Below are 72,089 nucleotides of genomic sequence, written 5' to 3' on the forward strand. Positions count from 1 at the left end.
CTGCCCTATTCCAAATCACCATGTTCTTAATGCCCAAACCCCCTTCCTCCTTAGGCAACCAAATATTGTCCCATGCTACCTTCGCACCTCTAGTGCTAAGCTCACAACCCTTCCAAAGGAAAGAGCGTAAAGTGGATTCCACCTTCTTAATAATTGATTTGGGCAAGATGAATATGGAGGACCAATAAACTTGGATGGAAAATAAAATAGATTTGATGAGTTGTAATCTACCTGCAAAGGAGAGAGCACAGCAAGTCCAACTCTTGGTTTTGGCAATAATCTGGTCCACCAACACCTTACAATCAATAGCCTTTAACTTAGTCATTATAAGTGGCCACACCAAGATACCTAATCAGAAGCGCTACTTCATTATACCCGAGGATATCCAAAAGCTGCACTCGAAGCTTGGAAGGCACTCCACAAATGAACATGCTGCTCTTATCTGGATTTGGTATAAGTCTAGAGAAGTCTCGAAATTGCTGAAGACAACCACCGATCAAAGACAGAAGCCAAATCCGCTTTACAAAAGATCATAAGATCATCTGCAAAGCAACAAGTGAGAGATCTTTTCCTTTTTACAATGCCAATGGTACTTGAAACCACTGTCCCTTACCATATTAGCCATTAGACCCCGAAAAGACCTCCATGGCTAGGACAAAAAGTAAGGTGACATAGGATTCCCTTGCCGCAAGCCCCGACCCCCAGGGAAGAATTCATGAAGTTCGCCATTAATAGAGATGGAGAAGCAAGTAGTGGAATTACACTCCGCAATCCATCTAACAACTCTATCCGAAAACCCCATAACACGTAATACAGCCAATAAAAATCCCACCGAACGGAGTCATATGCCTTCATTAGATCCACCTTAAAAGCACATCTCGGAGAGCCACCAGAGCGATGATAGTTTCCGCATTAACTCTTGGCAGATGATAATATTATCACTAATATGTCGACTCGCAACAAAGGCCGTTTGGAAAGGTCCCACCAATCCCGGAAGTACCACCTTCACCCTATTTGCTATGAGCTTTGCAATACACTTGTAAACAGTGTTACAACAAGAAATTGGTCTAAAGTCCTTTACCTGGTAGGGTTTTGAACCTTAGGAATCAAAGAAAGTGTTGTAGCATTTACTTGTTTCAGAAGATGCCCGGAGGAGAAAAAAGATTGGATAGCCGCTATGACATCTACCCCAACTATATTCCAAGCCTTCTTAAAGAAGCCAGCACTAAAACCATCCAGACCGGAAGCCTTGTTGTCCTTCAAAGAGAACATCACCATCTTTATTTCGTCATCTGAAACAGATCGATCTAAATCCTTCCTCTGAATCTCAGTGAGCCGCTTTGGAAGGACTCGCTGAAGCATATCCTCATCAACACCCGCAACCTCATGAGAACCTAGAAGATTCTGAAAGAACTGCACAATGGCAACAGAGGGAGGATTACAGTAGCAACTCTTGCTCTATTGCTAACCCGTAGGGTTACCGCTCCTTCTGTAAGCCTTCTACTTTCCTTTAGACCCTGCATGGTAGTGCACAAGTGAACACTAGAACCAGAGTCTATAACCCAACTGAAAATAGAAGAAACTGTTAGATTAGTTTTAATAATGAGCATATTAGACATACCTTCAGAAGGCGTGTCACTCTTCTTGCTCTTTATGCTTCCCATATAGATGGACAGTTTTTTTTCCAATGACCGTCTTCATTACAATGGAAATATTTTTTTTTCGGTTCGGCATTCTTCTTAGGAACTTTCCTCTTCAGCTTTTTCTCGGTCTTCTACTTCTTCGCAGGTTTCTTCTTCTTCCCAGTAGACTATCTCTTGGAAGTAGAAGCTAGCTCAACAGCAAGAACTGTGCCTCTTGAACCTTTCAAGGCTGCCTCAGTTGTCACCAGCATATTCAACAATTCAAGCTTAGTGCATTCAATTTTATTTATCTGGTAGTTTACAATAAACTGCCTATATGAAGATGACAACGATTGTAGGATCAAATCCGTTTGCAAATCCTTGTGCATGGTCATACCAAGATTCTCAAGCTTCTCAAGCTCCTCAAGATCCTTGATCCTTGATCACGCATCTTGGCTTTGAAGAGCCGTTTGGACACTTCAAACCTCGCTGCGCGACTCTGTTCACCATACAACTCTTTTAGGTGATCAAGTTGTCCTTAGCAGTCTTCATGCTCTCATGCTGGCAATGCAATTCGTTGGACATGGATGCCAAAATGTAGCACCTAACCTATTGTCGTCATCCAACCATTTTGCATGCATCTCACGCTGCTCATTAGTTGCGGAGCCAATCTTTGTAGTTTGGTCCGGTCAACCTATTGTTATATAGGATTCGAACTATCGGGTTGGAAGCCATTGACATCTGCAGAGAGTAAAGATTCTAATTAGAAATTTGTATTTGATATTAATTTGTTTTAGAGACTTTTAAAACAAAATTTGATCAAATTCTCCCATTATTTCTTGGATCTCTCACACTTTCTGGTAAAGATACGGAAACCTGCGACTTAAAATTTCTAGTGGGGTGCTGTGGTCCCACCAATCTACATGTCACCTCATCTAACAGCTATTGGAGACACATAGACGATGAGTGTACAACTTTTGTACAATGCTTCACAAACAAATTGAGCTAACCTGGTCTCCAAGTCATGAGGACCTCACCCAACAGTTATTGGATCCATTCCTTAGTTAAGTCAGACCCACTATATATCCTGCGAAAAAAAAAGCTGTGATTGGGTCCTCACCTAACAGTTATTGGAGCCCAAGCCCATTTTTACCCCACAACATCTCATGTCAATAGAGAGGTCCAATCCCCTGATGCAACTAGCCCACTGTATCCAGCCGAGAGTAATCAACTCTCAGCGCATCTGGTCCGTTCTTTGTGCCAAGTGTAATATTCCGTGGGCCTCACGTAGATGGATGGATACGATCTCTTGGCTTTCTCAAATGGATGGTCGTTCACTCTTGGGTCGAACTACAAAGCTTATGGTGGCAGCAGCAGTCTACTACATTTGGAGGGAACGTAATGCTCGTTTGCATGGCGATGGCCCTACACATGAGTGTGTTCTTCTAAGAGAGATTATTTTTTGTATTGTGACTCGGATTAATCTCACACGGGGTGTGATTCCATCTCCTGCTAATAGATGGCTTCACAGTTCATGGGGATTCTCTGATGATATCTTTTGATACTCTCATCATTTTGTTCTTACAAGCTTTGTAGTTAGTTGTTGTGGCTAGAGGGGTATGCCCTCCTAGCCTTTGATTTCTGGGGTATGCTCCTGTGCATTTGTACGTCATTTCTTCAATTTGGATATATACACACTTACCTTTATCCAAAAAAAAATTCTACTACGGTGGAAGACCAATTGACTTAATATTGGGTAATCAAATCTTAGTGATTCCAACTTTGAGCTTTTTAATAGAAGGTTATCGATCAATTGACCAGATAAGTAGGTGGGCGGCTCGCCTTACTCAGAGAGTAAGATCCTAATTAAGTAACCATCTTTGAGCTTTCCTAGACACCAATTAGATCAATTAATCAAATATGGCTAGCTCAATGTATCGTTCACTCTTGATTGATCTAGGGAGGTTTTAGGTCTCTTGGGATTTATATCTAATGTAACAATCTACCCCATACCATTGTCATTCGATTTACATCTTATGTAATTGTCACATTGGTTCAAGTTTACATCCTATGTAATTATGAAACCCTTTCATATATTATGTGATTACATCTTATGTAAATGATATAATTGTTTCAGTTTACATCTTATGTAAATGTCCTATTATTTAAGGGTTTTATTTACATCTCATGCAAATAAATTTGTTTAACTAATACATACATCTCATGCATACATTGTTTTAAACATAACCACCTTAAACAAGTATGAACATTATGATTACCACATGCATCTCATGCATAGTTTTTTTGATCTGTAACTTTTAATCTATTATGCTTTCTCTGAATTTCAGATCATGTTGTTAATTAATTTTAAACATTGTAATCTAATTGCAAATCAAAAATAATTTGCAAGATCAAAGCAAATAAAAATCTGCATGCTGAAAATTTCGGCAACCCGAATTTCAGCACGCAGAAAATCCAGCAAGCATAATTCTTTTAAAAATCAGATTAAAAATATGGTAATCAATCCTTATGTCCTAATCATGCTCCCTAGAACTATGCCTCTGATACCACTGTTGAGATACTGATAAGTGCTAAATAATGCATAAATTAAATCTTATTTATAGCACTTATCATTATTTTAATTCACATATTTTGTAAATTTAACTAAAAATTGCATTACCTTCATGATTGCATTTTAATAAATTATCCAAGGTAATTCAAGTTTGATTTGATTATTTATTGATTAAGCTTAATGCATGCAGGTCGAGTCGAGCTCAATTAGGTAAAGCCTAAACGGACACTATATCATTTTACAATTTCACATTCTTCGGAGTCGACTTCAAGAACTCTTCTCCAAAATCCAGTGCTTTCTAAGTTCACCTAAATTTCCCCCCACTCGTTCCAACTCTTTTTCCACATGATCTAATTTTAATCTCAAAAACAATAAAATCCCTTCAATTATTTGTTTCTCAAATCTCAAAGCATACCATCTTAGTTGCACGGATCTCAAAGCCTCATCCCATCTCAGCCATTCAACATGCATCACCCAACTCCACGCCTCTCAAACCCATTGTTTTTCCCATGCATTAAAACAAAGAACAGAGCATCCATGGATGATTCCCCTTCACGTGATTCTCCCACTTCCCAGCCATCCACTAGTCAATTTTTTCCATATCAATTCCATTTAAATATTCAATATCATCATCTCCCACGGATAAGAATCCTAACTCACCTCCCCTGTGTGCATGCTATTCGGACCAGGATTAGAGCCGTTCATCCCATTTCATCCAAACCCCCAGCCACGTTCTCCTCTTCCGAACCAAGCTAACCTTCTTTTGGATTAACCCCAACGTCCCATGCTCCTCTCCGAATCCCCTATTTCACGTTCAATCTGTTCCGACTTCATCCTTATCTCATGCCCATCTCCCGGATTTCCAGCCAATGGCAGCACAACCAAATGATCCCAACGTCATCGTCAACTTCTCATCCGAACTTTACTTCCCCTGTTTCGGAACCAATCCAAATCTTATCCCGTTGTGATCCATCTTCATCCAAACGCCCCAACTCCCCTTCTTCGGAACAGAGGATCATCCTTATCCTCTTCCGAATCAGGCCGAACTTCATCTCAGCAGCATCATCACCAAACTCCCAGCCGGATGAGCATCCGTATCCCACGAACAACACCAAACCAACATTCCGGATTAACTTCATGCTACAAATCCAGGAAAATTCAGCTTCCCGAGCTTCACGGCAACCAAATGAATCTCCCCTGTTTCGGAAACAGAACAGGCCAATCTTCCCTTTGCGATTAACCTTCCAGCCGTTCCAAGTACCTGAATGCATTCTTATCCACAGAATAATCTCAGCATCCCTTGCATCTTGGTCCACATTCTCGCCATCCCCTGCTGTCGAAGATCAAGCAACCTCCCATGGATCACGGATCATCAACCTCTTCCCAACGGCGGAGCAGTTCAATCAACCTTATCCTTCCACCCAGGTGAAGGCTATAAAAATAGAAGGAATGCGTGAGAATGAAGGTATTCGGGAAGGAGGGAGCCGGCTGGTCCCAATCTCTTCTCGGGTGGAAGTCCCACAGGAAACAGAGGAGGGAGAGAGGTTTGGCTATTTGGGAATATTTCAAAGGAGAAAGAGAAGGAAGGAATGGGAGCCCGCTGCTGTGCCACTGCTGCTGTCGCCCACGACTCCATGGAAGGCTGATCTCCTCTCTAGGGCTGGATGCAGCCCTAACACAGGGACATGGGTTTTATATTTTATTTTATATTCTTGGGGTTGTATGAACTTATTGTTTTTAATGGATATCTTCTTTTAAATCATATTTAATTTCTGTGCTTTTAAGTATGATGTTATACAACTGTTCTTCATGATCACTAAGTAAATATAAGATAGTCCATGCTTAGGAAAGATGCGATGTGCTGCCACCTTAGATTAGGGTAGACATTTCATGCCAACTGAAGATGGATTATGCCTAAATTACTTTTGTAAATTTCTATTCGAATGCTTATTAGGCTTGTAGCCAATTTGCATGTTAATCCAAGAACGAAATAAATTATAAATAACCCTTGTTCTGATGTTCGTGGTGAATTCCTTGCCCTAGATTCCTCCAAACTGATATCCTTTTAATTGCATTTTCTTTTATTAAATTTTTTAGTTTTATTTTCTTCACAAACTCTTTCTTTTAAATATTTTTATTTTTAAAAGAAAAACAACTATACCCCAATCCCTGTGGATCGATACCCGTAATCACTATCCTACTAGATACGTGCTATTGCGTGGTCTTTAAAGTTGACTATCAATTTTTGGCGCCGTTGCCGGGAATTGGTAGCATAGTTGTTTTTCTTTTTATTAAAAACATTTTTCAAATTTTTTTTTGAAAAATAAAAAAATAAAATAAAAATAGTTTCTACTTTTACTTTCTTATCTCCTTCTCCTCTCTTACTAATTTTTGATTTTCTTGGTATCATTTGATCAGGAACCAAAGAGGAAGTTTGGGACAATCAGAAAGGGAACGACTGAAAAAGGAATACTGTAGAGGTTTGCTTTTAAAAAAAAATTGCTGAAAATTCTGGTAACATCTGAACCTTTCTTATTTCAAATTGATTCCCATCTAGCCTGCAAGTTGTGGTGATTGTTTGATTTCATTTTTTTTTTACAAAAGTGTGAATGCATGCTTGATACACATACACCAATTAATCTGCACATAGTAAGGGCAATCACCCCAACAAGATAAGAACTGAATTTCATCACCAGATTCTTGCCCAAATTAGGTGAATCAATTCTCACATAGCTTTCACCTTAATTAAAATCAATTAGACGTTGGCCCCTAGGGCCCCTAGGGACATTCGAGCTCAATAGGACGAAGATCACCGAAAGTTGCACCAATTTCGCTCTGTGGCTCAGTTGATGTCTAGGCAAGCTTTGTCCCTTTAAGGGAGACAGTTCATCTGTTCGAGGCAAGTGGTTTTTAAGTGGGACCTTTGCAATGCATCGTGACCCCCCCACTTACCTGGGAGCTTACTTGGTCAGCTCAGTCATTAGACCGGATTGGAGGCTTAGGTGCCCTCTTCAAACCAGTTAGGAGCTGTCTAGTGATTTTAGGGTGAACTTAAGGAATTGATGTGTTTTTCTTTTTAGTGCATGCTTGACTGTATTTGACTAATCGGAGGAGTCTTAGTGTATGCTAGGGTGTCGTTCCAGGTCTCCTGAATTAGTACCTTTTGACTCTGAAATAGAGCGTTCTATTAGGACCCTTCGAGCTAAAATCCGCACTTATAAAATCCTAGGATCTGCTTCACCTATCAAGATGGCTGAATAACAACCCAAGCTGTTAAAGGAGTACTTCACTCCTTCCATTTATACCTCTCCATCTTGTATCTGACTACCTGATACCACTACTGCTGTACAGTTTGAGATTAAGTCTAGTGTCATCCAAATGCTTCCCTCTTTTTATGGACTCAACAATGAAGACCCATACAAACATTTAGATGAGTTCCTTGAGATCTGCACTACTGTTAAAATTCAGAACTTCACTGATGATGCTCTGAAACTTAGGCTGTTTCCTTTTTCCCTTAAGGATAGAGCTAAGCAGTGGCTACATTCATTAGAAGCCAATTCCATTCTTTCATGGGCTCAAATGCAACATGAATTTCTAAAAAAATATTTTCCCATAGGAAGAACAAACCAATTTAGGCGTGCTATCACGAGCTTCTCCCAATCTGATGGGGAAGAATTTCATGAAACTTGAGAAAAATTTAGAGATTTACTCCGAAAATGCCCGCATCATCAAATACCCAAATAGCAATTAGTGCAATGTTTCTATGACGGGTTGTCCTGAACGAAACCGTCAGATGGTTGATGCTTCTTGTGGGGGTACTTTCATGCTTAAAAGTGGAACATGAGGCATGGCAATTGTTTGAGAACCTTAATGAAAATTTTCTCCACCATGCCTCCTCCGCTCGTCAAGCACCCCCAAGTTCTCAAAGAAAAGGAACCATATATGAAGTTAGCCAGTCCATAGGTCTATCTGAGAAAGTAGATACATTATCCCACAAATTGGACCAGCTAATGTCTAGAGAACAGCTTCCAAACTTTCATCAAGCACAAGTATGTACTCTCTGTTCTAGTCCATCTCACACTATCTTTGAGTGTCCTTCGGCAGCACAATTCTCCGAATTTGTGCAAGAACAAGTAAATGCTGCCCAAACGCAATCCCGACCGGGTAATGACCCATTTTCCAATACTTATAACCCGGGGGTGGCGCAACCATCCAAACTTCTCTTGGAAGCAGCAGACTTCCAATACTTCCCAACCTTATTCCCAAAACTTTCAACCATTCCAGAATGTTCACCCAAACCGCCCTCCTACTCACTATTCACAATTTCAACATGTCCCTCCTCCAGCACCCCAAAGAGATATGGCTTTTGAGCAAAAGGTTTTAACTGCTCTTCAAGGACTCGAAGCCAATTCACAATTGTTGCACTCCCATACCCAGTCTATTGCTAAATTAGAAACCCAGCTAGGGCAGTTAGCGAGTGCACTAAATAAAAGAGAGGAAGGCAAGCTTCCAAGCCAACCAGTGAGTAACCCGAGAGGGCAATACATGGCTCAAGAGACTCAACCGAATGATGTTCACCATAAACAAGCCAATGCCATGACCACCTTAAGAAGCGGACGCATAGTAGATAATAAGGTTGGAGAAAAAGAACATAAAGAAAATGAAGATAAGAATATGACTGTGCCTAAAGAGAACGCGAACTCGTCTGTGTCGCCATCTAGTCCAGTATCGACCACACCGTTTACACTGAAGGCTCCTTTCCCCCAGTGTCTGAATACACCTTCTGCCTTTGGCAAGAAAGGAACTTCGTTGGAAGAAATAATGGAGGTATTCAAACAAGTCAAAATCAACCTCCCTCTCCTTGCTGCTATAAAACAAGTTTCATTTTATGCCAAATTTCTTAAAGACCTTTGTACACAGAAACGAAAATCTAGGACACATGTGCCTAAAAAGGTCTTCCTGACTGAACAAGTGAGCTCCATCCTTCAGCACAAAACCCCTCCTAAGTTCAAAGATCCTGGTGCCCCTACCATCTCTTGTGTGGTGGGAGACAATCCTATTGATCGAGCATTATTAGATCTAGGGGCGAGTGTTAACCTCCTTCCTTATTCAGTCTACGAAAAGTTCGGATTAGGTGAATTGAAGCCTACCTCGGTGTCCCTACAGTTGGCTGATCGATCTGTTAAAATACCACGAGGAACAATTGAAGATGTCCTAGTCAAGGTAGATAAATTTTATTTTCCAGTTGATTTTATCGTCCTTGATATGGAACCTGTGCCGAACCTTAAGAAATAGATCCCTATGATTCTCGGTCGTCCCTTCCTAGCTACAACCAATGCATGTATTAACTGTAGAACTAGGGTGATGGATATATCTTTTGGAAACATGAAAGTTAAACTAAATGTATTCCATGCCTCTGATCAACCTGCAAGGGAAGATGAGGGCTTCCTAGTTGACAAAATGGACGATCTTGTAGAAGAAGCCCTTCCCTATATTCTGGCAGATGACCCTTTAGAAGCATGTTTAGCCCATTTTGACATTGATAATTTTGATTTAAACAAGACCATAGAAGAAGTCAATATCCTGCTCGACAATCCGTCTCCCACGAATTCTCATCCTTGGCGAACCCGATATGAACCTCTTCCTACCCTTTCTAGTATGCCACAGTGCCCCTCCATCGAGTCCCCTCCCAAACTTGAGCTAAAGCCACTTCCGGTAACCCTTAAGTATGCTTTTCTAGGACCCGAAGATACCCTACCTGTAATCATCGCGGCTGACCTGTCTGACAAACAGGAGAGTCAACTTTTGAGTGTACTCGGAGAACACAAACATGCAATTGGATGGTCCGTAACTGATCTGAAGGGGATTGACCCATCTATTTGCATGCATCGCATTCACCTAGAAGAAAATGCAAAACCAACCCGTGAAATGCAAAGGAGACTTAACCCTAACATGAAAGAGGTGGTCAAGAAAGAAGTAGTAAAGTTGCTAGATGCTGGAATCATTTATCCTATCTCTGATAGCAACTGGGTGAGTCCGACTCAAGTAGTACCAAAGAAGTCGGGCATTACTGTGGTTGAAAATGCAGAAGGAGAATTAATGCCTACACGCACGACCACTAGCTGGCGTGTTTGCATCGACTATAGAAAGCTTAACTCCATGACTAGGAAGGATCATTTTCCTTTGCCATTTATTGACCAAATATTGAAAAGATTAGCCGGTCAGGGTTTCTACTGTTTCTTAGATGGTTATTCTGGATATAACCAAGTGGTCGTGTATCCTGATGATCAAGAGAAAACCACTTTCACATGTCCATTCGGAACATTTGCATATAGAAGAATGCCATTTGGACTATGCAATGCACCTGCGACATTTCAACGATGCATGATGGCAATTTTTTCCGACATGGTAGAAAAATTTCTGGAAGTATTCATGGATGATTTTTCAGTTTTTGGCCCCTCATTTGATGATTGTCTCAGTAATTTAGCCCTGGTTCTGAAAAGATGTAAGGAAACCAATCTAGTGCTAAGTTGGGAAAAGAGCCATTTTATGGTTCAAGAGGGAATAGTTTTGGGACACATTGTGTCCAAAAGAGGGATTGAAGTAGATAAAGCTAAAGTTGATCTTATTTCTAATCTTCCTCCACCCAAATCTGTGAAACAAATTCGTTCTTTTCTTGGCCATGCTAGATTTTACCGTCGCTTCATTAAAGACTTTAGCAAAATCTCGAGACCCTTGTGCAATCTCCTTGCCAAGGATACACCCTTTGTTTTTGATGAAGCATGTAAAGAGGCCTTTGAAAAACTCCGATCTAAGTTGTCTACAGCACCCATCATACAACCTCCCAATTGGACCCTTCCATTTGAACTTATGTGTGATGCTTCTGACTATGCCATTGGGGCAGTTTTAGGACAACGAGTAGAAAAGCTACCTCACGTCATCTACTACGCTAGTAAAACACTCTCAGATGCACAATTGAATTATACCACTACTGATAAAGAATTACTAGCTGTAGTATTTGCCCTGGATAAGTTTCGGTCCTATCTCTTAGGGTCCAAGGTTATTGTGTTCACTGATCATTCTGCTCTCCGGTACCTCCTTTCAAAGAAAGACACCAAGCCTCGCTTAATTCGATGGATCCTATTATTACAGAAATTCAATCTAGAAATTCGTGATAAGAAAGGCACCACAAACGTTGTAGCAGACCATTTGTCTAGGATCGTTCTCAAACCTCCTCATAACATTTCACCACTTCATGACCCCTTTTCCGATGAACAATTGTTTGAGGTACAACAAATGAAAATACCTTGGTTCGCTAACATAGTGAACTATATTGCCATAGGACAAATCCTCGATCACTGGTCCAAGCAGGATAAGGATCGATTCTTTTCGCAAGTTAAGTTCTACTTTTGGGATGATCCTGATCTATTTAAGTACTGCCCAGATCAAGTAATCCGTCGATGTGTGCCGGAATGTGAATTTCAGAGTATTCTTAATTTTTGTCATACCCAAGCCTGCGGAGGATATTTTGGTGGTAGAAAAACTGCAGCTAAAGTCTTACAGAGTGGATTTTATTGGCCTTCCTTGTTTAAGGATGCTCACAAATTTTGCCAAACTTGTGAGCGATGCCAGCAAATGGGTACAATCACCCGTAGAGATATGATGCCACTTAACCCCATTTTAATTATAGAAATTTTTAATGTATGGGGTATTGACTTCATGGGCCCTTTCCCGCGTTCTTTTGGTTTTGAGTACATTCTTGTCGGGGTTGACTATGTTTCAAAGTGGGTAGAAGCAGTTGCCACTAGGAGTAACGATCACAAGGTTGTGGTTAAGTTCTTACAAACAAACATATTTAGTCGCTTTGGCGTACCCCGAGCTATCATTAGTGATGGGGGATCACATTTCTGCAACCGATCTTTTGAAGCTTTGATTCGCAAATATTCAATCACCCACAAAGTTGCCACCCCGTACCATCCCCAAACAAGCGGACAAGTTGAAGTTTCTAATAGGGAGATAAAATACATCTTAGAGAAAACAATACGCCCTGATAGGAAGGATTGGTCTCAAAGATTAAATGATTCTCTCTGGGCTTATCGTACTGCCTATAAGACTCCTATTAGCATGTCTCCTTATCGACTGATTTTTGGAAAAGCTTGCCACTTACCCGTAGAACTCGAGCATAGAGCTTTTTGGGCCATTAAAAAGTTTAACTTTGATATGGCTGCAGCTGGTTCTAACCGAAAACTTCAACTTAATGAGCTTGAAGAGTTACGCAATGAAGCATATGAAAATGCCAAAATATACAAGGCAAGGACTAAGGCTTTTCATGACAAATACATTAACCGCAAGTCTTTCGAGCCTAATCAAAAGGTTTGGTTATTCAATTCTAAATTGCGTCTCTTTCCTGGTAAACTTCGCTCTAGGTGGGATGGTCCCTTCTTAGTTAAGAAAGTTTTTTCTAATGGGGCAGTAGAAATTCAAAACCTCAGTGATGGTCGTATCCTAAACGTCAATGGTCAAAGATTGAAACCTTATATAGAATGTGTTGCAGACGGACAGATGATTGAATCCCTTGATTTAATGGATCCTATTTATCGGGATGAATAAGGATGTACTGTGTCTGGCTGAAGACATTAAACTTAGTGCTTGTTGGGAGGCAACCCAATTTCCATAGATTATTTTTGCACATTTTTTTGTCATATTTTTTTCAAGAATCCTCATATTACTGATGCAACTAAGGTACAATGCTTCTATCCTCCATATGCATCATATTTTCGTAAAACAAAATAATAATAATAATAATAATAATAAAATATTTAAAAAAACACATTGAGGACAATGTCTGATCTAGGTTGGGGGGTATAAGATTCGAATTTTTGAAGAAATTTTTCGAAATTTTTGATTTTGTGAATAAGTATTTAATTCCAAAAAAAAAAAACCTAATTTCTATGCTTTAGTGCTGAAATGATAAACACACAAAGTATATAAAATCTAAAAAGCCCAATAACTAGTCAGGAGTAAGTCAATTTGAGTTCTTTTTATTAAAAAATTCTTTTAGCGAGTTGTAAGATAATTTTTACTTTGGAATTTCACAACACACATGGCCTGCACTTCTAAAGATTAGGTTCAACATTACGTTGCTAAGTCTAGTAGCAACATTGAGTCCTGATGAATCATTCCTATCTAATTCACTATTATCCCGTATTTATTGTTAAAAAAAAAGTGAATTTAGTCAGGTACATCGAAAAGGGCTACCTATCGTCAAAGGTCAGCGGGCTTGTAATAAGGAACCCGAGCATAGGTCCGTAGGGGAGTCTTGATGCCCAACATCTTACGCCATCTGGTGTGGGAGTGTTGACTGAATGTTCACTACACGGAGGAATCATTACAAGAGTAAAAGTGTGTAATTTATAAATCTAAAAAAAAAGAAAAGAAGAAAAAGAAGAAAAAAAAATTATAATATGGATCTTGAAAAAGACGATAGTGTGAAAGCCATCATTGTAAAAATTCGAGTAAACTGGAACATTACAGATAAAGCCCATGAGGTATTAAAGTAAACATCCACAACTCTCGAAATTCTGCAAGATAGGATGATTTTGAATCAGTGATTAGGTCTTATCTGACCAATTCTTGGAAACTACTAGCTTTAGCAGTATTTCGGAGGATCTAAAGCCTTAGCTTGTGTATGGTCCAGATATCACCAAGCACCCAAGTATAAAGAAGTCTTACAACTCTCTAACGGAAGTTTAATAATTTCAACTTAAGTTGCATACTGACTTAGGATTCGGGTTGACTTAGTAATTAAAACTTTGTGTGCTTTTGAAATTCTTGGCATTTATGCATTTAAAATTAGATTTTATAAAATAATAACTCTTTGAGTAGAAACAAACAGTTTGTGGGTATCTGAGCCGGAAACCCTCACGAGACAAAACTCGTCCACTAGGGCCACCTAGGGGTTTAAAGCCTTATTGCATATGGTAAATGCAATCGCGATTCCTGCGAAAGTGAGTTAGTTTTTATTTTACTCGAGGACTAGCAAAATGTAGGTTGGGGGGTGTGATAAGTGCTAAATAATGCATAAATTAATATCTTATTTATAGCACTTATCATTATTTTAATTCACATATTTGTAAATTTAACTAAAAATTGGATTACCTTCATGATTGTATTTTAATAAATTATCCAAGGTAATTCAAGTTTGATTTGATTATTTATTGATTAAGCTTAATGCATGCAGGTCGAGTCGAGCTCAATTAGGTAAAGCCTAAACGGACACTACATCATTTTACAATTTCACATTCTCCGGAGTCGACTTCAAGAACTCTTCTCCAAAATCCAGTGCTTTCTAAGTTCACCTAAATTTCTCTCCACTCGTTCCAACTCTTTTTCCACATGATCTAATTTTTATCTCAAAAATAATAAAATCCCTGCAATTATTTGTTTCTCAAATCTCAAAGCATACCATCTTAGTTGCACGGATCTCAAAGCCTCATCCCATCTCAGCCATTCATCATGCATCACCCAACTCCACGCCTCTCAAACCCATTGTTTTTCCCATGCTTTGAAACAAAGAACAGAGCATCCATGGATCATTCCCCTTCACGTGATTCTCCCACTTCCCAGCCATCCACTAGTCATTTTTTTCCATATCAATTCCATTTAAATATTCAATATCATCATCTCCCACGGATAAGAATCCTAACTCACCTCCCCTGTGTGCATGCTATTCGGACCAGGATTAGAGCCGTTCATCCCATTTCATCCAAACCCCCAGCCACGTTCTCCTCTTCCGAACCAAGCTAACCTTCTTTTGGATTAACCCCAACGTCCCATGCTCCTCTCCGAATCCCCTATTTCACGTTCAATCTGTTCCGACTTCATCCTTATCTCATGCCCATCTCCCGGATTTCCAGCCAATGGCAGCACAACCAAATGATCCCAACGTCATCGTCAACTTCTCATCCGAACTTTACTTCCCCTGTTTCGGAACCAATCCAAATCTTATCCCGTTGTGATCCATCTTCATCCAAACGCCCCAACTCCCCTTCTTCGGAACAGAGGATCATCCTTATCCTCTTCCGAATCAGGCCGAACTTCATCTCAGCAGCATCATCACCAAAATCCCAGCCGGATGAGCATCCGTATCCCACGAACAACACCAAACCAACATTCCGGATTAACTTCATGCTACAAATCCAGGAAAATTTCAGCTTCCCGAGCTTCACGGCAACCAAATGAATCTCCCCTGTTTCGGAAACAGAACAGGCCAATCTTTCCTTTGCGATTAACCTTCCAGCCGTTCCAAGTACCTGAATGCATTCTTATCCACAGAATAATCTCAGCATCCCTTGCATCTTGGTCCACATTCTCGCCATCCCCTGCAGTCGAAGATCAAGCAACCTCCCATGGATCACGGATCATCAACCTCTTCCCAACGGCGGAACAGTTCAATCAACCTTATCCTTCCACCCAGGTGAAGGCTATAAAAAGAGAAGGAATGCGTGAGAATGAAGGTATTCGGGAAGGAGGGAGCCGGCTGGTCCCAATCTCTTCTCGGGTGGAAGTCCCACAGGAAACAGAGGAGGGAGAGAGGTTTGGCTATTTTGGGAATATTTCAAAGGAGAAAGAGAAGGAAGGAATGGGAGCCCGCTGCTGTGCCACTGCTGCTGTCGCCCACGACTCCATGGAAGGCTGATCTCCTCTCTAGGGCTGGATGCAGCCCTAACACAGGGACATGGGTTTTATATTTTATTTTATATTCTTGGGGTTGTATGAACTTATTGTTTTTAATGGATATCTTCTTTTAAATCATATTTAATTTCTGTGATTTTAAGTATGATGTTTATACAACTGTTCTTCATGATCACTAAATAAATATAAGATAGTCCATGCTTAGGAAAGATGCGATGTGCTGCCACCTTAGATTAGGGTAGACATTTCATGCCAACTGAAGATGGATTATGCCTAAATTACTTTTGTGAATTTCTATTCGAATGCTTATTAGGCTTGTAGCCAATTTGTATGTTAATCCAAGAACGAAATAAATTATAAATAACCCTTGTTCTGATGTTCGTGGTGAATTCCTTGCCCTAGATTCCCCCAAACTGATATCCTTTTAATTGCATTTTCTTTTATTAAATTTCTTAGTTTAATTTTCTTCACAAACTCTTTCTTTTAAATATTTTTATTTTTAAAAGAAAAACAACTATACCCCAATCCCTGTGGATCGATACCCGTAATCACTATCCTACTAGATACGTGCTATTGCGTGGTCTTTAAAGTTGACTATCAGATACGCCCCGTACGATACGACATTTGCAGCGAAATTCGCACGGGACGTCGTTCATCGCATGAACGCGCTCGGATCATAGAATTCAAAATTTTTCTGTATCCAAATCCAGAAGATTTTTGAACTCATTAGGGAGGGAAGATTGGGATCTGAGAAGGTTTGATTAAGATTCATAAAACTGAAACAAAAATCAGAAGTTATAGATTTGAAGATCTCATCTTCAAAAATTCTGCAGGTGCAGAACACCGCAGCCTGATGATCTTTCTAGGTTCCTGATTTAGCCGCACACGTGTCCGGCCTCTACAGGTATTTACCCAATGTTGCCCAAGGTGACAAGCCAAGAGGGGGGGGTGAATTGGTTTCTCTTAATTTTAACTATCTTACTTATGTTAAATGATGAGTTAGTGGAATTAAACAAATCACAATACAAACAACAAGAAGTATAGTGGTTCGGTGCTCTCCTTAGCACCTACGTCCACTCCCCAAGCGACCCCTTGGGAATTCACTATAATCCCGCGGATTACAGTTGGATTGTTTTCCGGGCTCACAATCCAAAAACCTTTACACTTTGGTTTTCCGGGTTCACAAAAACCTATGTTGGTTTTACGGGCTCACCAACGAACCTATACAATTGGTTTTACGGGTTCACCAACAACCTACGTTGGTTTTACGGGCTTACCAACAACCTATGTTGATTTTTCGGGCTCACCAACGAACCTTTACAATTAGTTTTCCGGGTTCACCAATTAACCTATTCCGTTGGTTTTGCGGGCTAACCAACCAACCTTTACAAGTAGTTTAATAAACAAAGGAAGAAGATTTAAACTCCTAGATGAGCAAATATAACAATATAATCTACAAAGAAGAGTTTAGAGAATAGTTATCGCTTGATGTGACTTCTCTCATCTTTGTCAAGGATGCTTCACTCTTCAAGGGTGGAAGGAGCTCTTAATGACTCTTGGAATCTGCTCAACCACTTTCTTTTTACTCTTGAATGAAGCTCTTGGATAAAGCTTGCCTTGCTAGAATTTTCTCTTGAATGCACTTGATGATTTTTCAAAGCTTGCTTCTTCTGATGAATACTCCCTCTTAAATACTTCTTCAACTTCCAAATAGTTCTTCCTGACCGTTGGATTGAAGAAACTAGCCGTTTATAGCCGTTGGGAGTCCAAAAAGTACTTCTGCACAACTAGCCATTATGCTTCTGCCCGTGCTTGGGTCGACCCAAACTTTTCTTGGGTCGACCCAAACCACTGTTCATCAGATTTGGGTCAGCTCAAACTTTTTTTGGGTCGACCCAAACCACTGTTCATCAGATTTGGGTCAGCTCAAACTTTTCTTGGGTCGGCCCTCTCAGAACCATAGAACCTTGCATTTTAGCCTTCCTTCACTTGGGTCGACTCAACATTTCTTTGGGTCGACTCAAGGTTCAGTTGGGTCGACTCAACTTTTACTTGGGTCGACCCTCTTAGGGTTTCCAGAGAACCTTTTTCCCGAGTCTTTGAGAGGCTTGAGGTTTGGGTCGACTCATGCTTTCCTTGGGTCGACCCAACTTACTGTTCATCTGTGCCATTTTTGCAGAAGTGTGCCAAATGCTTTCTTGATGTGCCGGGGTCGACCCAATCAACCTTGGGGTCGACTCAATCCACACTTTGCTGCAACTCAATGTTAGATTCATCCAAATAAACAATGGAATGCATTTATACAAATATACTGAGAGTAATAGACTTATAAATGAAGTATCGAATTAACTCGTAACATACTCTTGATTATTGCTTGTTAATCATCAAAATAACATTATCATCCTCAATCTTCCCCTTTTTGATGATTACAAAATATAGAGTATGAGCCTATTGATACTTATCTTAAAATCAGTTTTAAAAGGGCTCAAGTTGCTGAATTTCAGCTTTTCAAATATGAGAGTGAAGTCTCCCCCTATATCATTCAAATGTTTCCAATTTGACTTTTTGAATTGCTCCCCCTTTCATTTATATTTCATTAAAGATGAAACTTCAAAAATTTGAGATAAAGCATGAGTTTCAGATTATGTATCGAGGTGTGAAAGGTATGTGCCAAATTCTGAAATTCTATGTGCCAAATTCTGAGATTTGATAGAAATTTTTGATTTGATCATTTTCATTGTTACAAATTGCTCCCCCTTAAATATATATGCTTTCCTATATGATTTTCAATTTGTTTTACAAGTAATTTCTCTTTTCTTACACAATTTCTTATTTCTCCTTGTTATTTCTCTTTCTTTACTTCAACTTCTTATTACTCTTTCTTTACTTCTCCCCATTTTTGTTATCATCAAATAGGTGCATGGAAAAAGACACAATAAATAACAAACAATCAAACTTCATTGATCAAAATAGGAACATTTTAGTACATTCATGCCAAAAACAAAAGCAATTACAATGTTCCTTAATCAAAGTTTAAAGATACATGATAAACACAAAATACATATGAGAACTAGATATCTAGCCTAAGCTCTAAACAGAAATGCTAATATCAGCCTAGGGAGTATCTAATGGCTGGAATCTAGTCCTCATCCTCCTAGTGTACGTGGCGAGGAGAGGTCGGCTCTGTAGCTTCTCTTTCCGCACGTTGGATCCGTGAGACTCTCCCGGATCGCTTGGCTACGGCTCTCTTGGGTCCCATTTCTCCAAGATCTTGAAGTAATCTAGTGTTTGGAGATGATTGGAGGAGATTGGAGAGTGGGGAATAAGGTTTTCGGAAGAGGACAAAGGGTAAACAGTGCCCTAGAAGCTCACGAGTCTCCCTTTTAACAGTTGGGTCGACTCAAGAATTTTCTTGGGTCGACTCAACGTTGGGTCGACCCTATTCTGGGTTGGGTCGACCCAAGTTCAGAAATTTTTCCTTTCTCTTCCTTTTCGCTTCTAAAAATTTTCTTTGCTTCCAATCCTTACAAATTCTTTCTGGGACAATGACACATGAGTAAGGAATCTGTAGATTACAAGTTTGACTCATGTTTCATGGGTTTTTAGAAATGGGAGGAATGTATCATGAGACTGCTTGCTCCCTTTTATATCTCTTCAATAAAAAAAAATCACATATGCCTAATTCCCTCCTTAGCGTGCAGAATCTATCTTCACTCAAGGGTTTTGTGAATATGTCAGCTAATTATTTTTCAGTACATATATGCTCAATACATATGTTTCCATTTTGCACATGATCCCTAATAAAATGATATCTTATTTCTATGTGTTTGGCTTTAGAAATGAGACATTTAAGATGTGAACCAAAAGAGATCTCTAACTGTAGATTCCAAAGATATTTTTCAAATCAAGTGTAGATGGAATCTTTTTCAAGTTATTTCAAGAAGTATCAAGAATAATATTCAAAGAAGGCACGAATGAAAGTTCAACACCTTTTTATATATATAAATATAAAGTATATAGCAAGATGAGAGCAATCTAATTAATTTTCAGAGTATAGTATAAGAGCAAATAAAGATCAAACCTTATATACTCGAAAAAACATAAGATTATGTTGAATCCTTAATTCTTAATGACTTCAAAGTTCTTTCATGATATAAAAGTATTGGGGCATAGATACCAAAACATGAATTTATGCAGTGTAGGATACATAAAATTCAAGGCTTTGAAAGTTCTTTTAGAGCTCTCTTAAAGACTTTCTTTTACTCCTTTAAAGATCATATCATCAAAATCAATTAAAATGAATTGGCTCGGGATTGAAACACTAAAGTGCAAGCCAATAAGAACTCATAAGTAGATTCCAAGACAAATTTTCGAAACTAAGACAGATGGAATCCTTTTCAATTAAATTTTCAGAAATAAATGATTTACCGATGAATACAGATGGAAATCCAACTTTCAAAAGATATTCAATGAAGCACAAAGTTTAATACTACTTTACATTTAGTATTCTTTGTCTCATCTTTAGATGCGAATTTATACAATTAAGTTCTATATAATCTCTCACTCTGAAATTTTCTTTCTCCCCCTTAATTAATCATTCTATTTGAGAGTTTAGAGTTTGAAGATAATTTTCAATAAAGAGATTGAGTATTTAAAGCTCCCCCTCAAAAGATGCATTTTCTTTCAAACTTTTTTTTTTTTGTTCTTCTATAATATCAAGAATGTAGAGTGATCTAGAATTTTTCAAAATTTATAGCAATCACTCTTTTTAATCTTTCAAGAATAAATTATATTTCCTCTTATTATTTTTTTTTGAATATGTATGGAAATATTAATCAAAAAATAATTCTTTTGAAGCTCAAATTTCTTTCAAAAGTAATTACATTTTCTTTCCTATAAGAATTATTGAAGTGAGTTGAAATATTCTAAGCTTTAGGATCATTAACTCTCTTCTTAAAAATAGCTTTTCTTTTTAATGATAGAAGCATTTAATTATGTAGGAGTGTATATTCAAAATATTAATTTCTTAGTCATAGTTTTTCAGCAACGTATATATGAAGCACCATAAATCTTTTTAATATCAAAATAATATCATATGTTTAAAACCATTTATTTGCAATCAAGATCATTGAAAAACACATCATTTAGACCAATTTCAGTACACTTATAAGATAAAAAATGATATGTTTCAGATGCGTATCGAAGCAAACAACCAAGGTATCCAAAGTAATTCTATTTTTCTTAAACCATAGTTTTTATCTAGAAATCATATTGAGTTATTCCCTAAAATGATGCAATCATTGAAGTATATAATGAAAGTTACAAAAATACAATGATAGAAGCATTTTTAAATTAAGTTTAAGCTTTTATCCTTAAGGTGTGTTTTCAAGTGATCGAAACTTCATTTGGCTTTTCACAAGCTTTTTATATACTTTTATTTATCTTGTCATTCATTTCCTCATTTTTGAATTTCTTCCTTTAACCACTCAGTGAATATTTTAATCTTCATTTCTTTTGGTTTTACTTTTCTATGCTCTATACTCTATTTGCTCCCTATCCGGTGGAGTTGGAAGGGGCACGAGGTACTACCACTAGCCTTCCTCTTGTGCCGTCCCTAATATGTCCTACACCGAATAGTTGGGTCAAATAGTGCCGGGTACTACCACTAGCCTCCCCATTGGCACCATCCCTATGATGAGCAATATAGAAGGGTTAAAATGTTCACTTCAAACTTTACTGTAATTAATTACGGATTTTATCTCTTCCAAAAGGAATGTTCATATTAGTCTCACAAATGTGCCAAATATATTATGCTTGTTTTGCTTTTCCTAAAGATTGGAGTATTTGCCTTTACTTAGATTTTACTTCCCTTGAATAATTGTTCATTTTCTTTTCTTTATCTCTCTTTCTTTTTATTATTCTCAAATAATTTACATGAAAGAGCAGAATAAAGAAATAATCTTATGTATCATATAGATGTATATCATGCAAACAACATTTTCATTATGCTCAAGAATTCATAGCTTCTCACAAGTCAATTCAAATCAACATTTTAAGCATATACTTATGTATTTCATGGTTATGATATAGGCAAAGGAACATTTTAGTTTGAGCAAACCATGAATCAATTTCTAAAAGCATAAGTCAATTAATACATATATAGACATGATATCAAGAAATTAATAATTAAAGATTTTAACCATGCCACAATAAGATTTAAGTTATTGACTTTGCTCAGCTAATTTATAAGAGAGGTATCTAAAATTACCGATTCATTCTATATTCTTCAAGTCAAACTAGATTTCTTATGTGTGAACATTTGGCTGAAGAAGGTCCTCTCTCTTGTTTGCATGTGAATGTTTATTGTATCTTATGTGGAGGTGTCCTTCAAGTTGAAATCTCTCATTTTTTTGCTCAAGGATCCTGCATTATTAACAAACTCCTTTTCTTTCTTGAAAGAAAGTCATTAGTTTCTTCAAGATACAGAACATTCATCCAACATATTTTTAACTAGATGACTCAATATAAGATATGACAATTGTTGAATGTTGAGTCACTTTACTCAAGAGATTGCCTAAATATAAGCAAGCACATATCACTTGAACTAAAAAGATAGTTTCATTAACCAAGATGGTTCAAGGACAAGCATGTGAGGCAATAGAAAGATTCATCAAAGTTAAATCAATTTTTTTTTATTTTCAGAATCAATTTAACTTAGATTCTATTTGCATAAGATAATTATCAATAAAATATACAAGTTGAATTTTAATCAGATTATCTTAAGTAGTTGTTTCTATCAAAATTCTGATTATGATTTAGCTTTCAACACAGATACTCTTGTTTCAGGAAGACAAGTAATCTTCTTTTAGAAAAAATAAGAAATATTTTTGACTTATGAGAGATAGCTCAAGAAAATTAATATTCATACTTTAACAGATTTTTATGCTCAGATTAAACATGATGAGTTAAAATTAATCAGTGGAATTTGAGATCATTTTAGGAAAAGATATTAATCATGGATACAATGATTATGCTCAATGAAATATTTTAATGATCAGATTTATTGATTTTGAATTTTAGAATAGTCTTGAGCATTACTTGTAAGAGGAAAGACGATTTGTTATTATAGAAACTTTTAAGTAAGTTTCCTATTATGATCATAACACATTAATCATTTATGATTGAACCAATTTGAAATAATTATGATTTAACCTATGATGCATATATGTGACTTATAAATCATAATATATTTCAGATAATCATATAAGGAATGAATGGTATAATAACATGATGAATTACATTCATACCTTCACGAAGGATAACCTAAGATTTCATAAGTATTATGCTCAATAAAGTTTTAGCATGAAATCAGCATCAACCATTTATATTAGAGAAGAAATTTAGATTTTGAAAAACTTAAAGGAGAAGGTTATACATATTCATTCATTGTTTTCTTATTATCATGCAAGCACTAGAAAAATTTTCTGCTAAGATCGTTGAGATAAAAATTCAACATATGAGGCATTTAAAAACTTTGATGCAGAGAGTATCGTAATTTCATAAAAAGATAATTTTGATACACGATGTAGAATGTTAAACCTTATACTAGATTTAATGAATAAATTGAGACTTATCTTTAATTATGTGTCAACGCACCCATTTGTATGAAAGTTTCATTTGTTCCATGGGTAGCTTGGCACACTTATATCTATACCCTCATATTTTTATTAAGGGTACCCAAGCTTACTTGGGTTCTTGAGGGTTAGTGCATATGGTTCCTTTTGGAATCCAAATCTGTTTAATCGTAATAACTTTACCATTTGATTTATTCGTATTAGAACCATAGGTAAAGTTTTTATGCCCAATCTTTATATGTTTGAAATAAGTTATCTTATTTAATGGTTTGCTTGGCGAATTGATAACCTTTTTCTTTAGGGGTTTATTGTTGAGCAAAGAAATCCAGCCAAGTCTTGATTTATCAAAAACAGCATGTTGACTTTCAAACATCGTTTTTAATCTTTCTGAACTTACAGTGAATTTGTTAATAAAAGATTTCAATTGGTTAACTTCTTCACTTAAGTTTTGATTTTCTTTAATCAAAATCTGATTAATCTGAATCAATTCTTCTGAATTTAATCTTAAGCGTTCATTCTCAGAATTTAATTTGTCTTTCATTTCAGCAGTAGAATTTCTTTCCTCTGACATTTTCAGATGTAGCTTTTTATTCTTTAAACTAAGCTTCTTATTCTTTAAATTAAGCTTTTTGTATTCTAAGTATAAATCAGAAAATGCATCATGAAGTTTATCAAATGTAAAATCAGATTGAGCTTCAGTATGTACTTGATTTTTGAATGAGAAATCACTTTGTATTCGAGTACATACCTCATCTTCATGTGCCATAAAGCATAGATTTTCAATTTCAGTTTGCTGCTCTTCTTCTTCAGAGCTAGTTTTAAATTCACTAGAAATGTTAGTGCATTCATATTTAACTTCAAGCATACTCCATATTTCCTTAGCAGTCATGCAAAAAGATATGTTATTAAGTTCACTATCATCCAATGCACAATATAGAATATTCATTGCTTTTGCATTTTGCTGAGCCATTTTCTTATCATGATTAGCATTTGTATGTAGCCCATTGACTATGATACTCCATAAATCGTAGTCATGTGCTTGAATGAAAATGCGCATGCGTGCTTTCCAATGTGTGTAGTTTATACCATTAAATAGTGGAGGTCTATCAATTAATTGTCCCTCACTCATAGAACATCCCACTTGGGTTGTCATGATCTTTAACTCTTGATTGTGAGATCAATAATTACTATTGAAGCACCTTGCTCTGATACCACTTGTTTTCCAAGGTGACAAGCCAAGAGGGGGGGGGTGAATTGGTTTCTCTTAATTTTAACTATCTTACTTATGTTAAATGATGAGTTAGTAGAATTAAACAAATCACAATACAAACAACAAGAAGTATAGTGGTTCGGTGCTCTCCTTAGCACCTACGTCCACTTCCCAAGCGACCCCTTGGGAATTCACTATAATCCCGCGGATTACAGTTGGATTGTTTTCCGGGCTCACAATCCAAAAACCTTTACACTTTGGTTTTCCGGGTTCACCAAAAACTTATGTTGGTTTTACGGGCTCACCAACGAACCTATACAATTGGTTTTACGGGTTCACCAACAACCTACGTTGGTTTTATGGGCTTACCAACAACCTATGTTGGTTTTACGGGCTTACCAACAACCTACGTTGGTTTTACGGGCTTACCAACAACCTATGTTGGTTTTTCGGGATCACCAACGAACCTTTACAATTGGTTTTCTGGGTTCACCAATCAACCTATTCCGTTGGTTTTGCGGGCTAACCAACCAACCTTTACAAGTAGTTTAATAAACAAAGGAAGAAGATTTAAACTCCTAGATGAGCAAATATAACAATATAATCTACAAAGAAGAGTTTAGAGAATAGTTATCGCTTGATGTGACTTCTCTCTTCTTTGTCAAGGATGCTTCACTCTTCAAGAGTGGAAGGAGCTCTTAATGACTCTTGGAATCTGCTCAACCACTTTCTTTTTACTCTTGAATGAAGCTCTTGGATGAAGCTTGCCTTACTAGGGTTTTCTCTTGAATGCACTTGATGATTTTCCAAAGCTTGCTTTCTCTGATGAATACTCCCTCTTAAATACTTCTCCAACCTCCAAATAGTCCTTCCTGACCGTTGGATTGAAGAAACTAGCCGTTTATAGCCGTTGGGAGTCCAAAAAGCACTTATGCACAACTAGCCGTTATGCTTCTGCCCGTGCTTGGGTCGACCCAAACTTTTCTTGGGTCGACCCAAACTACTGTTCATCAGATTTGGGTCAGCTCAAACTTTTCTTGGGTCGACCCAAACCACTGTTCATCAGATTTGGGTCAGCTCAAACTTTTCTTGGGTCGGCCCTCTCAGAACCACAGAACCTTGCATTTCAGCCTTCCTTCACTTGGGTCGACTCAACATTTCTTTGGGTCGACTCAAGGTCCAGTTGGGTCGACTCAACTTTTACTTGGGTCGACCCTCTCAGGGTTTCCAGAGAACCTTTTTTCCGAGTCTTTGAGAGGCTTGAGGTTTGGGTCGACTCATGCTTTTCTTGGGTCGACCCAACTTACTGTTCATCTGTGCCATTTTTGCAGAAGTGTGCCAAATGCTTTCTTGATGTGCCGGGGTCGACCCAATCAACCTTGGGGTTGACTCAATCCACACTTTGCTGCAACTCAATGTTAGATTCATCCAAATAAACAATGAAATGCATTTATACAAATATACTGAGAGTAACAGACTTATAAATGAAGTATCGAATTAACTTGTAACATACTCTTGATTATTGCTTGTTAATCATCAAAATAACATTATCATCCTCACCCAAGGATCTATTCATTTGAGATAAGGTCTTACCAAAGTGCTAGCTCCTTGCAAAGACCTCCCATGACTATCAATTAGATTGGAAGATAAAAATATGCAGCATATCTTGTTTGAAGAAGAACCTTTTCTACTTCAATCTTGCTCGCGATGGAAGAAGAGAAGGATGATGCTTTTACCGTAGAACTTCCTTGCCTTGCTGCCATGGAGGAAGAGGATGAAGACCCCTCTTGCTGCCGTGGACAAGGAGGAAGAAGTAGGGCTTGGCATGAGGAAGAACTCCTTTCTTGCTGCCGTGTGGAGTGATCTTCCCTTGCTTCTTCTTCTTTTCTTTCCAATGCCTTGGAGGAAGAAGAAAGGCCTTCACCTTGCTGTCGTGAGAGAGGAGAAAGGTCTCCTCTTGCTGCCGTGGAGAAGGAGGAGAGGAAGAGGGTGGAGGCATGGGGAGGAATTTCATAAAGAAGGTTCTCACACGCCTCCTATTTATAGATGAGGGCCCTAGGGTTTTCCAATTCCTAATCACATTAGGACTTGATTAATCTCCAATTCCTAATCACATTAGGACTTGATTTGATGCAAAAACAAAATTGTTCTCCCAAGTGCAGGAGAATCGCACAAGTAGTAAATTTCTCGGGAGTCCGAGGTCGAATCCTCAGGGAACGAAATATATATAAGATTATTTAATATAATTTTAGATTAATTAATTCAATAAATTTGTGGATTAGGATGATGTTTTGCAAATAGAAAATAATTCAGTAAACAGAGAATCGAAATTTAAATAGATTAAGATGGTGTAGGGATCTGGGATCCCCTTCGATGATATTATTTTCAACAATTAAATTCTGCGATTCTTGATTAAGGATCAATCAGATAGAATAGTTCTAATCATGGAGTATACAATTTGAAAACATGAATTCAAGATCTAAGCATTTATCGTGCCGATTACATCTACGACAAATCAAACATCGAAACAATACATGAATCAAGAAATATAAACCATAAAAGATCTATCTCATAAATAAACATTCAAGAATCAAAAACATATGAATAGATGTAAAGCAAAGAGATCAATGTTCAGAATTTACTTGAAAAAATAAGACATCAAAGGTTCCTCCATCACCCTTCACCTAAGGGATTAGCCGGCCATAAACATAAAAGAAACTCCCCTGTTCCTCTTCCTTCTTTTTTTTTTCTTTTTATTTTCAGAAACAGGGCATCCCCTGTTTCCCTTTCTCTCTTTTTTTTCTTTTGAATGGCAGGGGGCCTCTCTATTTTTTTCGAATGGGAAGAATGCCTCCCCCAGCCGAGCGGAAGCCTCATATATACCCTTGCGATGGATCCCTAATCCAGTTGCGAGATATCCGAACGCGGAATCATGGGAGCTGGATGATACGCACGGAACGATCGCAGGCGTTGGGCGCGGGAGATTCGGGATGATTCGTCGGACGGGATCATGGAAGAATGCTTCGCAGATGGCCGGGATGCTTCGCGGATGGTTGCGGACGAACGTGGCCTGCTGGGATGAAGTCGAGACTTGCTGGGAGCCGATCACAGAAGCTAGAATCTCGAAAGAAGCGGACTCGTGGAAGAAGCTAGATGCGGGGTGAATCGTGATCACGGAAGCTGGGATTTCGGGATAGCCGGTGGCAGAGCCTTTGCTGGGAGTCGGATGGACGCGGATCGAAGGATGGGATTTGTATGATGCCTCGCAAGATGCTGGAAAAGGCTGGATTTGTGCCGTGAATGCGGGATCTTGGCGGATTGCACGCGGACGCTGGGATGCGGATCCTGGGACGCGGGCACTGGGAAGCTTCACGGGAGACTCGCACGCGGAGAAGACGGACGCGGTTGGAATCGCCACGGACGGCCGGATGTTGGTCTCGAGATGCTGAGATTTGGATGATGCCAGGGTGACGGCTGGAAGGAATGAATCATGAACTCTGGATGCCTTTGAAATGGGGAAAGAGAAGGATGCGGGATGCTAGGTGGATGCTTCGCGAGATGCTGGGGACTCGGCTGAACACGTGGACGGCTGGGAGAAGTTCAAATGGACACACGAAATGGGGAACATGCTGCTGCTGGATATGGCTGCACCTAGCCGGCTAATGCTCCTTCTAGTGTGTAACTGGGATTGAACCATGCAGTCGGCTGGTCACCTACAGTGATTGCATCTTTTCTAGACCCAATGCGCATTTTAACTTTGATTTCCGATCACCTGCACCCTACAAAAATATAATATTAATACAGCACTTATATCATTATGTGTTAGCAATAATACTAATTTAAGTGATGTGTAGATCGCACTTTTGTGCTCTCATCATGATTAATCCCCAATTCCTAATTAGACTAGGACTTAGGCTAACTCCTAATCACATTAGGAGAATTAATCGGGAGCATGCATCCTACGATGCCATATGGACTTCAAAGTCCACATAGTGTGAACATGACTTAAGTCATATTCATCCTACGACGATATGTGGACTTTAAAATCCGCACAAATCCTGGTTTAATCAAATTGACCCAATCATAAACCCAAATCAATTTGGGTCGTACCTAATTTAATTTGGCTCATTTAAACAGTCCAACTGCAATCCAATTGCAATTAATTCCACTTAATTTTTCTTTCATTAACTCACTAACACTTGGTGGGTTAATTCAATCACCAATCATATTGATGATTGTCTTCTATTGTGATTCCAAATCACTATTATGATAGTCTGACTAATTAAATCCTCTATGTGTGCGATCTTGTAGGTTCTATTCAGACTGGTGTGAGGCATATTGAGATTTCCATCTCAATATCACTGAAACTCATTTCAGTGGATTGAAATAATTTCAGTTCTACTCTTAGGGTTCACTGATCACCAAGTGAATGCCTTCGAATCTCACAATCCCTTAGTGACACCTAGCAGTATGTGGTGGCAACCTAGCAGAATAGAATATCTGAACCTCTCGGTGCAGTTAGCATATGATATAGTTCCTCTATCATGGATCCCGACATGACGGAGGTTATGGATATCTTGTCAAACTCCATCATCCGTTATATGTTAAATTTATTCGACTTCTAGTTCGAGATATGAAAAACTCTTTTTACAAAATACCTGGCCAGAAATTTATCGAGCTTAGTCTCATAAGTTATATAGGATCACTCCTAATCTATCAAAATCGATAAATCCCATCTAGATGTAGCCCAATTCCAAAATGAACCTACTGCAGCCAATCCGCACTACAAGGATCTGAATAGCTAGGGTCCAAGTTTACATGCTCGTCAAACTATAGTAATTGCGGCATCATAGGTCAAAGGACCAGTCATACAACTGCAGCATAAGTAGTCTGAGGTTGATAGTGGTTTTTGATGATTAATACAATAATCAAGAGTATGTTACAAGTTAATTCGATACATCATTTATAAGTCTGTTACTCTGTTGACCCCCTAATGGATTTTGATGAATACAAAACACTAGAGTATAATTCCATTTATCTTAACAATTTATTTAAAAATTTCAGGTGATTAATTAATAATATTGTTAAGAAATGTCTAGGCAAGTTTCTATAATTTTTAAGGATTTATTGAAGAATTTTTTAGTTGAAGAAAATAGATCAGGGACAGCCGAGACGTCTCCGGGTTGTCTCAGAGACGTCTCTGGCACAAACAGGAAGAACTGGCACGTCAGGAGACGTCCCCGGCACCCGGCGAGGCGTCTCGCAGGGTCGGAGTCGACTCTCTCAGAGGCGGAGTCGACTCTCTCAGAGGCGGCAGAAAGGCCGATTTCAAGGGATGTGCGCAAGTCGTCTCCACAGGACGCGGAGTCGTCCCCGCGAGTAAAAAGCAGACTTCTGGAGTCGTCCCCAAGGTAGCGGAGTCGACTCTCTCAGGGTATTCCAGAGGATGTCTTTTTCGATGATAAGGCAGCGGAGACGTCCCCTGAAAAAGCGGAGTCGACTCTCTCAGAGAATTTCAGAGGACTTGTTTTTCGAAGATAAAACAGCGGAGTCGTCCCCGAGGCAGCGGAGTCGTCCCCATACAAAAAGTGCAAACATCCCGAGACGTCCCCGTAAAGTGGCGTGGCGACCCTCTCAGAAAAACAGAAAAACAAGCATTCAAACGGTTCATCATCAGAGTCGTCCCCGTAAAGCGCCGAGTCGACCCCAAACAACGTCAAAAGAAAAATCTTACAGCCGAGACGTCTCGCATTGAAGCGGAGACGTCTCCGGAGCGCCTGGGACGCGACTGACACCTTTTTGCAGGTTTGTTTGAATTTCAAACGTTTCTGTTTTTGTGTCTAACGGCTATATTTGCTTTTTGGGCTATAAAAGGGAGCTCTTAAGTGCCTTCCAACAACTTCTCACCAACCCAACACAAGATCATTCAAGAGAGAAATAAGAGAAAGAGGTTCAAGGGAGTTAGTTTATTCAAGTGAAGAAATCAAGTGCTTTCAAGCTTCCCAACTGATTTCGATCTCAACTACTCTCTCCCGATCGGCATTCAAAGCTCACATTCAAGACAACGCGATCCACATCGGAAGAACCACCATTTCCCACGCTTCCAACGGCTAAAAGGGTTCTTCCGGGTTTTGTTATTTCTCACTGTTTTATCTGCTTATTTAGAGCTTTCAAATCTTTTGTAAAACCTTTGGTTATTGTGCTTGTTCCAGTCAAGGAACTTGGAACAAGGGAAAGGCGTCCTAAGCCTAGGTGAAATTGGGGGTTGTAGGGTTCGTTGTTAGCCCGGTGTAAAACAACGAGTTGGGTAGTGCACTCGCAAAACTACCGGACTGTAATCTTGGATTATAGTGGAAATTTCCAAAGGTGCTTTGGGGAGTGGATGTAGGAGCAGTGGAAGCTCCGAACCACTATAAAATCTTGTGTTAGCGATTGTCTGTTTTCATACCTCTATTTTTACCTTAGCTCATACATTTGTGTGTTTTATTTTTAATTGGACAAAAAGTTTTAAAACACCCAATTCACCCCCCTCTTGGGTGACCATCTCTGGGCAACAAGTGATATCAGAGCAGGTGCTCTGTGTATTTCTTGAAGACCTAACCGTCTTGGCCAAAGATCTAGATGGCAACACCCTTCAACAATGTTCCTGCTGAGGGGCAGGCAACCAATAGACCTCCACTCTTCAATGGGACAAATTATACCTATTGGAAGACTAGAATGAAGATCTTTATTCAAGCACAAGATTATGCCTTGTGGAGGGTCATAATCAAGGGACCACACGAACCATCTCACATGGTTAATGACATTCGAATTCCCAAACCTGAGGAGGATTGGGATGAGAATGATTATAGGATGGTTCAACTCAATGCTAGAGCCATGAACTCATTATTTTGTGCTCTAGATGTGAATGAATTTAATAGAGTCTCCATATGTAGTTCCGCTAAGAAAATATGGGATAGGCTTGAAGTTACCCACGATGGTACAAATCAAGTCAAAGAATCTAAAGTGAACATTCTAGTTCACAAGTATGAGTTATTTAAGATGGAACCCAACGAAATCATCTCATGCATGTTCACATGCTTCACCGATATAATAAATGGTCTAAAGAATTTGGGCAAATCCTACACTAACCCAGAACTTGTGAGTAAAATTCTCAGGTCCTTGCCAAAAGCATGGGAAGCGAAGGTCACGGCGATCGTGGAAGCTAAAGACCTCAACACATTGGGACTTGAACAACTATTGGGCTCATTGATGACGCATGAGCTCACAATGAAGCAACATGAAGAAGAGTTGCCAAAGAAGAAGACAATCGCACTCAAGGTTACTTCGAGTGTGTGTGAAGAAGAAAGTAGTGAGAGTGAAGAAGAAAGTGAAGATGAGGACTTGGGTTTAATAGTAAGGAAATTTAAGAAATTCATGAGAAGAAAGAAACCCTTCCCAAGAAAGAAGTTTGGAGGGAGAAATGATTGGGAAAAGGAAAAAGATAAGGAAAGAGACCCAATCATTTGTTATGATTGCAAGAGACCGGGACACATCCGTTCCGAATGCCCTCAACAGAAGAAGCATTTTGGAAAGAAGAAGAAAAAGGCATTGAAAGCAACATGGGATGATAGTGACACATCATCCTCCGAGGAAGAGAAGGAAGAGACCGCCAATTTGTGCTTCATGGCATTCGAAGACGATGAGGTAAGTCATAGCTCAACTACAAATTTTACTTTAGAAGAATTATATGAAGCTTTTCAAGAACTCATGAGTGATTGTAGTATGTTAGGAGCAAAGAATAAAGAATTAAAAGCCTCCAATCAAAAACTAAAGGATGATATTGAAAACCTATTGATTGAGAATGAGAGCTTCAAAAATATTAATACCATTGACCTAGAAAATAAAAATTCAAAACTTAGCATTGAAAATGAAACGGCAAAAACACAAATTAAGGAATTAAATCTAAAAGTTAAATTCCTACTCAATAGTAATACCTTACTTGCGCAAAATGTTGAACTCCTTAAAAAGGATAAGGAAGAATTAGTTAAAGAAAATGTGGATCTCAAGAATGAGGTACATAAGTACAAACCAATTGTTGAAAAATTTACACATAGCTCTGAAAAGTTAAATCTTATTCTATCCAATCAAAGAGCTGTTTTTAATAAAGCCGGTCTAGGATATAAAACTAGTAAACAACAAAAGTATCTAAAGAATTTCTTTGTGAAAGCAAAAGATGTCAAATCTGAAAAACCTACATGCTTTCATTGTGGAAAAAGTGGACATAAAGCCTACTCTTGCATTCAAAGAAAGATTCAAACTAACAAGAGTACATTTGTAAGAGGTAAAAACATAACTAAAGTGTGGGTGCCTAAGGGAACCAACTATACTAACCAAGAAGGACCCAAGAAGACTTGGGTACCTAAGAGCATCACTTGATTATTTTGCAGGTATGCCTTGCAGCCGGAAATAGAAAGAGAATGTGGTATCTTGATAGTGGTTGCTCAAGGCATATGACCGGTGACAAGAGTCTCTTCGTCACCTTGAAATCAAAAGAAGGAGGAGTAGTCACATTTGGAGATAATGCTAAAGGTCAAATCATTGGTGTTGGTAAAATCTCCATATCACCCTCCTCTTTTATTGACAATGTATTGTTAGTTAATGGACTAAAACATAATTTATTAAGTATAAGTTAATTTTGTGACAAGGGATTTAAAGTGTCATTTGAATCATCACTATGCATAATTAGTAGTCCAATTGACAATGAGATCATACTCACAGGACATAGGCATGGAAATGTTTACATGGTAGATCTTGATGATCTCACCATGAAGGATGGCCAATGTCTTGTAGCCATGGATCCCAAAGTCAATGAGACTAGTTGCTTATGGCATCGTAGGTTAGGGCATGCTAGCATGGATTTAATCTCTAAATTAATTACAAAAGATCTAGTCAAAGGACTACCAAAAATAGACTTTGAAAAGAACAAAATTTGTGCTGCATGTCAATTAGGAAAACAAACAAGAAGTTCTTTCAAGTCTAAGAACATAGTCTCAACATCAAAACCCTTAGAACTAATTCACATGGATTTGTTTGGACCCACTAGAACTGCTAGTCTAGGGGGTAAGAAATTTGGTCTTGTAATTGTTGATGATTTTTCACGTTTTACATGGGTTTCATTTCTTGCACATAAAGATGAGTCCTTTTTCGCTTTTATCAAGTTTCATAATAGGGTTTCGAATGAACTCAATCTCAAACTAAAAGCAATTAGGAGTGATCATGGTACCGAGTTTGAAAATCAACACTTTGAAAAATTTTGTGACGAAAATGGTATCAATCACAATTTCTCGGCCCCTAGGACATCCCAACAAAATGGGGTGGTAGAAAGGAAGAATCGCACACTAGCAGATATGGCTCGTACCATGTTGTGCGAATCGGATCTACCAAAATATTTTTGGGCTGAAGCAATAAATACTGCATGTCACATTTTAAACCGTGCATTAGTCAGATCTATTTTAAAGAAAACACCTTATGAGTTGCTGAATAATAAGAAGCCAAATATATGTTACTTTCATGTTTTCGGTTGTCGGTGTTTTATTTTGAACAATGGAAAGGACAATTTAAGTAAATTTAGTGCTAAATCAGATGAGGGGATCTTCTTAGGTTATTCCTCATCTAGTAGAGCATACAGAGTCTTCAACAAGAGAACTCTCGTTGTTGAAGAATCCATTCATGTTGTTTTTGATGAAGCTAATAGAGATTCTTCTAGAAAAGAAGAAGATAGTGATGCAGGTATACTTGAAGACAGAATGAAGGAGTTCTCCATACAAGACAAACAACTTGAAGATGAAGTCAAGGAAGATACAATTCAGCAAGATGAAGAAGATCAACCTCAAGCAAGAAATCAAGATCTTCCGAGGAAATGGAGGTATGCACATGGTCATCCAAGGGATTTAATCCTTGGTGATCCCTCACAAGGGGTAAGAAGAAGATCCTCTCTAAGAAATACTAGTAATTATCTTGCTTTCGTTTCACAAATAGAGCCTAGGTCACTAAAGGAAGCCGAAAAGGATGAAAATTGGATAAACGCTATGCAAGAGGAATTAAATCAATTTGAAAGAAATCAAGTTTGGACTCTAATGAAAAGACCCCCTAATGTTTCAATCATAGGCACCAAGTGGGTGTATAGAAATAAACTAGATGAAGATGGAATAGTTATAAGAAACAAAGCTAGACTAGTTGCCAAAGGCTATAATCAGGAGGAAGGAATAGATTTTGATGAAACTTTTGCTCCTGTCGCTAGGTTAGAGGCTATTAGGCTACTTTTGGCATATGCTTGCTTCATGGATTTTAAACTCTATCAAATGGATGTAAAAAGTGCTTTTTTAAATGGTTATATAATGGAGGAAGTTTATGTAGGACAACCTCCAGGTTTTGAAAACCACTTACATCCAGATTATGTTTATAAATTACATAAAGCATTATATGGACTAAAGCAAGCCCCTAGGGCATGGTATGAAAGATTAAGTAATTTCCTAATTGAAAATAAATTTAAGAGAGGAAATGTAGACAAAACCCTCTTCATTAAAAGAAAAGGAAATGACTTATTGCTTGTACAAATTTATGTGGATGATATAATTTTTAGTGCTACTAATGATAGTCTTTGTCAAGAGTTTGCCAAGCTTATGCAGGGAGAATTTGAAATGAGCATGATGGGTGAGCTCAACTTCTTCCTTGGGCTACAAATAAAACAATCAGAGGAAGGCATCTTCATCAGTCAGTCCAAATATATCAAGGAAATGTTGGAAAAATTCAAGATGAAGGATGCAAAGGAAATCAGCACACCCATGGGCTCAAGTTGCAAGCTTGACAAAGATGAAAAAGGTAAAAGTATAGACTGCAAACTGTACAGAGGTATGATAGGCTCTTTACTTTACCTTACTGCTAGTAGACCAGACATATTATTCAGTGTTTGTATGTGTGCTAGATACCAAGCATGTCCTAAGGAATCACACTTGCAAGCTGTTAAAAATTTTTTTAGATATCTAGTAGGGACATCTAATGTAGGCTTATGGTATTCTAAACAATCTGACATAAATTTAATTGCTTATTCCGATGCTGATTTTGCCGGGTGCAAACTCGACAGAAAAAGCACAAGTGGCACATGTCAATTCTTGGGTGCTAATTTGGTTTCTTGGTTTAGCAAGAAACAAAATTCAGTTGCCTTATCCACAGCTAAGGCTGAGTACATTGCAGCTGGAAGCTGTTGTGCCCAAGTTCTTTGGATTAAGCAACAAATTGAAGACTTCGGTATCAAAATGGACAATATACCAATTAGATGTGATAATACAAGTGCAATTAATTTAACAAAAAATCCTGTCCAACACTCAAAATCAAAACATATAGAGATTAGGCATCACTTTATAAGGGATCATGTGCTGAAAAATGATGTGATGATTGAGTATGTATGTACTGAAAATCAATTGGCCGATATCTTTACAAAGCCCCTTTGCAAAGATAGGTTCAACTATTTAAGGAATGCTTTGAGCTTGTATGATCCTAGCAAATAAATTGAACTTGTATTGCAATGCTTTGCTACTCAAACTAATAATCCACCTCAAAGTCACAAATAGCAAACCTAGTATCTATTAAGTGAAAGCATGAATCTATCTAAGTTAAATGACGAACTGTTTGACTTTCCGGAGGATGGTTACCCTCCCTTGGACTCTTCATAGAGATATTTTCAGAGCCTATTTCATAGGTATTTGAAATTTGGTCAAACATTCCTCATTTCAATATTAATAATTCACTTTTATAGGGTATATTATTAAAGGGAAGGATCACAAACAAACTCACTCTATATTCACCAAAAGAAATCATGTTGATTAGTGTGGTTAAATAAAATAAATTAGGAAAAGATAGAATTCAGTCTGAAATTTTTCAGTGCCGGAGACGTCTCTGGCAAATCGCAGAGACGTCCCCCCGGCGAGACGTCTCGCGTTAGTCGCGGAGATGTCTCGGGGACCGAACGAGGGTTTTTAAAATAGGTCGAAACAGCTCGAGCCGACCCGAGCTATCTCTTTCGTCCCCAACAAAATACAAAACCCTAGCCTCCATTTTTCTCTCCACCTCAAACCAAACCAAAACTCCCCATTTCCCTAGGGTTTCTAATCCATGGCACCCAAAAGAGCTAGGAGAACAAGTGGGAGGCGTCCTAGGGTAGCGATCGACGCCGAGGAACGGAGGGAAGAACCTTCCGCACCGTCTCCTCCGGTTGCTCCGCCAACCTCGACCGTTTCCTGTGCGAATCGCACAGTAACCACGGGTAGGTTTATAGATTTCCACTTTTTAGAGAGTGAGGGGTTCTCTATTGGTGAGAGACTCCGTGCCCAAGGTTGGGAATATCTTTGTACTCTCAACACATCAACCTACCCCGGTCTAGTTAGAGAGATGTTTAGTAATATGGCCTTAGGGGACTCGGGGTACACTGCCTATGTCCGAGGGACATTGATAGAGATCAATGAGGATACCCTATCTAGTGTATTACAAATCCCTAAAGACGGTGAGGCTCCGACCTCACATCCCCAAAGGGAAATAGCCCTAAACCTAGTTTTAGGACGAGAGGACTGCGGCCCACTTGATGTGGTTAACTCACAAGACCTAAATGCCGAGATGAGACTACTTTTGAGTATTGTCAACCGGGTCTTGTTTCCAAAAACCGGTCGCTTTGATTTTGTTTCGGAGCGAGATTTAGTCATCATGCACCACATCCTACTAGGGATTCCCTTAAATCTCCCTAGACTTATGCTGAACTACATTTCTATATGTCATAGGTATTCTAGGTTTAGCATACCCTATGGGATGATCTTTACCCTAGTATTCAAACATTTCAAGGTTCAAATTCCAGAAAATGAGCCTGCAAAACCCTTGAGAAACACCGACTACTATAATGAAAGCACAATGCGTAGAATGGAGTTTCACAAGGTAGATGGGTCTTGGGTCAAGGTACCAACAAGAAAATTTCAAACCTTAGAGCCCGAGATCCCACATCAGGAGCCTGACCACCACTCTCCTCCACATCAGCTGGACCTTCCACATCTGTGCCTCCTCCTCCTCCAGTCAGTGGGCCCTTCTCCCTATCAGAAGAACAGATGCGCACTTTAGCATCTGTAATATGCCAGCAGATGAGGGAGAAGATGAGATCGATGATTTCTGCTGAGTTGGCCCCTATCAGAACCTCACATGAAGGGCTTCTACAAGAGTTGAAGGAAATTAGAGCTCAGATAGAAGCTACAGCGACAGAACTAGTTCATGTGAGTGCCACCCAATCCTTCAGATCAATTGAGCTACAGGATGACTTGAAGAGCATATCAAAAAGCCTTCAAGAATTGACAAGCCCTGGAGGCAATGTGGGCACTGTGGTTGCCCAACTTAGAGGAAGAATTGAAAGGGCAAGCATTGAATTTGAAGCACTAGTGGCAGCCTTCCATCAATCTCAAGGAGAGCAGTTCAAAACTCTACTGGACTCAATTAATTCATTTATAGATGCAGCTGCTAGGGCTTACGAGCAACGTCGCCGATGAGGGACATTTTGTAGACATCTAGAGTTCATCGGTTTTTGTAAAACCCTAGGCTCATTTTGACACTTCTTTTGTATTAGGAATCAATACTTGTAATGATTTCCTCTTTTTTTTAACCTTGTAATGCCTTCAAATGATTGCAATGACATATGAATGACATACAATTTCTTTTGAAATCTTGTGTTTGTTTCAAATTCTGTGGAATCAAACTTTGTGTATGCGATTCTGTGTTGTGCCATAAAAATCTCATAACATACCTTAAGTGTTCAAATTTGACACAATTTATCAATGCATATAAAACAGGGAGAGCACATCTTGTGATAACTATCTTAAACAAAAAGAGGAGTCTGAAATGAATTCCAAAACAAAGGGGGAGTGAAATGAATGCTGAATTCTTTAATAAAAATAACTTGAATATCCTTGAGTCGTTCATGGTAATATGCTGAATTCTACTAGAAATTGAGTTTTAAGTACCTAAGGATAATTTGTCCCCTTCATTGTTGATGACAAAAAGGGGGAGTAGAACCAATATGGATATTGGATATATTGGAATGCAAAATTTATGGAGTGTATTGAGTAGATATATATATATATATAGAGTATATGGAGTAGAACCTAAATATGGAATGCAAAATAGAGTTTTTATACAGTGATTTTTCACTAGATTAATTGATTTTGATGATTAGAATGAGGTTAAAATAGAGTTTCTATATAGTGATCATCAAATCAGTCCTTAATTAGCTGATTTTCCCTCATTTGGCACGATTATGGCATGGTTTTTAGGTGCGTGCCAAGGTTAGAGACGACTCGAGTAAGTTTCAGAGCCAGCTCCTAAGGGGGAGTCGACTCGCACATTTGCGGGAGTCGACTCGCAAAGTTGGCAGCTGAGGGGGAGTCGACTTGCAGTCGGGATCCGACTTTTTAACCCTAGGGTTGTCGTTTCGCAAACACTTTTCCTCAAGCCGCCACTGTTCACAAAGCCCTAGAGCCGACTCCTAGGTCATCCCCGATCGTCTCCAAGCCCTTTTTCCCGTCGATTCTTCGCCGGACATTGAGCTTCCGTCCGTTCCTAGGTCATTTCCGATCCGTCCCGAGCTTCCTCTGTCGGTCCTTCACCGTCCTCTAGGTATTTTTCTTCCCGTTTAGGTCAAGATGCCTCGTAAGACCGTCGTTAGGAAGAGGTCCCGTCCCGAGGCCGGTCCCGAGCGGCGCTCCAAGGCGCGGCACGATCCCGCGAGGCAACCACCTCCGGATCGTTCCCCGCCTAGGGTGGTTCTCGTTAGGCCGTTGGCCGGGAAGGCCGTCACCTCCGGGAGGTTTGTCGATTTCGACTATCTCTCCCGGGAGGGGTTCACCATAGGCGATAGGCTTAGAGCCCAGGGCCTAGAGTACTTCCTCACCTTGGACCTTCCCACCTATCCTGGCCTAGTTCAAGAGTTTTACAGTACCGTCCATCGGGGAGATGGAGGTATCGAGGGCACGGTAGTAGGTGTCCCGTTGCGTGTCACAGAGGACCTCATTGCCCATATCCTTCACCTTCCATTAGTAGGGGTGGCTCCCGCACACCCTGAGGATAGAGTTGCGGCCCTTACGGTCGTCTTAGGGCATCCACCTCAGTCCCCCCTAGATGAGGTATCTGCTAGCTCACTTCCTATTGAAGTGAGAATCCTTTTGAGCATTCTGTCCAGGTCCATCTTCCCTAAGACAGGGAGATTTGATTTTGTGAATGAGAGGGACTTAGCTATTATGTCTTATATCCTTCAGGACACCCCAATCAACTTTCCAAAGCTCATTTATAGGTATATGTGTGAGCCCCTAGATAGACTTAGGCTCTCACTCCCATACGGGATGTTATTCACTCTTCTTTTTAGGCAGTACGAGATTCCCATTCCTGAGAGGGAACCCTCTCGTGCCTTGCGATGGACTGATCGCTTATGTACGGGGACTATGCACAGGATGGGGTTTCGGAAGAGAGAAGGGATCTGGGTTAGGAAGTCCACTCTCACTGCTCAGACCACCAGACCATCACCTAGTCCTGAGCCAGATTCAGACTACCCAGACCTTCCAGACCATCCAGACCTCCCATCCACTCCTCCTGCTCCTACCACCTCTGCCGGACCTTCCTCCTCAGTTCCACCATCTATGGAGGTCCGTATTGATACAGAGCAGCTCCGGGAGCTGCGGCAGGAGATCGTCCGAGATCTGAAGGACGAGCTGCTTCGGGAGATCCGCGGCTCGGTGCCTGCTCCCTCTTCTGCGCCCACTTCCTCTGCCCTGGTCCCTTCCTTGACAGCCGTGACTGACATGACGGCTCATGTACGGGAAGAGATCTACAATATCCGGAGTTTGGTCCAGGCCCAGTTCCATAGCATGAGTGAGGTCACGAGCTCCACTCGACAGATGCGAGAGGAGATAGGTCGTGACATGCACACCACCACCGAGGGGGCCGAGCGCTTGTCGAATGTACTCATCGACAAGCTGGACGCACTACAGACATCGGTGACTGGACTTCAGGCGTCGGTGACAGAGCTCTCCACTACACATAGCAGAGCCACCACGTCTATTATCACGCAGCTCGGACATGTGACAGATGCAGTCACCCTCCTCATGGAGCAGAGCCGATTGAGAGGAGGAGCACCATCCTCCAGAGGAGGTGCCACATCCTCGAGAGGAGGAGCCACACCCTCCAGAGGAGGAGATGCATCCTCGAGAGGGGGAGCTTCATCCTCGAGGAGGACATAGATGTGTTTGAGTTGTGTTTTGTCTTGCTTTGCTTTACTTATTGTATTCTCACATGTATTCACATTCATATCAATACAATGAGTAGACATTTTATCTTCAATTATGTGCCATTTGATGATTGGTTGTGCCATTGATTGTGTGTGATTACCTCCTTTTTGGTATGATGACAAAAAGGGGGAGAAATATGTATAAAATATGTAAAAGGGGAGAAACATGGATAAAATATGTAAAAAAAATCAATAAAAAGATAAACTCTTAAAAACACACACAAATTTGTTCTAAGTGGATTCGGTACCTCGAGGCTCATTATCTCTCTTTTGGGGCTCCTAATGGAGTAATCTCCAGAATCTATTCAAGGGATATTCGGAGATTAGCTGAATCCTACTCAAGAACAAATTGACAGATTTTCTCTCTAAAAAGATAAAATTCAGTTCAAAAACTTCAAAGATTTAAAAGGAAATTCAGAGAATCAAAACATAGTTGAATGCATATGTTGAGGGGGAGAATCTGAATTTTAATCAAGCTAAATCATTAATGACATATAAGCCGAACAATTGATTGCATAATATGAAGGCTTATATAATTCCAAATGAAAGGGGGAGCTTTAACTCCGAAATTTAATGTTTCACTCCTTTCAAGCTTGGATAAATTGAATTACCAGACATTTGAATTCATTTATGGATTTTATTTCATTATTTATTGAGCAATTCACTTTACATATACTCAAAGTTTTGTCATCATCAAAAAGGGAGAGATTGTGGAGTGATTGATTAAAACCCCATTTGATTTTGATGAGCTCAAAGCATTTGAGTATATCTTGTGATTACTAATGAATTCAATTGAGTGTTTCAGTGAAAATCCTGTCCAAGTGTTTCTAGACTTGGTTCATAGTATTTTGGATAAGTTAAGAAGTCTGCATGAACCAATGTCTGAGACTCGAGTCGACTCCCGAGTATCACGAGTCGACTCCAAGCGTATCAAGTTCACTGGCACGAGCTCGAGTCGACTCCAGATCAGTACGAGTCGACTCCGACTGAGAACAGACAGAAGGACAGAAAGCTTCAACTCAGAAACTGTCAACGAGTCGATTTCCGCGCTCTTCTCGGCCAGCGCCGCCTCTATCCGACTCGGGGTCGGATTGCTGGATCAAGGGGCAGCCGACTCGGGGTCGGGCTGCGGAGCCGAAGATATCCGACCCGAGGTCGGATTGCTGGATCAAGGGGCAGCCGTAGTCTTCCTGGGCGCGCGTGCCGGTCACGTGGGGCATGGTGGCTATGTTCCCCCGTAACAGTAGCCCCCCACTCCCGAGCCTGGAACCAGGAGGGGAACGGGTGAAGGGAGTGATGCTTCGAGATTGCCGCCATCCCTCGGAAAGGCGCGCGCGCTCCGAGCTTCCCGCCTTCTTTATGGCGTATGGCAGTTGTCGCTGATCTGGCGGTCTGCGGATTTCGGCGGACATCCTTCCTTAATGGCGTCGATTCGCCTTTGGGGCGCGAACAAACTTTCGGCAGCCAGGCGTCACCGAGGCGTCACCCGCCTTTCCGCCTATTTAACCGGGGGCCCACCCCCGTCCGCCTTTCTCTTCACAGGCATCTTCAAGTTTCTCCCTTGTGCCGCTGCCGTTGCCGCCGAACTGTTTGTTCACTCCTCCTTTGACGCTCTCGGAGCCGTTCTTCCTTCCTTTCCGGTGAGTTGCCCCACTCTTCAATTTAGGGCTCTCCGTACTTTCTCCTTTCGTGTTAGTGTACTCCAGTCGTTCCGGTGCCTTCCCCCCTCTTGACCCCGTCCTGACCGTAGGTTCACTGGCCATTAGGGATGGACGAAGTAAGGGCGGACCGCATTCAGTCGGAGCTGGTCCCTGAAGACCTAGATAGGTTCGTGGCCCGGTACCACCTTTCCGAAGCCTGCAACATTACACTCCCGGGGCCTGAGGAGAGGATGTCCCATCCTCCTCCAGGGAAGGTCGCCATCAATGAGGACATCCTTCGGGCTGGGTTCCGCTTCCCCCCCTCGGACTTAGTCGTGCAGGTGCTTCGGGGTTTAAGAGTGGCGCCGACGCAACTGGTGCCGAACTCATGGCGCACCCTGACGGCCTTCCAGGTTCTCTGCCGCATGCATGAGGTTCCCGCCACCCTGAATGTCTTTTGGAAATGCTACGGCCTGAACGGCCACCCCCGGGACAGAGGGTGGTGGTGCTTCGCGGCGCGGCGAGGGTGCGGCCTCGTCAAGGATGCTCCTTCCTCCATTCACGGCTGGAAGGAGCGTTTCTTTTTCATTGACGTAGATCCCTCTTGGGGAATCAGGACAACCTGGGAGACGCCGATGAAGTCCCCGATCGGCTTATCGAGGTTGTCGAGGGAGGAGTCCGATGGCGTTGCCGTCTTGAGGGGGCTGGTTGCCGAGGGCCGGCTTCCTCCGGTGGCCCGCCTTATTTCCGAGGATGCCTTGGTGAACGTCGGTCTGAGCTCGGTCCCCGCCGACCGTGAGCCCGCCACCACTTCTTTTTTAGCTCTTTTCTCCTCTTTCGTTTCTTCTTTCCATCAGTTTCTCAGTCTCCGACCATCTCGTCTTTTTTGCAGAAATCGACGACGTCATGCGGTCGGACAAGGCGATGGCTGTCAGTAGGGCGTCCCTACTGGAAGCGGTCCGGAGGAAGAAACGGACTCCTCCGAGCGGGGTCCCACCGGCGAAGAAGTCCCGCCAGCAGGCGACTCCGACGCCGACAGACGGGTCCGGACCCACCGATCAGGGGGACGCCGCGGGCTCGGACCGACAGTTGACGCCGTATCAGCCCTCCGGTGATGAGACTACCGCTTTTCCGGAGGCGTCACCCGGGCGCGCCCGAGACGGCCGGGTCGGACGCGATCGGTCCCCAGCCCGGCCTTCGACTCGGTCGGCTTCGGATGATACGAGAAGGAGCGCGCCGAGGCCCCGGCCGAGCGGGACCTTGTCGATTTCTGGAGCGGCCCCCGCCCCGAGCACGGTCAGCATGACTCTCCCCCAAGCAATGGGTAAGGGTAAGGCCGCAGAACCACCGTCCGGCTCCGGGGCGAAGTCGGGGTCAGCCTTCACTTTCGCCGGCGCCCGAAACCTCATCGAGACGGTGCTGTTGGAGAGTGAACGTAGGCGGGTCCGGCAGATGGGGATCCCTGATGTCGGAGCTGCCAGCTGCGTCTGTCTCATGTCGGTGAGTGTTCTTCAGGCCGCTTTCGTCATTTATAGGCTCTATTGATCCCCTTCTGACGCCCTCATTTTTCCTATCTCTTAGCTCGCCCAGTACATGATCCGTCTGGAGGAGAGCCACGAGGAACAGGCGAGGCTTCTGGCGAGGGCCGAGAGCCGAAAGAAAGCTGTAGAGGAGGGAGGCCAGGCTGCGGCGGGGAGGACGACCAGGGACCTCGAGACGAGGCTCCAGGTGGCCGAAGAGCGGGTACTCGGCTTCGCCGCCCTCGAGAGGCAACTGTTGGAGACTCAGGAGCAACTCAAGGTTGCCTCGGGTCTCGAAGGCGAGATCAGGAAGGCGGAGGAGCGGGCCGAAGAGCAGTCCCGGAAGGCTGCCGACTTCCGGGAGAGGTGGAGAAGGCCCAGCAGTCAGCCGACAACGCCCGCAACTGAGCCCGATCTCTTGAAGCCAAGCTGGCCGAATTGGAATTGGCCTTGGAGGAGTCCCGCGCGAGCAACCAGGAGCTTCATTCGCGCCTGGAGGAGGCTGAGGCTGCTCGCGTTGCTGCCGAGGCGAAGCACATGGAGGCTCGGGCCGATCTGCTGAGGGTCTCCTCCGAGGCGGACGACCGGATTGTGGCGAAGGTCATGGAGGCGAAAGCTCAGATTACGGAGCGAGCGGAGGCGGCGCTGGCCGAGAAGAGCGCGGAAATCGGGCGTCAGGCGGTACAGGCCTATCGTCAGTCCGCCGAGTTCATCCGTGACATGTCGGACGAGGGGTCCGACTCCTTTGTCTTAGGCTTCGATGAAGGCCTGGCGAGGGTGTCCGCTAGATACCCCGAAATTGACCTGAGTGGGGTCTCCCTCCTTGACTCCCCTTCGATGTCATTGCCTGCTGATTCTCCAACTGTCTCCCTACCCCTTGCGGGTGTGCTCGCCGTTCCCGACCCAGGGGTTCCTCCAAGCTGACCCTCTGTATTTTTCTTTGTTCTTTTCTTTGTATGTTGGCGTTTTGCCATGTTGTATGGGTCTCGGCCCTGGTGCAACGAAAGTTAATGCAAACAGAGTGTTTCCTCATTTCACTTTCATCCTTCCTCTTTTTAACTCTCGGTAGCGCCTCGCCGACTCCTGACTCTTGAAGTTCCTCCGGCGCTAGGCCAGGCATCCGAGGGTTAGGCCTCAGGAAATTCATCCGGCGCTAGGCCAGGCATCCGAGGGTTAGGCCTCAGGAAATTCATCCGGCGCTAGGCCAGCCATCCAAGGGTTAGGCCTCAGGAAATTCTCCCGGCGCTAGGCCAGGCATCCGAGGGATAGGCCTCAGGAAATTCTTCCGGCGCTAGGCCAGGCATCCGAGGGTTAGGCCTCAGGAAATTCATCCGGTGCTAGGCCAGGCATCCGAGGGTTAGGCCTCAGGAAATTCATCCGGCGCTAGGCCAGGCATCCGAGGGTTAGGCCTCAGGAAATTCATCCGGCGCTAGGCCAGGCATCCGAGGGTTAGGCCTCAGGAAATTCTTCCGGCGCTAGGCCAGGCATCCGAGGGTTAGGCCTCAGGAAATTCTTCCGGCGCTAGGCCAGGCATCCGAGGGTTAGGCCTCAGAAAATTCATCCGGCGCTAGGCCAGGCATCCGAGGATTAGGCCTCAGGAAATTCATCCGGCGCTAGGCCAGGCATCCGAGGGTTAGGCCTCAGGAAATTCTTTCGGCGCTAGGCCAGGCATCCGAGGGTTAGGCCTCAGGAAATTCTTCCGGCGCTAGGCCAGGCATCCGAGGGTTAGGCCCCAGGAAATTCATCCGGCGCTAGGCCAGGCATCCGAGGATTAGGCCTCAGGAAATTCTTCCGGCACTAGGCCAGGCATCCGAGGGTTAGGCCTCAGGAAATTCTTCCGGCGCTGGGCCAGGCATCCGAGGGTTAGGCCTCAGGAAATTCCGCTAATTGGTCGGCCAAGGCTGGTGCAAGCCGAGGCGACCGGTCGGGGCTTCAGGCTAGTCTGCCCCCGGGATGGTCATCGGGTTAGCCTGGCATCCGAGGGCCGAGCCTCGGAGAATTCCGCTCATTGGTCGGCCAAGGCTGGCGCAAGCCGAGGCGACCGGTCGGGGCTTCAGGCTAGTCTGCTCTCGGGATGATCATCGGGTTAGCCTGGCATCCGAGGGCCGAGCCTCGGAAAATTCCGCTCGTTGGTCGGCCAAGGCTGGCGCAAGCCGAGGTGACCGGTCGGGGCTTCAGGCTAGTCTTCTCCCGGGATGATCATCGGGTTAGCCTGGCATCCGAGGGCCGAGCCTCGGGAAATTCCGCTCGTTGGTCGGCCAAGGCCGGCGCAAGCCAAGGCGACCGGTCGGGGCTTCAGGCTAGTCTGCTCCCGGGATGATCATCGGGTTAGCCTGGCATCCGAGGGCCGAGCCTCGGAAAATTCCGCTCATTGGTCGGCCAAGGCTGGCGCAAGCCGAGGCGACCGGTCGGGGCTTCAGGCTAGTCTGCTCCCGGGATGATCATCGGGTTAGCCTGGCATCCGAGGGCCGAGCCTCGGGAAATTCCGCTCGTTGGTCTGCCAAGGCTGGCGCAAGCCGAGGTGATCGGTCGGGGCTTCAGGCTAGTCTGCTCCCGGGATGATCATCGGGTTAGCCTGGCATCCGAGGGCCGAGCCTCGGAAAATTCCGCTGGTTGGTCTGCCAAGGCTGGCGCAAGCCGAGGTGACCGATCGGGGCTTCAGGCTAGTCTGCTCCCGGGATGATCATCGGGTTAGCCTGGCATCCGAGGGCCGAGCCTCGGGAAATTCCGCTCGTTGGCCACGCGCCTGTCGCTTGCCGCTCGACGGGATTTCTCCGTGGCCAGCTACGATCGTGTTTCTCCTATTCTCCAAGCGTCGCCTGGGGAACACCAGAAGGGTATTAAATGCTAATTGAGGCGTTACCTGGGAAATCGGATCGCCAGTTGCTGCTTGCAAGGAGTGTCAGTTAAGCGGCCGCGATACGCGCGCTCTTCGAGGCGGATGCGGCCTGGGCGCGAGCGGAGATACGTGGGCCGTGGGATACACACCGCCCGGAGTGTCCTGCATGAAGAATGCAATTAAGGAGAACGACGCTTAGGAGATCGTGGGAGGATACGACTCGAGTGCTGGAACGGCTCCGGATTCGGTGCGCCCGCCTTTATTGGAGCCAGCCGCATCGGAACGACCGGGGGGCCACAGTTTGGCTATAAATATAAGTGCAGGTGCGGTGGAGCCTCCCAAGCCGGAGCTATTCAGGTTGCCATGGATCGTGGACCTCCTCTCCGGCGTGTGGCTGGGAAACCCCTGCCGGAGGAACGGGAGGCGCGCCCCTCGCGACTTCCGCCAACTAGCCGTTTCATCTGGGATCAACAAGGAGGTTCTCCCCGACGGAACTCCGCTCTAGGCGTTTCATCCGGGATCACATCCCCCCTCCTTTCAGCCCCGCCTCCCGATTGAGCTCTGCGCCAGACGCTTCATCCAGGATCGCGCCTCCTCGCGCTCTTCTCCCTTGTATTCCTTCCCTCCCCTTCTCCTGGGGAGGACCGGAATATCCCTTGGAGGTGGCGTTCCTCTGGAGGCAGCGGGAACTTCTTCTGCGGCGGCTCCTCATCTTTTTCGTGAGGCGTCGATGGCGCCTCCGGGGAGAAGCACCCACGCCCGGTGGGATTGCAGCTGCTTCGGATGGAGGGTTCAGGATCCCAGATCTTCAGCTCCACGGAGTCTCCACCTCTTCCTTGTTTTCTTTACTTCCCAATTCCCCTCTGGGAATTCTTTGTAATCACACGAACACACCGTTGTAACCAGGAATTATTGAAATGAAAAGAATTGTACATTTTTCGAACTGTCTTCCTGGCTTTGTCGTTCTACTGGTAATACGCCCGCAGGTTAGCGGAATTCCAGCTCCTCGAAATTTCTCGACCATCTAGGGCCTCCAACTGGTAGGAGCCAGGTCGGTTTATCCAGCGAACCCTATACGGGCCTTCCCAATTTGGCGCCATCTTCCCACCTTCCGCGGGTTGAGATGCTTTGGCTCGCCTTAGCACTAGATCTCCGATTCTGAAAAGTTTCGGTCGGACCTTGGAGTTATAATATCGGTGTTGGGAACCCGCCCATGCCGCTGATATTTCAAAAATTTTCAGATGGCAGCGGAATCGGCATGCACGAGTTCGACGTTCATCGCATGAACGCTTGTTTCGAGACCTTTCGTAATTAGGTAAGAATTAAAACTTTTAGAACTAATAGGAAGATCAAATCTTCACCTTGCGCGGGTAGATGATCACCGCGAATCTGAATTCGTGGTTTTGGAAGAGGGTTCGTTTGAAGCCGTTCAAACGTCCGGCCTCTACGGGTATCCACACGAAGTAGAGAACCGATCAAAGCTTTCTTGTCTTCCCGGGGTGCTAGCTCCCTTGCAAAGACTCCTTTGATGGCTGATCTCTTCTCTTTCTTTCAACTCTTGAAAGTGCTTGAGAGGAGGAAGAAGAAGAAGGAACTCAAGGAAGAAGAACACAGCTTCTGCAGCCTTCTTTCTTTTCCCTGCGTTGGAAGAAGGATTGGAGGAAGAGGAAGACGCCAACGCTTGGACCTTGCTCTTCCTTTGCTTGCGGCTGAACCAAGAGAGGAGAGGGGAGGGTGGCGGCAGCAAGAGGAGGATGAAAAGCTCTCTTAGGGCGCCGGCCTCTAGTCCTCTTTAAAAAGGGATTGGAGCTCCTAACTTTTAGGAGTTCCAATGACAACCTACCAAATAAGAAGGGGGCGCCGGCCCTAGCTCCTCTCTTCTTGTCGCCCCAAGCATTTGGAGAGGGGCTGATGCCCCTCTTAGTTGGTTAACCTAATCCTCTTCTAAAGAGGATTAGGTGCCTCTCTCATGGTTTCATCCTAATCTAATTAGGATTGGCCAAATTGGGTTCAATCTATGCTAGTCCTAATCCAATTAGGACTTGAATGAACCATGACTCAATTGAACTCTTCAATCCTAATCCAATTAGGAGTCATGTTGATTCATTAGATTAATAATTAATTTAGACTTAAGGAATCCTAATCCAATTAGGATTTGTTTAATTTTAGTCCTAATCTAATTAGGACTCTATTTGAATCTGAAGTCCTAATCCTATTAGGATTTCTAGGAATCCTACTCCAAGTAGGAATCCAATTTTAATTCAAAACTCCTAATCTCATTAGGATTGAGGAATCCTATTCCAAGTAGGAATCCCAGTCCTAATCCAATTAGAACTCTAGGTATCCTACCCGAAGTAGGATTCTTGTTTCAAGTCCAATTAATTAATTTCCTTTGTTCTTCTTCAACTTCTTATCAATCAAATTGATTTCTTGTGATTCCTAATCACGATTTCAACCATCGGATCGGTCAATACTTCTAGTGTGTGTGACCCCATAGGTTCTATTCTGACTGGTAGTGAGATATATTGTGATCTCTATCACTATATCATTGAAAACTCCTTTCAATGGGTTGGAACGATTCCAACTCAACTCATTAGGGTTTATCGATCATCAAGATAATCCCTATGAGTCCCACCATCCACCAGTGACACCTAGCAGCATGTAGTGGCTATCCAGCAGAATAGAATGATGAACCTCTAGGTGCAGTTAAACATGTGATACAGTCCTACTATCGTGGATCCCTACAGGACGGAGGTCATGGACAACTCGTCAAACCCCATCGTCTGTCATATGTCAAGATTTATTCGACTCGAGTTCGATAGTGAAAAACTCTTTCTCCACTGTGCATACTGCCCCGGCCGAGGTCTTACGAACTCAGTCTTATAAATCACATAGGATCTCTCCTTATCTATCAAGGTCGATAGATTCCATATAGGTGCATACCCTACTCCTACAGTGAACTTACTGCAGCCAATCTACACTGCATGGACCCATATGGCTAGAGACCATGTATGTGTGCAGTCAAACTACAATAACCTCACTGTGAGTAGCCGAAGCACCGCAGGTCAAAGGACCAGTCACACTACTGCAACATCAAGCAAGTCACTGACGAGTGGATAGACATCCAAGTGACTTCTTGTATTGGTCACGCTCAGTACCCTTGTTCTCTAACAAGCACCTGCACTATCACTTCAGTGTCCCTACACTGTGGACTCAAGTCTCGTCCATCCAGAAGGAGAGTGATCTGTGCACTGATCGGATCGATCACCGTCCTCGTGATGATCCTTTGATCAGGAGCATTTAGAAATTAATCACCAATGATACATGGCTCAAATTCTCAACTCTTGAGAATATGTATCATCATCTTATTAATTTCTTGGACGATTCATAGACACATAAACAATATGAATGAAAAAGATGCCTTTTATTTATTCAATAATAAATAGTCAAGTACAAAATTATGTCCCTAGAATCAACAATGTGTCAGCCAAATTGGCTTCTAGGGCATACATCTAACAATCTCCCACTTGCACTAAAGCCAATTGGTCATATATCTTAGGCCCATCTTCTCAAGGTGGGCTTCAGTCTTTTGCTGACTCAGCTGCTTAGTGAAAGGGTCTGCCACGTTATCCGCGGAGTCTACTCTCTGCACCTCTACATATTTCTTCTCCACATAGTCGCGTATGAGGTGAAAGCGCCGCTCTATATGCTTAGACTTCTGATGAGACCTTGGCTCCTTAGCAAGGGCTATGGCGCCATTGTTATCGCAGTAGAGTGTTATGGCATCTGATGTCATCACATCCAGCTATGCAATGAATTTCTTGAACCAGAAGCCTTCCTTAGCAGCTTCAGAGGCGGCGATGTATTCGGCTTCCATAGTCGAATCAGCAATGATCGGTTGTTTAGAACTCTTCCAATTCACCGTACCACCATTGCACAAGAACACGTATCCAGATGTTGACTTCCTGTCATCGACATCAGTCATGAAGTCTGAATCTGTGTACCCTTCTACCTTTAACTCTGATGATCCTCCAAAAACCAAGAATAAATCTTTAGTTCTTCTCAAGTACTTAAGAATATTCTTCACAGCTGTCCAGTGTTCTTCACCTGGATTCGACTGATATCTGCTTGTGACACTCACAGCAAGAGCTATATCAGGTCGTGTACATAGCATGGCATACATGAGGCTTCCTATTGCCGATGCATAAGGAATCTTGCTCATGCGTTGAATCTCCTCAGGTGTGTTGGGGCACATCTTCTTGGAGAGATGAATTCCATGCCTTAGGGGTAAGTGACCCCTCTTGGAGTTTTCCATGCTGAACCTCTTCAGCACCTCCTCTATGTACATTTTCTGTGACAGGCCAAGCATCCTTTTAGATCTATCTCTATAGACCTTTATTCCCAAAATATAGGATGCTTCCCCAAGGTCTTTCATGGAGAATTCTTTTGACAACCAGACCTTGACCGAGGTTAGCATGGGAATATCATTCCCAATCAGGAGAATGTCATCTACGTACAGTACGAGAAAAACGACAGCACTCCCACTAACCTTCTTATAAACACATGGTTCCTCCTCGTTTTTGATGAAATCAAACGTTTTGATTGCATCATCGAAACGAGTGTTCCAACTCCGAGAGGCTTGCTTTAGTCCATAGATGGACCTTTGCAGCTTGCAGACCTTGTGATCTCCATCACTGGAAGTGAAACCCAAAGGCTGTTTCATATAGATATCTTCATCAAGATATCCATTCAGGAAAGCAGTTTTCACATCCATCTGCCAGATTTCATAATCATGAAATGCTGCAATGGCAAGCAATGTTCGGATGGATTTTAGCATGGCTACAGGTGAAAAGGTCTCCTGATAGTCAATGCCTTCGCGCTGACTATACCCTTTCGCCACAAGCCTTGCCTTATAGGTCTCTACCTCTCCATCCGAACCTATCTTCCTTTTGTAGATCCATTTGCATCCAATAGGTACAATACCTTCTGGTGGATCTACTAAGGTCCAGACTTGGTTGGAATGCATAGAGTCTATCTCTGACTTCATAGCTTTCAGCCATTTCTCGGAATCGATATCAGATATCGCCTCGTTGTAGGTTTTGGGATCCTGTATGTGATCCCTATCTCCCACTAGGAACATTTCCTCGGTATCCTCTTCTAGTATACCTAAGTATCTATCGGGAGGATGGGAGACCCTACTAGATCTATGAGGTGGTTGAGGGACATCGTGTACTGGCTCCTTATGAATAGGTTCTATAGGATCCATGACTCGTTGCTTTTCAGAAACTTTCTCTTCAAGCTCAATTTTCCTCCCACTGCCTCTATCAAGGATAAACTGATTTTCCAAGAAGATGGCATGACGGCTCACAAACACATTGTGATCCTCTGAGACGTAAAAATTGTATCCTAATGACTCTTTAGGATATCCTATAAAACGAGCACTTATGGTCCTAGCCTCTAACTTGTCCGCCTGTAGTCGCTTGACGTGGGCCGGACATCCCCAAATCTTGAGATGACCCAGACTTGGTTTCTTACCATGCCATATCTCATACGGTGTGGTAGGAACGGATTTAGAGGGAACTCTATTCAATAAATAAATCGCTGTGAGTAAGGCATCTCCCCAAAGGAACATAGGTAAATCAGTGAAGCTCATCATGGACCTGACCATATCCAATAGGGTCCGATTTCTCCTCTCTGACACCCCGTTGAGTTGAGGTGTACCCGGAGGTGTCCATTGTGAGACTATGCCGTTTTCTTTGAGATAGTCCCGGAATTCCCCACTAAGGTATTCTCCTCCCCGATCTGATCGAAGAGCCTTAAGAGGTTTTTCAGTTTGTTTTTCTACTTTATTTTTGAACTCTTTGAACTTTTCAAATGATTCAGACTTGTGTCTCATAAGATACACATACCCATACCGTGAATAATCATCGGTAAAGGTAATGAAGTAAGAATAACGTCCCCTGGCTAGCACATCGAATGGGCCACATACATCTGTATGTACTAGGGTAAGTATTTCAGTGGTCCTCTCCCCATGTCCTACAAAGGGTAGTCTGGCCATCTTTCCTTGAAGACAGGACTCGCAAACTGGATATGACTCGGAAGTCAATGAGCCTAAGAGCCCATCTTTATCCATTTTGTTCATTCTATCTTCTCCAATATGGCCAAGTCTGAGGTGCCACAAATATCTTTGGTTTATCTCATCTCTGGATCTTTTGGATCCTTTGGCACTCACATCTTGCTCGGTAACATTCACAGATACATCCATATGTAAATGATAGAGACTGTCAATCATAAAACCACGTGCGACTATTTTATTTCTCAAATAAATAGAACAGCAGTCTTTGTCAAATGTAAAAACATGACCTTCCTGTGCTAGACATGAAACAGAAATCAAATTTCTGCTAGCAACAGGTACATAATAGCAGTCTCTAAGTATTAAACTAAATCCAGACGGTAGTCGCAGATGGTAGGTCCGCACCTTCCGCCAGCCTTCTACTTTCCTTTAGACCCTGCATGGTAGTGCACAAATGAGCACTAGAACCAGAATCTATAACCCAACTAGAAGTAGAAGAAACCGTTAGATTAGTTTCAATAATGAGCAAGTCTATACCTTCTGAAGGTATGTCACCTTTCTTGTTCTTCAGGCTCTCGAGGTATGAAGGACAGTTTCTCTTCCAGTGGCCTTCGACATTGCAGTGGAAACATTTTCCTTTGTCGTTAGCCCTTTTCTTTTGAACTTCCTTCTTTGGTTTCTTGTCTTTCTTCTGCTTCTTTGCAGGCTTCTTTTTCTTCCAAGTAGACTTTCTCTTGGAACCAGAAGTCAACTCAGCAGCGAGGACATTGCCCCTTGAACCTTTCAAGGCTCCCTCAGCAGTTACCAACATGTTGATTAGTTCAGTCTTAGTGCATTCAATCTTATTCATGTGGTAGTTTACTATAAACTAACCAAATGAATCAGGAAGTGACTGTAGGATCAAATCCACTTGCAATTCCTTGTGCATGTCCATACCGAGCTTCTCAAGCTCCTCTAGGTCCTTGATCATGGTCAGACCGTGATCATGAACAGACTGCCCTTCGCGCATCTTTGCTTTGAAAAGCCTCTTGGACACTTCAAAACGAGCTGTGCGACTCTGCTCACCATACAACTCTTGTAGGTGTGCCAGTATGTCCCTAGCAGTCTTTATATTTTCATGCTGGCATTGGAGTTCATTAGACATAGATGCCATCATATAGCATTTTACTCTAATGTCATCGTCCAACCACTTTTTATGCATCTCACGCTGAACATCAGTGGGACGTGCTGGTAATGTGGGGATATCTGAATCGAGTATATAACCTATCTTCTCACAGTCCAAAACTATTTTGAGATTTCTAAGCCAGTCCTTGTAATTGGTTCCGGTCAGTCGGTTGGTCTCAAGAATACGGGTCAAAGGGTTTGAAGCCGACATTGTATCTGCAGAGAGTAAAGATTCTAGTTAGACTTTTGTACTTGATCCTAATCTGTCCTAAGGTCTTTTAGAACAAATATGACTCCCACTATTTTCTCGAATTCCTCACACTCCCCTGGTAGGAAAACGGAAATCCCACACGACTAGGGTTTCTAGTGGGTACTGCGGTCCCACCAATTTACATGCCACCTCACCTAACAGTTATTGGTGACACATAGATGGATGAGTGTACAACTCTTGTACAATGCTTCTCAAGCATGTTGCAGTGCAACTTGGTCTCTAAGCCATGAAGACCTCACCTAACAGTTATTGGTCTCATTTCTTAGTTAAGTCAGACCCACTGTATAACCGTAGGAATAAAGTCGTCATTGGGTCCTCACCTAACAGTTATTGGTGCCCAACCCCACCTTTACCCTACAACATCTCATGTCTATAGAGAGGTCCAGCCCCCCAATGCAACTTGACCACTGTATCCAGCCGAGACAAGTCAACATCAGAAAGGCCTTAGCAGCTCTACTACAGTGGAAGACCTATTGACTTAATATTGGTTAATCAGGTCTTAGTGTTTGCAACTTGAGCCTTTCATAAGAGGTAATCGAACAATTGGCCAGGTAAGCAGGTGGGAGGCTCCCCTTACTCAGAGAGTAAGGTCCTAATTAAGTAACCACCTTTCATGCTTTTCTAGACACCAATTAGATCAATTAATCTAATATGACTTGCTCATGTCGGTTCACTCTCGACTTGATTGAGGAGGTTTTGATTTAGGTCTCAATTGGGTTTGCTACATCACATGTAGACCTATCTACCCGACTCTCATTCACATCACATGCAAACGGCGCATTGCAGGCAGTTATAATCGCGGCAATAATTAAAGCTAAACTTTAACTAGGTGATGATCATGGATTCTAATTAGGTCGTATTACAAGCACATGCACATCAATCGATCAAGTGGTCTTCAACTCTTGAATTGGATCCAAGCTTCCTTGATTCGATCCTTGATCAACTCTTGATCCCATCGCCATCAACCGCTTAGACCCCTGTTCATCTCATGCATCGTCTTCGACTTGATCGTTGATGTACATCACATCACAGAAATACAACCAGATGTAAAATAAAAATAAAAATAATTTACATCTTCTTTTAGGAGGCACGCAGGCCTCTCAAAACATCAAATAAGATGCATGCAAGCATCTAAAAAATTACATGACATCGCAGATCACATCGCAGGTCATTACATTTGATACCAAAAGGGGTTGAATCCTATGATCATCACCGTATGCTACAATTATAATTTTCAGATCTGAAACTTAACTGATTATATCATGACATAGGTCACTGATCATGCTAATCATGATTCTAAACTTTGTAATCCCATTAACAATGCAATTAGAATCATCTTTTTATCACATAAAAATCAGCATGTAAAAATTAGCACCCCTGAAAAAATCTGCATGCAGAATTTTTCAGCATGCATGATCATTTAATTTTCAGATCTAATATGCCTTTAGATATTTAATTCTTACCTTAATCTACGAAGCCTAGGCTCTGATACCACTGTTGGGAACCCGCCCATGCCGCTGATATTTCAAAAATTTTCAGATGGCAGCGGAATCGGCATGCACGGGTTCGACGTTCATCGCATGAACGCTTGTTTCGAGACCTTTCGTAATTAGGTAAGAATTAAAACTTTTAGAACTAATAGGAAGATCAAATCTTCACCTTGCGTGGGTAGATGATCACCGCGAATCTGAATTCGTGGTTTTGGAAGAGGGTTCGTTTGAAGCCGTTCAAACGTCCGGCCTCTACGGGTATCCACACGAAGTAGAGAACCGATCAAAGCTTTCTTGTCTTCCCGGGGTGCTAGCTCCCTTGCAAAGACTCCTTTGATGGCTGATCTCTTCTCTTTCTTTCAACTCTTGAAAGTGCTTGAGAGGAGGAAGAAGAAGAAGGAACTCAAGGAAGAAGAACACAGCTTCTGCAGCCTTCTTTCTTTTCCCTGCGTTGGAAGAAGGATTGGAGGAAGAGGAAGACGCCAACGCTTGGACCTTGCTCTTCCTTTGCTTGCGGCTGAACCAAGAGAGGAGAGGGGAGGGTGGCGGCAGCAAGAGGAGGATGAAAAGCTCTCTTAGGGCGCCGGCCTCTAGTCCTCTTTAAAAAGGGATTGGAGCTCCTAACTTTTAGGAGTTCCAATGACAACCTACCAAATAAGAAGGGGGCGCCGGCCCTAGCTCCTCTCTTCTTGTCGCCCCAAGCATTTGGAGAGGGGCTGATGCCCCTCTTAGTTGGTTAACCTAATTCTCTTCCAAAGAGGATTAGGTGCCTCTCTCATGGTTTCATCCTAATCTAATTAGGATTGGCCAAATTGGGTTCAATCTATGCTAGTCCTAATCCAATTAGGACTTGAATGAACCATGACTCAATTGAACTCTTCAATCCTAATCCAATTAGGAGTCATGTTGATTCATTAGATTAATAATTAATTTAGACTTAAGGAATCCTAATCCAATTAGGATTTGTTTAATTTTAGTCCTAATCTAATTAGGACTCTATTTGAATCTGAAGTCCTAATCCTATTAGGATTTCTAGGAATCCTACTCCAAGTAGGAATCCAATTTTAATTCAAAACTCCTAATCTCATTAGGATTGAGGAATCCTATTCCAAGTAGGAATCCCAGTCCTAATCCAATTAGAACTCTAGGTATCCTACCCGAAGTAGGATTCTTGTTTCAAGTCCAATTAATTAATTCCCTTTGTTCTTCTTCAACTTCTTATCAATCAAATTGATTTCTTGTGATTCCTAATCACGATTTCAACCATCGGATCGGTCAATACTTCTAGTGTGTGTGACCCCATAGGTTCTATTCTGACTGGTAGTGAGATATATTGTGATCTCTATCACTATATCATTGAAAACTCCTTTCAATGGGTTGGAACGATTCCAACTCAACTCATTAGGGTTTATCGATCATCAAGATAATCCCTATGAGTCCCACCATCCACCAGTGACACCTAGCAGCATGTAGTGGCTATCCAGCAGAATAGAATGATGAACCTCTAGGTGCAGTTAAACATGTGATACAGTCCTACTATCGTGGATCCCTACAGGACGGAGGTCATGGACAACTCGTCAAACCCCATCGTCTGTCATATGTCAAGATTTATTCGACTCGAGTTCGATAGTGAAAAACTCTTTCTCCACTGTGCATACTGCCCCGGCCGAGGTCTTACGAACTTAGTCTTATAAATCACATAGGATCTCTCCTTATCTATCAAGGTCGATAGATTCCATATAGGTGCATACCCTACTCCTACAGTGAACTTACTGCAGCCAATCTACACTGCATGGACCCATATGGCTAGAGACCATGTATGTGTGCAGTCAAACTACAATAACCTCACTGTGAGTAGCCGAAGCACCGCAGGTCAAAGGACCAGTCACACTACTGCAACATCAAGCAAGTCACTGACGAGTGGATAGACATCCAAGTGACTTCTTGTATTGGTCACGCTCAGTACCCTTGTTCTCTAACAAGCACCTGCACTATCACTTCAGTGTCCCTACACTGTGGACTCAAGTCTCGTCCATCCAGAAGGAGAGTGATCTGTGCACTGATCGGATCGATCACCGTCCTCGTGATGATCCTTTGATCAGGAGCATTTAGAAATTAATCACCAATGATACATGGCTCAAATTCTCAACTCTTGAGAATATGTATCATCATCTTATTAATTTCTTGGACGATTCATAGACACATAAACAATATGAATGAAAAAGATGCCTTTTATTTATTCAATAATAAATAGTCAAGTACAAAATTATGTCCCTAGAATCAACAATGTGTCAGCCAAATTGGCTTCTAGGGCATACATCTAACAATCGGGCCACCCTCCGCTGATACATCACCATCCGAACCTGCGCCATTTCTCTTGCTTCTTTCAAGAGGTCCAGGTTCCCTCGGAGTTGCTCCGAATTGGCCTCGGGTCGGTGCGCGGCCACCCGGGGCGAGGGGAGTCCGAGCTCCACGGGAACAACCGCTTCCGTGCCATAGGTTAGGCTGAAAGGTGTCTCCCCGGTAGGGGTCCGATGCGTGGTCCGATACGCCCAAAGGACATTCTCGAGTTCTTCGACCCAAGCTTGCCCCGTCCGACCGATTCGCGCCTTAATTCCTTGGAGGATTGTCCGATTTGTGACCTCGGCCTCACCGTTGGTTTGGGGACGCGACACAGATGTGAACCGATGCTCGATCCCGAACTCCTCGCAGAAATCACGGAAATGCTTGTTGTCGAACTGTCGACCATTATCCGAGATGAGGACTCGGGGTACCCCAAATCGGACAATGATGTTTTTCTTCACGAACTTCCGGACTTGCGCCTCCGTGATAGTGGCCAGCGGCTCTGCCTCCACCCACTTGGTGAAGTAGTCGATTGCAACAATCAAGAATTTCCGCTGGGCTGAAGCGACGGGGAATGGTCCGAGGATATCCATTCCCCACTGTGCGAAGGGCCAGGGTGCGGTGATTGGTGCCAAGGGGACAGAAGGGACTCTCTGGACGTTGGCGTGGCGCTGGCAGGCGTCGCATTTCCGTACATGATCCTTTGAGTCCTCCAACAAGGTAGGCCAATAATAGCCTTGCCTCATGATCTTGTGCGCCAAGGACCTAGCCCCCAAGTGCGATCCGCAAACGCCCTCGTGGACTTCGCCGAGGACGTAGGCCGCCTCTGAGGGGCGGAGGCACCTTAAGAGGGGGGCGGTAAACGAGGCCCGATACAGCCTCCCTTCATAGAGTACGTAGTGGGCGGACTTCTTGACAAGTCGCCGAGCTTGATCTTCGTCTTCAGGGAGGATCCCTTCGGCGAGGTAGGCGACGAGCGGGTCCATCCAAGACGGCTCCGGATCAATCGCCATCACCGCTCCAGCCTCGTCGATGCTCGGGGCCTCCAGGGTCTCCAGGTAGATTGCCCTCGACAAGTTGTGCGCCTCTGCGCTCACCAAGCGGGACAACCTGTCGGCCCTAGCATTTTCGCTTCTGGGGACCTGCTGGATGTCGACACTGCCGAGATCGGAAATGAGTGCTTGCACCTTCCGGACGTAGTTCTGCATGGTCGGGCTCCGGGCCTCGAACTCCCCACGGACCTGCCCGACCACCAGCTGGGAGTCGGTGAAGACCTTCAAACGCCGGATGCCGAGCTCCCTGGTGAGTTTGAGTCCCGTGACTAGGGCCTCGTACTCCGCCTTATTGTTGGTCACTAGAAATCCAAATCTCAAGGCATACTCGGCTATCACTCCATCAGGACTGGTAAGGACCAGCCCGGCTCCTCCACCCTCGGGGTTCGACGACCCATCGATGTGAAGCGTCCAGGTCGGGAGGTCGAGGCTGGGCGTTTCCGGCGGTCTAGGTTCCGCCTCCTGCACCGTGCACTCAGCAAGGAAATCCGCGAGCACCTGGGCCTTGATGGCGGGTCGAGGCTGGTAGCGGATGTCGAACTCACCGAGTTCTATTGCCCACTTCACCAGCCGTCCCGCATTTCCGGGGTTGCTGAGGATCTGTCGTAGTGGTTGATCAGTTAAGAGGGTGACAGAATGGGCCTGGAAATAGGGGCGGAGTCTCCTGGTCGCGGTCAGCAGCGCGAAGGCGATCTTCTCAGCCTTCGTATACCGCGTCTCGGCATCCCGTAGGACCCGGCTGATGTAGTACACGGGCTTCTGGAGCTTTGCCTCTTCCCGAACCAGCACCGCACTGACCGCGGTTGGGGAGACCGCCAGATAGAGGTAGAGCATCTCCCCTTCTTGCGGCTTGGACAGTAGGGGAGGAGACGCCAGGTATTCCTTGAGCTGGTCGAATGCTGCTTGACATTCGGCCGTCCAGAGGAAGTCTTTCGGGCGTTTTAACACCTTGAAGAATGGTTGGCAGCGTTCGGCCGATTTTGCCACAAATCGTCCAAGCGCGGCGACCCTTCCAGCGAGCTCCTGAACCTCCTTTACTTTGGTCGGAGGGGACATACCTTGGATGGCCTTGATTTTGTCCGGGTTGGCTTCGATACCCCGCTGGTTGACAATGAAACCGAGGAACCTCCCGGCCGAAGCGCCGAAGGCGCACTTCGCTGGGTTCAGCTTCATGCGAAACTTCCGCAAGGTGGTGAAAGTCTCCTCTAAATCCGCGATGTGCTGGTCTGCATGGCGGCTCTTCACCAGCATATCGTCCACGTACACCTCCATGTTCCGGCCGATTTGCTCTTTGAAGATTTTGTTGATGAGGCGCTGGTAAGTAGCGCCAGCATTCTTCAGACCGAAGGGCATTACCTTGTAGCAGTACAGCCCCCGGTCTGTTATAAAGGCAGTTTTCTCCTCGTCCTGTGGGGCCATCATTATCTGGTTGTAACCGGAGAAGGCGTCCATGAAAGACAGCAGCTGATATCCAGAAGTCGCGTCGACCAGTTGGTTTATTCGTGGAAGCGGAAAGCTATCCTTAGGGCACGCCTTGTTCAGGTCGGTATAGTCGACGCACATCCTCCACTTCCCGCTCGCCTTCCGGACAAGTACAACATTTGCCAGCCACTCGGGGTAGCTTACCTCCCTTATGAATCCTGCCTCCAAGAGCTTGTCTACCTCCTGGTCGACCACCCGAATCCGATCCGGGGCACAGTGTCTCTTCTTCTGCTTTATTGGTCGGTGGGTCGGGTCGACGTTGAGGGCGTGAGAAATGACCTCCGGGTCGATCCCAGGTACATCGGCCGCCGACCAGGCAAATACATCGGTATTGGCTCAGAGGAATTCCACCAACCGGGCCCGAGCTCCCGGATCGAGATTGGCGCCGACCCGGACCGCCCGGTCGGGGCGGCCTTCCTCGAGGGGGACTTCGACCACACCCTCGGCCGGCTCCCCCTGCCGCAAGGCCACCTCGTCTCTGGCATCAAGGGACTCGACGCTTAGGGCTTCCACGGGCTTCTTCCCTTTGAGGGTTGCTAGAAAACATTGCCGTGCGGTCGGTTGGTCACCTCGGACCTCTCCGATCCCGACCGCCGTGGGGAACCGCATGAGCAAGTGGTACGTGGAGACCACCGCGCGAAGGGCGTTCAGCCCGGGTCGCCCGAGGATAGCGTTGTAGGCCGAGGGAACACGGACGACCAAGAACCCGAGTCGCACCGTGGCTTCTGCGGGTGCGACGCCCGCAGTCACAGGCAGCTCAACGACACCTTCCGCCGGGACAGCGTCACCGGTGAATCCTACGAGGGGGGTGGACATTTTGTGCAACAACTGTCTGGACAAGCTCATCTTTTGGAAGGCCTCGTAAAACAAAATATCAGCTGAGCTTCCACTATCCACAAGAACACGCCTTACATCATAGTTTGCCATAGTGAGGGAGATCACCATGGCGTCATCGTGGGGAGTCTGAACCCCCTTTACATCCTCATCAGAAAAGGTGATTACATTGCCGACCCTCTGCCTCTTTACGACGGCCGTCCCTGACGCTTCCGTCGAGCCCCCTGCGTTCCTCACGGGCCGAGAGCAGCCCCCAGTGATAGTGTGGATCACGCCCGCAACGGGTCGATTCTGCTCCCGAGGCTCCGGAGGAGCCGGGTCGGCCGGACGCGGGTCTGCGGGGGGACGTCGGTCGCTCACATATCGACCGAGACGCCCCCGACGGATAAGAGCCTCGATCTCGTCCCGAAGCTGGAAGCAGTCCTCTGTGTCGTGGCCGTGGTCTCGGTGGTACTCACAGTACGCCCGGGAGGGCCTCTTTCTAGGGATCCTTCGTATCTGTCTCGGGGCCGGGAGGTCCTCCCGCCCCTTGATCTCCATAAGGATCTGGGCCCGGGGAGTCAGGAGAGGGGTGTACCGGTTGAAACGTCGGGGCGGAGAACGAGGGCGTGGGGCGCCGTGGTTCTTCGCCGGCGACGGGCTTCTGCGCCGACGCTGGGGCGTCGGGCTCCTCCTCTAGCGTGCCTCTTTCCGCCTTTTCTTCCCAAGCTTTGGAGGGATCTCGGCAGCCTCCTTGCTCCGGTGGGCGGCCGCCTCCTCGGCGTCCGCATACTGGTTCGCCCGGGACAACAGCTCTGGGAAGCTCCGCGGCAGGCGTTTGTCCAGGGAGAAGGTGAGCCTGCCCTTCCGGAAGCCACGCTTCAGGGCTGAAAGAGCTACCTCCTGACTCAGGTTCCGGACCTCCAGCGTAGTCCTGTTGAAGCGGGTAAGATAATCCTGCAGGCTTTCTCCCTCGTTTTGCCGGACGTCAAAGAGGGAGTCGGAGACCAGTCGCCGCCGGCTACTGACGGCGAAATGAGTGATGAAGAGGCGAGTGAACTGGTCAAAAGACCGGATTGAGTCAGCCTCCAGCCCGGCGAACCACGCCCTCGCCGGGCCACGGAGGGTTGCCGGGAAGGCCTTGCAGAGAAGGGGATCTGATGCTCCGTGGAGGAGCATAAGGGTCCTGAAACTCTCGACGTGATCCCGCGGGTCTGCCGCCCCGTCATAGGGCTCGATCGCCGGCATTTTGAACCCCGGGGGATTCGGGGTCCACAGGATCCTCGAGGCAAGCGCCGGCTGGGAGGAGATCTCTAAGTCGGCGAAGGGATCTTTGGAATGGCCCTTCAGGACCTGGAGTTGTCGGTGGAGATCGTCCACCCGCCGGTCCAGGGAGCGCGACCGGTGGGTGGGAGACAAGGAGCGGCGAGTGGGGGACCGACTGGAGCGCGGGTTCCTCGAGGACTGGGGGGTCTGGGAACGCGCCCGGGCCCGCCTCTCGTACCCCGCGCAGCTCCGATGGGAAGGTCCCGACAGAATAGACCGTGCTCGAGAATCCTCCTCGCGCCGGCGCTCCTCCCCATGAGAGAGGAAGGAGCGCGGGTTGAGGAGGACAGGCGAGCGCTCAGGGAGCAGTGGCTCCTGAGCCCGCTGCGGCGCCCGGGACATCGCACCCTGCAGATTCTGCACCGCCTCCGCGAGGGTGCGAACCTGCTGGGCTAGCTGGTCGAACTGGGCGGCTTCGACCGTCTGAATGGGCGGTGGGGTGGTGGAGTGTTGCTGAGAGTGTGTTGGAGATGCAGCGGCCTCCCGGCCGGAGGCGCGAGAGGCCCCGCGACCAGAAGCATTGGAAGCTCCACGACTACCTCGCTGTGCCATTACGATCGCTCTGAGATCCGGCCCTCCTTCTAGCGCCAACTGTTGCTGGTGGTCCAAACCGAGAACGATTGGCACAGCGGTGTGAACGGGGTTCCCTTTGAGTTGCTTTGGTTGCGCTCCGCCCTCCGCCGTGAAACTGCAAGCAAGCCTCGCACCACCACCGGGGTAGTGGGGGCCCTCCGACGATCAAGTCAGAGGAGATCGAAGGAGAAGGAGAAGGAGAAGGTAGCAGGTGAGATGATACTCTGGAAGATATCTCTTACCCTCCCCCTTCCCCCCCAGCCTCATATATATCAGGCTGGGGGATTTTTCCGGGGATTCGTCATCGTGTGGCACGATGGGGCTGCCACTGACATGGCCGTTACAGGGCGTCGTGGGGCAGCGCTGGGTACAGCCATGGCAGGGCATAGTGGAGCTCCGCTTTGTACGGCTGTTACAGGGGATCGTGGGGCAGCGCCGGATACGGCCGTTGCAGGGAGTAGTGGAGCAGGGGGCCGCGGCGTGCCTCAGAGGAACAGTCTGTTGTTGTCGAGAGATTGCCGACTCGGGGTCGGATTGCTGGATCAAGGGGCAGCCGACTCTGGGTCGGGCTGCGGAGCCGAAGATATCCGACCCGGGGTCGGATTGCTGGATCAAGGGGCAGCCGACTCGGGGTCGGGCTGCGGAGCCGAAGATATCCGACCCGAGGTCGGATTGCTGGATCAAGGGGCAGCCGTAGTCTTCCTGGGCGCGCGTGCCGGTCACGTGGGGCATGGTGGCTAAGTTCTCCCGTAACATCATCCTTATGTTGTTTGTCTTGTATGGAGAATTTCTTCATTCGGTCTTCAAGTATACCTGCATCACCATCTTCTTCTTTTCTAGAAGAATCTCCATTAGCTTCATCAAAAACAACATGAATGAATTCTTCAACAACAAGAGTTCTCTTGTTGAAGACCCTGTATGCTCTACTAGATGAGGAATAACCTAAGAAGATCCCCTCATCTGATTTAGCACTAAATTTGCTTAGATTGTCCTTTCCATTATTTAAAATAAAGCATCGACAACCGAAAACATGAAAATAGCTTATATTTGGTTTCTTACCTTTTATTAACTCATGAGGTGTTTTCTTCAAGATGGATCTAACTAATGCACGGTTTAAAATGTGACATGCAGTATTTATTGCTTCAGCCCAAAAATATTTTGGTAGATCCGATTCGCACAACATGGTACGAGCCATATCTACTAGTGTGCGATTCTTCCTTTCTACCACCCCATTTTGTTGGGGTGTCCTAGGTGCCGAAAAATTGTGATTGATACCATTTTCATCACAAAACTTTTCAAAGTGCTGATTTTCAAACTCGGTACCATGATCACTCCTAATTGCTTTTAGTTTAAGATTGAGTTCATTCGAAACTCTATTATGAAACTTGATAAAAGCGGGAAAGGACTCATCTTTATGTGCAAGAAATGAAACCCATGTAAAACGTGAAAAATCATCAACAATTACAAGACCAAATTTCTTACCCCCTAGACTAGCAGTTCTAGTGGGTCCAAACAAATCCATGTGGATTAGTTCTAAGGGTTTTGTTGTTGAGACTATGTTTTTAGACTTGAAAGAGCTTCTCGTTTGTTTTCCTAATTGACATGCAGCACAAATTTTGTTCTTTTCAAAATCTATCTTTGGTAGTCCTTTGACTAGATCTTTTGTAATCAATTTAGAAATTAAATCCATGCTAGCATGTCCTAACCTACGATGCCATAACCAACTAGTCTCATTGACTTTGGGACTCATGGCTACAAGACATTGGCCATCCTTCATGGTGAGATCATCAAGATCAACCATGTAAACATTTTCATGCCTATGTCCTGTGAGTATGATCTCATTGTCAATTGGACTACTAATTATGCATAGTGATGATTCAAATGACACTTTAAATCCCTTGTCACAAAATTGACTTATACTTAATAGATTATGTTTTAGTCCATTAACTAACAATACATTGTCAATAAAAGAGGAGGGTGAAATGGAGATTTTACCAACACCAATGATTTGACCTTTAGCATTGTCTCCTGTTGCTGGTGGTCCAAACCGAGAACGATTGGCACAGCGGTGTGAACGGGGTTCCCTTTGAGTTGCTTTGGTTGCGCTCCGCCCTTCGCCGTGAAACCTGCAAGCAAGCCTCGCACCACCACCGGGGTAGTGGGGGCCCTCCGACGATCAAGTCAGAGGAGATCGAAGGAGAAGGAGAAGGAGAAGGTAGCAGGTGAGATGATACTCTGGAAGATATCTCTTACCCTCCCCCTTCCCCCCCAGCCTCATATATATCAGGCTGGGGGGTTTTTCCGGGGATTCGTCATCGTGTGGCACGATGGGGCTGCCACTGACATGGCCGTTACAGGACGTCGTGGGGCAGCGCTGGGTACAGCCATGGCAGGGCATAGTGGAGCTCCGCTTTGTACGGCTGTTACAGGAGATCGTGGGGCAGCGCCGGATACGGCCGTTGCAGGGAGTAGTGGAGCAGGGGGCCGCGGCGTGCCTCAGAGGAACAGTCTGTTGTTGTCAAGAGATTGCCGACTCGGGGTCGGATTGCTGGATCAAGGGGCAGCCGACTCGGGGTCGGGCTGCGGAGCCGAAGATATCCGACCCGAGGTCGGATTGCTGGATCAAGGGGCAGCCGACTCGAGGTCGGGCTGCGGAGCCGAAGATATCCGACCCGAGGTCGGATTGCTGGATCAAGGGGCAGCCGTAGTCTTCCTGGGCGCACGTGCCGGTCACGTGGGGCATGGTGGCTAAGTTCCCCCGTAACAGTAGCCCCCCACTCCCGAGCCTGGAACCAGGAGGGGAACGGGTGAAGGGAGTGATGCTTCGAGATTGCCGCCATCCCTCGGAAAGGCGCGCGCGCTCCGAGCTTCCCGCCTTCTTTATGGCGTATGGCAGTTGTCGCTGATCTGGCGGTCTGCGGATTTCGGCGGACATCCTTCCTTAAGGGCGTCGATTCGCCTTTGGGGCGCGAACAAACTTTCGGCAGCCAGGCGTCCTCTGGCGTCACCGAGGCGTCACCCGCCTTTCCGCCTATTTAACCGGGGGCCCACCCCCGTCCGCCTTTCTCTTCACAGGCATCTTCAAGTTTCTCCCTTGTGCCGCTGCCGTTGCCGCCGAACTGTTCGTTCGCTCCTCCTTTGACGCTCTCGGAGCCGTTCTTCCTTCCTTTCCGGTGAGTTGCCCCACTCTTCAATTTAGGGCTCTCCGTACTTTCTCCTTTCGTGTTAGTGTACTCCAGTCGTTCCGGTGCCTTCCCCCCTCTTGACCCCGTCCTGACCGTAGGTTCACTGGCTATTAGGGATGGACGAAGTAAGGGCGGACCGCATTCAGTCGGAGCTGGTCCCTGAAGACCTAGATAGGTTCGTGGCCCGGTACCACCTTCCCGAAGCCTGCAACATTACGCTCCCGGGGCCTGAGGAGAGGATGTCCCATCCTCCTCCAGGGAAGGTCGCCATCAATGAGGACATCCTTCGGGCTGGGTTCTGCTTTCCCCCCTCGGACTTAGTCGTGCAGGTGCTTCGGGATTTAAGAGTGGCGCCGACGCAACTGGTGCCGAACTCATGGCGCACCCTGACGGCCTTCCAGGTTCTCTGCCGCATGCATGAGGTTCCCGCCACCCTGAATGTCTTTTGGGAATGCTACGGCCTGAACGGCCACCCCCGGGACAGAGGGTGGTGGTGCTTCGCGGCGCGGCGAGGGTGCGGCCTCGTCAAGGATGCTCCTTCCTCCATTCACGGCTGGAAGGAGCGTTTCTTTTTCATTGACGTAGATCCCTCTTGGGGAATCGGGACAACCTGGAAGACGCCGATGAAGTCCCCGATCGGCTTATCGAGGTTGTCGAAGGAGGAGTCCGATGGCGTTGCCGTCTTAAGGGGGCTGGTTGCCGAGGGCCGGCTTCCCCCGGTGGCCCGCCTTATTTCCGAGGATGCCTTGGTGAACGTCGGTCTGAGCTCGGTCCCCGCCGACCGTGAACCCGCCACCACTTATTTTTTAGCTCTTTTCTCCTCTTTCGTTTCTTCTTTCCATCAGTTTCTCAGTCTCCGACCATCTCGTCCTTTTTGCAGAAATCGATGACGTCATGCGGTCGGACAAGGCGATGGCTGTCAGCAGGGCGTCCCTACTGGAAGCGGTCCGGAGGAAGAAACGGACTCCTCCGAGCGGGGTCCCACCGGCGAAGAAGTCCCGCCAGCAGGCGACTCCGACGCCGACAGACGGGTCCGGACCCACCGATCAGGGGGACGCCGCGGGCTCAGACCGACAGTTGACGCCGTATCAGCCCTCCGGTGATGAGACTACCGCTTTTCCGGAGGCGTCACCCGGGCGCGCCCGAGACGGCCGGGTCGGACGCGATCGGTCCCCAGCCCGGCCTTCGACTCGGTCGGCTTCGGATGATACGAGAAGGAGCGCGCCGAGGCCCCGGCCGAGCGGGACCCTGTCGATTTCTGGAGTGGCCCCCGCCCCGAGCACGGTCAGCATGACTCTCCCCCAAGCAATGGGTAAGGGTAAGGCCGCAGAACCACCGTCCGGCTCCGGGGCGAAGTCGGGGTCAGCCTTCACTTTCGCCGGCGCCCGAAACCTCATCGAGACGGTGCTGCTGGAGAGTGACCGTAGGCGGGTCCGGCAGATGGGGATCCCTGACGTCGGAGCTGCCAGCTGCGTCTGTCTCATGTCGGTGAGTGTTCTTCTGGCCGCTTTCGTCATTTATAGGCTCTATTGATCTCCGCCTGACACCCTCATTTTTCCTATCTCTTAGCTCGCCCAGTACATGATCCGTCTGGAGGAGAGCCACGAGGAACAGGCGAGGCTTCTGGCGAGGGCCGAGAGCCGACTGAAAGCTGTAGAGGAGGGAGGCCAGGCTGCGGCGGGGAGGACGACCAGGGACCTCGAGACGAGGCTCCAGGTGGCCGAAGAGCGGGTACTCGGCTTCGCCGCCCTCGAGAGGCAACTGTTGGAGACTCAGGAGCAACTCAAGGTTGCCTCGGGTCTCGAAGCCGAGATCAGGAAGGCGGAGGAGCGGGCCGAAGAGCAGTCCCGGAAGGCTGCCGACTTCCGGGAGAGGTGGGAGAAGGCCCAGCAGTCAGCCGACAACGCCCGCAACCGAGCCCGATCTCTTGAAGCCAAGCTGGTCGAATTGGAATCGGCCTTGGAGGAGTCCCGCGCGAGCAACCAGGAGCTTCATTCGCGCCTGGAGGAGGCTGAGGCTGCTCGCGTTGCTGCCGAGGCGAAGCACATGGAGGCTTGGGCCGATCTGCTAAGGGTCTCCTCCGAGGCGGACAACCGGATTGTGGCGAAGGTCATGGAGGCGAAAGCTCAGATTACGGAGCGAGCGGAGGCGGCGCTGGCCGAGAAGAGCGCGGAAATCGGGCGTCAGGCGGTACAGGCCTATCGTCAGTCCGCCGAGTTCATCCGTGACATGTCGGACGCGGGGTCCGACTCCTTTGTCTTAGGCTTCGATGAAGGCCTGGCGAGGGTGTCCGCTAGATACCCCGAAATTGACCTGAGTGGGGTCTCCCTCCTCGACTCCCCTTCGATGCCATTGCCTGCTGATTCTCCAACTGTCTCCCTACCCCTTGCGGGTGTGCTCGCCGTTCCCGACTCAGGGGTTCCTCCAAGCTGACCCTCTGTATTTTTCTTTGTTCTTTTCTTTGTATGTTGGCGTTTTGCCATGTTGTATGGGTCTCGGCCCTGGTGCAACGAAAGTTAATGCAAACAGAGTGTTTCCTCATTTCACTTTCATCCTTCCTCTTTTTAACTCTCGGTAGCGCCTCGCCGACTCCTGACTCTTGAAGTTCCTCCGGCGCTAGGCCAGGCATCCGAGGGTTAGGCCTCAGGAAATTCATCCGGCGCTAGGCCAGGCATCCGAGGGTTAGGCCTCAGGAAATTCATCCGGCGCTAGGCCAGGCATCCGAGGGTTAGGCCTCAGGAAATTCTTCCGGCGCTAGGCCAGGTATCCGAGGGTTAGGCCTCAGGAAATTCATCCGGCGCTAGGCCAGGCATCCGAGGGTTAGGCCTCAGAAAATTCATCCGACGCTAGGCCAGGCATCCGAGGGTTAGGCCTCAGGAAATTCATCCGGCGCTAGGCCAGGCATCCGAAGGTTAGGCCTCAGAAAATTCTTCCGGCGCTAGGCCAGGCATCCGAGGGTTAGGCCTCAGAAAATTCATCTGGCGCTAGGCCAGGCATCCGAGGATTAGGTCTCAGGAAATTCTTCCGGTGCTAGGCCAGGCATCCGAGGGTTAGGCCTCAGAAAATTCATCCGGCGCTAGGCCAGGCATCCGAGGGTTAGGCCTCAGAAAATTCTTCCGGCGCTAGGCCAGGCATCCGAGGGTTAGGCCTCAGGAAATTCTTCCGGCGCTAGGCCAGGCATCCGAGGGTTGGGCCCCAGGAAATTCATCCGGCGCTAGGCCAGGCATCCGAGAATTAGGCCTCAGAAAATTCTTCCGGCACTAGGCCAGGCATCCGAGGGTTAGGCCTCAGGAAATTCATCCGGCGCTAGGCCAGGCATCCGAGGGTTAGGCCTCAGGAAATTCTTCCGGCGCTAGGCCAGGCATCCGAGGGTTAGGCCTCAGGAAATTCTTCCGACGCTAGGCCAGGCATCCGAGGGTTAGGCCCCAGGAAATTCATCCGGCGCTAGGCCAGGCATCCGAGGATTAGGCCTCAGGAAATTCTTCCGGCACTAGGCCAGGCATCCGAGGGTTAGGTCTCAGAAAATTCTTCCGGCGCTAGGCCAAGCATCCGAGGGTTAGGCCTCAGGAAATTCTTCCGGCGCTAGGCCAGGCATCCGAGGGTTAGGCCTCAGGAAATTCCGCTCGTTGGTCGGCCAAGGCTGGCGCAAGCCGAGGCGACCGGTCGGGGCTTCAGGCTAGTCTGCCCCCGGGATGGTCATCGGGTTAGCCTGGCATCCGAGGGCCGAGCCTCGGGGAATTCCGCTCATTGGTCGGCCAAGGCTGGCGCAAGCCGAGGCGACCGGTCGGGGCTTCAGGCTAGTCTGCTCCCGGGATGATCATCGGGTTAGCCTGGCATCCGAGGGCCGAGCCTCGGGAAATTCCGCTCGTTGGTCGGCCAAGGCTGGCGCAAGCCGAGGTGACCGGTCGGGGCTTCAGGCTAGTCTGCTCCCGGGATGATCATCGGGTTAGCCTGGCATCCGAGGGGCGAGCCTCGGGAAATTCCGCTCGTTGGTCGGCCAAGGCCGGCGCAAGCCGAGGCGACCGGTCGGGGCTTCAGGCTAGTCTGCTCCCGGGATGATCATCGGGTTAGCCTGGCATCCGAGGGCCGAGCCTCGAAAAATTCCGCTCGTTGGTCGGCCAAGGCTGGCGCAAGCCGAGGCGACCGATCGGGGCTTCAGGCTAGTCTGCTCCCGGGATGGTCATCGGGTTAGCCTGGCATCCGAGGGCCGAGCCTCGGGAAATTCCGCTCGTTGGTCTGCCAAGGCTGGCGCAAGCCGAGGCGACCGGTCGGGGCTTCAGGCTAGTCTGCTCCCGGGATGATCATCGGGTTAGCCTGGCATCCGAGGGCCGAGCCTCGGAAAATTCCGCTCGTTGGTCGGCCAAAGCTGGCGCAAGCCGAGGCGACCGGTCGGGGCTTCAGGCTAGTCTGCTCCCGGGATGATCATCGGGTTAGCCTGGCATCCGAGGGCCGAGCCTCGGAAAATTCCGCTCGTTGGTCTGCCAAGGCTGGCGCAAGCCGAGGCGACCTGTCGGGGCTTCAGGCTAGTCTGCTCCCGGGATGATCATCGGGTTTGCCTGGCATCCGAGGGCTGAGCCTCGAAAAATTCTGCTCGTTGGTCGGCCCAGGCTGGCGCAAGCCGAGGTGACCGGTCGGGGCTTCAGGCTAGTCTGCTCCCGGAATGATCATCGGGTTAGCCTGGCGTCCGAGGGCCGAGCCTTGGGAAATTCCGCTCGTTGGTCTGCCATGGCTGGCGCAAGACGAGGTGACCGGTCGGGGCTTCAGGCTAGTCTGCTCCCGGGATGATCATCGGGTTAGCCTGGCATCCGAGGGCCGAGCCTCGGGAAATTCCGCTCATTGGCCACGCGCCTGTCGCTTGCCGCTCGACGGGATTTCTCCGTGGCCAGCTACGATCGTTTTTCTCCTATTCTCCAAGCGTCGCCTGGAGAACACCAGAAGGGTATTAAATGCTAATTGAGGCGTTACCTGGGAAATCGGATCGCCAGTTGCTGCTTGCAAGGAGTGTCAGTTAAGCGGCCGCGATACGCGCGCTCTTCGAGGCGGATGCGGCCTGGGCGCGAGCGGAGATACGTGGGCCGTGGGATACACACCGCCCGGAGTGTCCTGCATGAAGAATGCAATTAAGAAGAACGACGCTTAGGAGATCGTGGGAGGATATGCCTCGAGAGCTGGAACGGCTCCGGATTCGGTGCGCCCGCCTTTATTGGAGCCACCCGCATCGAAACGACCGGGGGGCCA

This window comes from Phoenix dactylifera, unplaced genomic scaffold (assembly GCF_009389715.1).
Source record: "Phoenix dactylifera cultivar Barhee BC4 unplaced genomic scaffold, palm_55x_up_171113_PBpolish2nd_filt_p 000332F, whole genome shotgun sequence".
Lineage (NCBI taxonomy): Eukaryota > Viridiplantae > Streptophyta > Magnoliopsida > Arecales > Arecaceae > Phoenix > Phoenix dactylifera.